Source organism: Meles meles, chromosome 1 (genome assembly GCF_922984935.1).
Source record: "Meles meles chromosome 1, mMelMel3.1 paternal haplotype, whole genome shotgun sequence".
NCBI classification, from domain to species: Eukaryota; Metazoa; Chordata; class Mammalia; order Carnivora; family Mustelidae; genus Meles; species Meles meles.
Genome location: NC_060066.1, coordinates 197,221,110 through 197,275,088, shown reverse-complemented (window position 1 = coordinate 197,275,088; position 53,979 = coordinate 197,221,110). Strand labels below are relative to the sequence as shown.

General features: G+C 51.4%; 2 protein-coding genes across 7 annotated transcripts; both read left to right on the top strand.

Annotated features, from left to right (window-relative positions):
• Positions 1 to 403: 403 nt before the first annotated feature.
• On the top strand, positions 404 to 10,608 carry PIGV (phosphatidylinositol glycan anchor biosynthesis class V). Of its 2 annotated transcripts, none has more exons than XM_046002989.1 (5): positions 404 to 538; positions 1,541 to 1,635; positions 3,676 to 3,810; positions 7,245 to 8,366; positions 9,723 to 10,608. In XM_046002989.1, exons 3-5 carry the CDS (start codon positions 3,733 to 3,735, stop codon positions 10,002 to 10,004), a joined length of 1,482 nt encoding a protein of 493 aa, XP_045858945.1. In that variant the 5' UTR covers positions 404 to 538; positions 1,541 to 1,635; positions 3,676 to 3,732; the 3' UTR covers positions 10,005 to 10,608. The 2 variants fall into 2 exon arrangements, with proteins under 2 accessions (XP_045858945.1, XP_045858938.1); XM_046002982.1 differs by having other exon boundaries at positions 532 to 1,089.
• A 12,893-nt stretch (positions 10,609 to 23,501) lies between these two features.
• ZDHHC18 (zinc finger DHHC-type palmitoyltransferase 18) lies at positions 23,502 to 50,311 on the top strand. 5 transcript variants are annotated; one of them, XM_046003026.1, is made up of 10 exons: positions 23,502 to 23,932; positions 28,313 to 28,473; positions 41,707 to 41,856; positions 43,278 to 43,415; positions 43,537 to 43,585; positions 44,041 to 44,143; positions 45,599 to 45,711; positions 46,564 to 46,663; positions 48,943 to 49,020; positions 49,644 to 50,311. In XM_046003026.1, the coding sequence occupies exons 1-9, from the start codon at positions 23,616 to 23,618 to the stop codon at positions 48,982 to 48,984; spliced, it is 1,173 nt and encodes a 390-aa protein (XP_045858982.1). In that variant the 5' UTR covers positions 23,502 to 23,615; the 3' UTR covers positions 48,985 to 49,020; positions 49,644 to 50,311. The 5 variants fall into 5 exon arrangements, with proteins under 5 accessions (XP_045858982.1, XP_045858974.1, XP_045858958.1 ...); XM_046003018.1 differs by having other exon boundaries at positions 49,591 to 50,311; XM_046003002.1 differs by lacking the exon at positions 48,943 to 49,020 and having other exon boundaries at positions 49,591 to 50,311.
• The last annotated feature ends 3,668 nt before the right edge of the window (positions 50,312 to 53,979 follow it).

Here is a 53,979-nt window from a genome sequence, read left to right as displayed (position 1 = left end):
AAGGCAGGGGAATCCCCCTACTTTCCTCACACCGGACGCAGGGTGCCACTGCTGGCCACAGAAACCCCAAGGCTCCTCTTTCTATTCAGAGACCATCTATTGTGTGCCAGGCCCTGTGCTGAGCGGTTGACGCCTGACAGCAGGGAAAGTGCGGCTCTGGCTTCCGTGAAGAGGCCCCAAGAGCCTCCTCCGCACAAACACGTCGGGAACTCAGTGGATGTTTGTGGGCTGCAACCAGGAGAGAACGCCGACTCTGCCACAGTAGCACGGACGGGCTAACTGAAGGCGGGGGAGGGGACCTGAGGCGCGTGAAGCGCCGGCGGGAACTCTTCAGGTGTCACCAAGGCGGGAAGGTGCCACCGCGGAGGGCACAGACTCTTGGGGCTAAGGCGTCCCCGCCCCGCGCGCCCGGAGTCAAGATGGCCGCCGCGTAGGGGGGCGGGGCTGCTCCGAGTCCGGGCAGGAGGGGGGCGGGGCCGCCTCGGCGGAGCTGGTGCGCAGGCGCGGGCCGCTCGGGGTCCCGGATGAAGGAGCTGAGGTTCGGGCCCCGCCTGGGACCCTGGGAGGTCGAGATGGGCCGGAGCCATGGACCCGGCGCCAGCTTGGGAGCCTTGGAGTTCTCGGGGGGAGGGAAGTTGTCAAACGGAGGCCGAGGGAAATGGGGCGGAGGCCGCCGACAAGCGGGGAGCCCCGCCCCTCCGCCATAGCGATCTCCCGGTGCCGCCACTTCCTTTACAGCCTCCCGCCCTTCCCTGCCTTCCGGCCGTAGGCCGGCTCTGGCCGGGCCCCGCCGGCCCCCTCGGGAGTAGCCCCAAACCGTGGCCACTTTGGGGAGAGGTGGTTCCCACTGCCCTCCTGGGACTGTGTCCGAAAGGAAAGGGTTAGGATGGGCTTCGGACCTGGCTGGGGCTTGCAGAAGGCGGCCCCTGGCTCGCGACAGCCAGCGATGCTTCTGGTCCTGAGGACCCTGGGTCACGGAGACTTCCCCACTGTACAGAAGACGCTGTCCTACTCCCAAGGGTCCAGGGCTCCAATTCAGGCTTCTCCGGAGTCTGAGCTCTAGGGCCCTCCCTTCCCTAAGCATACCCAGTAAGAGCATGCGCTGTCTTTGGATAAGTATTGGGCTCGAAGTTGGGAGTCCTGGGTTGTTACCATGGCTCTGAAAGAGCACATCCCCTTTGGCCTGGTTGAGGGCGGGTGGGAAGATAATGAGGTTACAGAAGGGAAAAAGGAGATATTCTCTTTAAATATAGCCTAGGGTGTGTCACATGACCCCAATGAGCCTCAGTTTCCACATCCATAAAACGGCGATGGTAATTATACTGGCCTCACAGGGTCTAAACCGTGGAGATTTTTATTAGTCACCACTCTGGGCATATTTATCTCTCAGGAAAATAGAGTAAAACTAGTTGCTCCTAAGCGTCCTGCCAATTCAAGAGTTTGTGATTTCGTAAAGGGGTCATTGGGAAGCGATGTCTTCAACTAGCCCAGAGGGACAACTCATTGGCTTTATTTTGTTTTTACTTGGTTTACCTATAAGCTAAGTGTAGGTTACAAGAATCCTGTGGTCGCTGGGGCTAGAGCTTGACTCTGGAGAGAGGAAAGGAAGAATGGAAGCCTGGTGAAGAGGCAGAGGTGGGTTAAGTGCTTTTCTGTCCCCAACTTTTCTTCTGCATGTGGGTGAGAAGTGAAGGAAGGAAAAAAGTGAATTCACCCTGGGATGGGGAATCAGCGGCTATGTGAGGTTGGCCGTACTGATTTCTACAATTCCTCTCGATTCCGCGAGTCAGATGCTGGAAATGCTGGATGGATTCACAAACTACCGCCGCTCTCCGGGGTTTTCAAAAGCTTGCCTTTGAACTGAATTTTGATGAGCAAACCGGTGTGGCGATGACGGCCCCTCCCTTCCTCCAGGCAGCCTGGTGATGGCGTGAGCAGCAGGCGCCCCCTTGTGCTGAGAAAAGTGTACTGTTGCTATTGGCTAGTCTTGCTCCCTTGATGGAGAAACTGTTTTCTTGTGGTTTCTGTGACTTAGGTCTTACTCTTTTTCTTTTCTTCTTCTTTTTTTTTTTAAGTTTTTATTTATTTGACAGACAGAGATCACAAGTAGGCAGAGAGGCAGGCAGAGAGAGGAGGAAGCAGGCTCCCCGCTGAGCAGAGAGCCCCATGCGGGGCTCCATCCCAGGACCCCAAGATCATGACCTGAGCCGAAGGCAGAGGCTTAACCCATTGAGCCACCCAGGCGCCCGTTAGGTCTTACTCTTAACGTGAGATGTGGCGGGAAGAATACTTAAAGCAGTGATTTTATATTCCGAGCCAGTGAACTGGTGATGCTGTATCTTGTTCTTGCCACTTCCACTCAGTGAGAAACGCAGGCTTGAAATGCCTGTTTGTAATGCCGGACCCAGCGGGTGTAGTTGGGAGCATGACAAAGCCCCTGCCCTCCGGAGCCATGTAAATAAGTCACAGCAGTAAAGACGACGAAGCAGAGTGCAATGAGAGCATATCATATAGTCTAGCGAGCATCAGAGAATTCCAGAAACGAATGATAGCTAAAGATTTGATAGATACTACTCAGATAAGAAAGAAAAGTCTTCCAACCCTCGCTGTTAATTTCCCAGTTGAAATGTTTCATCCTTTAGGGATAGTTCACCCCAAATCATCAGTGAGCTGCCTCTGGTGCTCTGGCCCCCACTTCTGATTTCCCAAACTAGTGTTGCAATGTTCTGTAGGAGCCATTGCTACTTCTTTTAGCCCAAGGAGTTGCCTTTAAAAAAGAAAGAAAGAAAGAAAGAAAAGCCTTGAAGTTCATTCTTTGCCTCAGAATGGCTTCGCAGTTGTTTGTACATTGCTGCCATTCCAACAAAGAGATGGGGAAATAACAGTTTTCTCCATCCCTAGTAGTCGACTCTGTCTTCCCCCCTCAGTTTGTTTTAGCAATGTGAGCTGGCTGAAGCCCTGCTGAGTGGTGGTTTTCTTTTCCTTCTCCACTTAATTTAACAGACCAGCTGAACACACATCAGAGAGCCAGGCTACAGTGTGTAGTCATTATGGTCTTCCAGTTGAGTCCTGTGCCCCACTTTTGGGACTCTGGTTTGGGATCTAGTTTATTATTCTGGGCAAGAGGGAAAGGGCACACACCAAATAATAGCAACCACAACATGGATTTAGTGGTACTTCTTCACACTTTCATCCCCTTCACCATCATGACAATTTTGTGAGAGAAAATAGTCTGGGGGGGGAAAAAAACCCAAAAAGCCAACAGTAGTCTGATCCCATTTTATACCTAAAAGACCTGAGGCTCAGAAGGTCTGAATAAGAACTTGCGAGTAACAAAGTCAGGATTTGAAACCAGGCCTTTAGTTCCTGCACAGGGGTACCCAACAGGCTTTTGAAGATTTTCTGTGAGCCTAGCTACAATTTCATGCCTATCCGTGTAGAATTTTCCTGACAATACAGTGCTTCCAGGTGACACCCAAGTGGTCCCATCTGCCTTCAAGATGCTTTTCCCTCATCTGGACAGGACAGTTGGGCAATTAAGTTTGCCATGTAATGCTGAAGGGGAAATCTCCTGTGAAGAATGCTTTCAAGAATTTACTTTTGTGGGAAAAAAAAATAACAATAATTTACTTTCGGCCCATGTGTGACATTTCCTCCTTGGGTTTTGGAGTTTAGAAGCCTGCGGGAGCTCAGTCTGAGCAGCAACACCCCTGAGTTCCCGGTGGTGAGAGGATGTGGCCCCTGGACCCGTCCAGGAAAGAGGTGCTGAGGTTTGCAGTCAGCTGCCGTGTCCTGACTCTGGTGCTGCAGGTCAGTCTCTGATCTTTTGTCCTGAACTTGCTGTTGCCACATGACTGAGCTAGGCACTAAGAATCATCCCCATATTCTTTCTGCCTCCCAGGTGTGTCCTTCCATGTGGTTGGAACCATAGATATCTACACCTGATAACCGAAAGGTGGGCAGGACTCTTAGAAATGGTCTCTGGTGTTTTTTTTTATAGATTTTATTTATTTATTTTTTAAAGTAAACTCCATGTCCAACGTGGAGCTCGAACTTATGACCCCAAGATCAAGAGTTGCATGCTCTGCCAAGTGAGCCAGCCAGGCGCCCCAGAAATGGTCTATTAATCCTTTGTTTTACACATGAAGGAACAGAGGCCCAGAAAGGTTCAATGGCTTCCACAAAGTTGCACAGCAAGTTAGAGAAGGGCCAGAATCAGAACCCAGCCTTCCTAACTCCTGAACTAGTGGTCTTTCCAGTGGGCCATGGGGTTCTGTAACCAGGGATGCCTTTAAGGCACGACAGCCCAAGGCATCGGCCTGGGTCCCCTTACCAGGAAACAGCACAGTGTCAGTCAGTTGAGTGGCACTGTCCTGGGACCATCTGTGTGTATTCAGTTAGTCAGCAATGTCCCCAGGTGTCTCCCCTTGCTGTCTCACCCACCACAACCCTCAGAATGCATTTGCACTTTTGCAACTTCCTTTCCCCTCCAAGGCTCCTCTTGATACATATTTTAACCAATTTTCGCATATATATGAATTCTGTCTGGTGCCCAGCACAGTGCTCAGTGCTTAGTATGTGCTCAGTATGTGTTGTTGAAAGTCTGTCAGCAATGCAGTGGTGTTATATTAGCATAATTATGTGTGCTTTTTCCACAGATGTCATTTTCTCAGGGTTCTCCTTCTCCTTTCTGGAAATCTCCTTTCTCCCTTCCTGCACTATGACGCCTAGCACCCTCTGTGGGGCCCAGGTTTAGTTAAAAGTAGCTTCAGCTTGGAGACTAGGGCTGTTATCTGTGACTGTCACTCCTGTCCCATTCGTTTTCACTGTTTAAAGTGGCCTGATAAAGAAACTGACCAAAAAGAGAAAGTCTTAAGAATGGGGTTATATCGCAGTTGTGGGGCTGGGAAAACAGACCCAGTGATGGCTTTGAACAGTATCAGATGAGTGATTACCAGGCCCCTGCGGGGGTGGGGGCTGGTGAACTGGCATCTGGGATAGGGAAGCAAGACTAATTCAGATAGTGATTTGGAAATGAGTATGTCTCCTATCCTCTCCTCTCAGTCTACCACAGATTGTATTAAGTTGTGTGCTCTGTTCCAAGAACTGTGCTAGGTGGTGGGAAGGAAAAGTCACAGTCTCTTTTCCTTTGAGTAGCTAACAATCTAATGACAATCTAATGACGCAGAAAGACATTTAACAATAACGCTATTTCATTATCCCTCTCTCTCCCCCATCACCCTTCCAGCTTTAACGCTCATGCCGTCAGATGTTCGCCCCAGTTACCCTTCACTCTTGCTGTCATCTCTGTTAGTGACAGCTCATTCCTCTTCATTCCTTGAAGGTTTAAGCTCCTGATTCACTGTTGTGCTTTCCAGCACTCCTGTTAATTTCTTGGCGGTTTCAATATTAATAAAGCTGATAGGACTAACCACTATCTCCTATCTTTCCAGCTCACTCCCTCTGAGTACCCCAGTTCTAACGGCTTTTCCATCCCCTTAGGACTTAGAATCCACTGATTCTACCACTGTTTCACTGTGCCTCATTTACCTTCTGGCTTCCGCACCCCTTCTTTCCCAGCTAGATTCCATGATCCACCAGGCACACGTGCACAACTCGCTCGCTCCCTTCTCCCCGGCTTAGTCACAAGACAGAGGCCCAGGCACAGTTCAGTTTCGTTCTCTCTCTACTTCTGCATCATGCCCAGAGAGAAACAAACAGCTGTATTGACTAGTTGCTTTCTCTTCAAGATCTTTGGCCAACATGAGTCTTTAGTGCTACCTGGAGATCTTAGTGTATTTCCCTGGCCCATTCACCCTGACATTCGCTCAAATTATTCTGCACATCAGAGTCACTTGGGGGAGCTTAAAAAAACAAAAAACAAAAAAACTCAATGCCCAGGCTGTATCCCATACCAGTTAAATCATTAATCCTGGGGGAGGGACCCAGCCATGCAGACATCAGTATTTTTGAAACTCCCTGGGTGATTCCAGTGCACAGCCTATTTTGAGAACTAGGGGTCACAGAGGACTTATTTTACATGTTTATCTTTTTTTTTTTAATTACATGTTTATCTTTTAATTCAAGTCCCTAACACCTTTTCCCCGGCTTGCTTCCCTGAGTGAAGAGTCAAAAATAGATGTAATCCAAATTGACCTTGTGTGTGCTCCCCCCACATTCATCCCATGCGTGGCACCCGGGTGCCTTCGCTGCTGAAGCAGGCCGAGCCCTGCTGTCCTGCCTGAGCCTTGCTCCTCCGCCTGTGTAGCAGTTCCTACCCGCCTTGTGCCTGCTCCAGTGATTCTCCCCTCGCCCCTGCTTACTAAGTGGTGTCCTTTCCACTGGATTGTCCCCATTCACAAATACTTCTCTCCCACATCGCCATTCACCTACTACCCCATTTACAGCCAAACTTGTCCAGATGGTTATCTGCTTTCCTTCTCCCCTTCTCTGCTGAGCCCAGTCTCGGCAGTCTTCTCTAGCCTCCACTCCACTGAAACAGCTCTTGTCAAACTTAACTAGTGACCTACACATTTCTAAATCCAGCAGTCACTTTTCAGTCCTTGTCTTCCTTTTTTTTTTTTTTTTAAAGATTTTATTTATTTGACAGAGCGAGCGATCACAAGTAGAGAGGCAGGCGGAGAGAGAGGGAGGAGCAAGCTCCCTGCTGAGCAGGATCTCAGCACCCTGAGATCATGACCTGAGCCAAAGGCAGAGGCTTAACCCACTGAGCCACCCAGGCGCCCCAGTCCCCATCTTCCTTGACCTATTAGCAGCATTTAACAGAATTGATCACAACCGTGCTTCACTTGGTTCTAAGACACCCTGCTCTCCTGGTTTTCTTCATACCTCGATGACTGTTCCTTCTTTATCTTCATTCTGGATTCTTACTCTCCTTCAGGCCTCTAAACATTGACACATTCAGGGCCCAATCCTCAGATCTCTTTTCTCTAGCCCTGCGTCCTTCCTCCCCAGGTGATCTCATTCAGTCCCATGCCTTTAAATACCTTCTGTGCACTTAGGACATCTGAACTTACGTCTCCAGCCCTGATCGCTCTCCTGACCCTCAGACTCCTGTGTCTGCCTCGTTGACCTCTGCCCTGGAATGTGTAACTCAAGCTTAGCTAGTCTAGAACTGAACTCCTGATTGTCCTCCAACAAGTCTGTTCTTCCTCATTTTATGATATGGTAATTCTTTCCTTCCACTTGCTCAACTGAAATCCCAGTTCTCCTTCATCCCGCAGGCTCTCTTCAATGCCATCATCCCCGATCACCATGCAGAAGCCTTCTCTCCTCCTCGCCTCACCCCCTCAGGCTCCGTGGACCAAATTGTCGAAGGTCTTCTGGGTGGCCTGTCTCACTGGGATGCTGAACACTTCCTATTCATTGCTGAGCGTGGCTATCTGTATGAGCACAACTTCGCCTTCTTCCCTGGCTTCCCCCTGGCTCTCTTGGTAGGAGCTGAACTACTGAGGCCCCTGTGGCCATTGCTGAACCTACGAAGTCGCCTGTTAATCTCAGTAGCACTGCTCAATTCCTTGTTCTCCGTGCTGGCTGCTCTCGCACTTCACGACCTGGGCTGTCTCGTTTTGCGCTGTCCCTGCCAGGCCTTTTATGGAGCCCTACTCTTCTGCCTCAGCCCCGCCAACGTCTTCCTGGCAGCTGGTTACTCAGAAGCTTTGTTTGCCCTCCTGACGTTCAGTGCCATGGGACAGCTGGAAAGGGGCCGAAGCTGGACTAGTGGCCTCCTCTTTGCCCTTGCCACTGGCGTACGCTCCAACGGGCTGGTCAACATTGGCTTCCTCGTATATTCTCAGTGCCAAGGCTTTCTGTCCTCTCCCATGGTGCTGAATCCTCTGAGACCACTCTTGAAACTGATGGGCTCTGTATTCCTGTCTGTGTTCACGCTTGGCCTTCCCTTTGCTCTCTTTCAGTATTATGGCTATACCCAATTCTGTCTGTCAGGCTCAGTCCGCCCCATCCCAGAGCCCTTGCGGCAGTTAGCCATGGACAAGGGTTACCGGACCGTGGAGGGAAATGAGCCGCCTTGGTGCTCCTGGGAACTGCCCCTAATATATAGCTATATCCAGGATATCTACTGGAATGTTGGCTTTTTGAGATACTATGAGCTCAAGCAGGTGCCCAATTTCCTCCTGGCCACACCCATGGCTATGCTGGTTGCCTGGGCAACATGGACATATGTGACCACACACCCTTGGCTCTGCGTTACGCTTGGGATGCAAAGGAGCAAGAACAGTAAGACCCCAGAGCAACCCGGCCGGGGATTCCTCAGCCCTCGGGTGTTTGTGTACCTGGTCCATGCCGCGGCGCTGGCGCTGTTTGGCGGTCTCTGCATGCACGTTCAGGTGAGCGGGGTTCCTGGCCGGGGCAAAGGTGTGACTACAGGCAAGACCCCCTGGCCAAGGTCAAGGAAGACTGTTCGCTTCTTCCCATTTGAGTGACCTGTGCCTAATTTATTCATTTTCCAGCTATTAGGGGGTTTTCTTTGTCCAGACGCTGGGTCAGACCACCGAGGAATGGAACATGAGTGAGGCAGGATTGCTTCCGTCATGGGTCTCATGGTAGATGGGGAGGCAGACACTTCACAGATAAAATTCTAGTTCAGTGGGATGGGAGAAGAGTTGCTGTTTTGAGGTAAAGGATTGTGGAAACACAGAGGAAAAAGTAGCTAATAGACTGAAAGAGTCGAGGAGGGTGTCCTATGAAGGCTGGGTCCTAAAGAGTAGGAAGGAATTGCATTTAAGAAGCAGAGGAAGAGTATTCTGGGCAAATGAGGGGTGCGTGCAAAGATGCAACAGTCGTGGAAGGACCTGAAGTGACAGATAAAGGAGTCAGCGCAGAGGAGAGCGCGGGACCTTCCCAGACTGCACGGGTTACACCCAGTGCCTCCTTGGGTGTTGACTTAAGGTACTCTCAGCCCTGGCGGGTGCTCAGTCTTTCGAGGAGATCCCTTGTGTCATGCTTGGGGTGGGAGGGGGCGATAGAGGGGTGGGAAGCCTTTGATACTTTTCATTTTTTTATTCCTGGCTCTGGCCCCGGTTCCCACATAACCCTGAGGAAGTCGTAGTCCTCCATGCCAGCCGCTCCCTAACAGCTTCTGCCTCTTGGAGGCGCACATTGGCTGTTCGTAAAGTTCTCTGGGCTGTGTGGATAAGAGGCACAGGGGAAACAGAACGTAGCATTCTGTGTTTGTAGCTGGATTAACTGGTAGAGCGAGTGCCGGCACAGCTTGGAGTTTCCAGCTTAGATGAGGGAGGCCATGTGGAGGCTTGGCTCTGAACTCCCCTAGGACGGAAAATGTTGAACCGCAGGATGCCCTGCCCCCCTTCCTTCTGTTCTGCCAACCCCAGGGCATGAGGGAACCTCTTCAGGTTCCCAAAGCCCCATGTCACAGCCTAGTGGTTAGAGTCCCGGCCCTAGGCTACAATTGGACCTCGTAGGTTTTAGTATTGATTGGCCCATGACTGTGGTAATTAGTCTGTGGCTTTGCTTATTTGTAGCATCGAGGTCACCTGGCTGGTGTCACACACAGCTCTTTATAAGGCAGATCCTAAGTTCTGCTGAATCTCTTTTCCAGAACAATACCTTTCTAGTCATGGGGCTGTAGTTGACCCAGCAGCAGGGAAGCCCCGAGCTGGTTCAGTGTGAAGCAGTGATAGTCCAATAAATGAGTGGGTTTTCCCCCCTCTTATGATTTCCAGGTTCTCACCAGGTTTCTGGGTTCCTCCACTCCTCTCGTGTACTGGTTTCCAGCTTATTTGCTTCATAATCAGGAGCCACTGCTGAGATCCCTAGAGACCGTGCCTTGGAAGCCCCGTGTAGGGGACTCCCTACAAGGACAAATGGTCCCCAGAAATTCCATCATGGGACTTTTATACAGCTGGAAAACCTGTTCTCTAGTCACACGATGCATTCTGGGCTACTTCCTGTCTTACTGGCTCCTGGGACTGCTCCTACATTGCAACTTCCTACCTTGGACATGACCTGGAGTCTCAAGGGCTTGGAAGTACAGATCCACACTGGGACTGTCTGTGTTGCCCCGGGACCCTTGCTCTGTCCTTTGGGAACCTCCAGTCTCTCTGAAGGCTGGTCAGGAACGGAAGAAGTGTGAGCCACTGGAGAGCCCCGTCTGGTCCGGCTATGGCAAATTTTAGAGTAGTACCTATTTTCTCTGTAAGTGAAGAAATCTCATTCTCCAAGTCTAAAGTACACTTGCATTTGTCTGTCAACCAAGCATAGCGGAGATAGTTGTAAACTTTAAAGTATTTAAATGTCAATGTCAATGTAAATGTTTAAATGTCAGTCTCATCAAAGCTCTAGCTAATAGGCTGGTAGTAGTCCACACGTGATGGTGGAGGCCTGAACAGTGTCCTGGCAGTAGTAAGTAAAGTAGGACCATCTTTTTAAAATGGGACCTTGTTTCTGAATATTTTCATGATTTGTTCATTTATTTATATGAAAAATCTTACAAAGATATGCAAATTAAACAACTTTTGGTTATGCATGCAGTGACTTATGTATTTATTTGTTTGTTTTTAAGTAGGGGTCACACTGGACAGGACTTGAACTCATGACTGTAAGATCAAGACCTGAGCTGAGAGTAAGAGTCGGACACTTAACTTGGCTAAGCCACCCAGGTGCCCCCGAATTACATGTTTTTGTTTTGTTTTGCTTTGTCTTGGTTTTTTTTAGATTTTATTTATTTTTCAGAGAGCAAGCAAGAGAGAAAGAGAGCAACAAGTAGGGGGAACGGCAGGCAGAAAAGGAGAAGCAGGAGCCCGATGCGGGACTTGATTCCGGGACCGTGGGATCATGGCCTGAGCTGGAGGCAGACGCTTAACTGACTGAGCCACCCAGGTGTCCCTGAATTACATTTTTTAAAAATAATAGGGAATACTTAGGGGTAATGTCAAAAAAGAACATGGTACACAGAACCAGGAGACCTGGATTCTAGTCCTCTCAGTAAAATCCCACTTATCAGCTGTGTGACCTCGGGAGGGTTTTTACAGCCTTACTGACCTCTTCTGAAACTGGGGGAAATGAGGCGAGGGGGGTGGGTCATAGAATCTAGTAGATCCCTTTCGGCTCTAAGATCTTGAGACCTGCCTTAAGCAATGGCATCCTCCCAGTCTGAACACTTATGGAGAGGCTCAAACATGTGATTTTACACAAGCCGTCCAGTTCTCTTGCTTTCAGTGCTCAGAACTCTCCCTCTTCAGGTGCAACTCCAAGGCGTAACTTCAGTGACCCTTCCTTTGAATGAGGGAAAGCAGTGACGCGTAGCCAATCAGGCTCCCTATCCTGTGGAAATAAATCTGTGCCGGGCAAGTAAGCAGTTAAAAGTGGTGACTGGTTTTCCTGCCGTGCCTGAGTGCCTGTGCTTGCTTAATGGGTAGACATGGGTCGGAGGAGCCAACGAGGCAGCGTGAATTGATGAATTGTGGCTAAGTCCAAGGTTGAATGAAATGGTATCTTCCTGGCCCCCATTTGGTTAGGAGCCCATCACTGTACTGGTAGGAAGAGCGGTGACTCCTGCTGAGCTATTGTGCTCGTTCTTTGAGCAAGGTTAGAGGCTCTGCAACATCACCACTCATTCCCTATTGGAAATTCCAACAAGCAGAAACGTCAAAATAGATGGGTAATCATAGCTTCTGGAGGGCACTGAGAATTGGAATTTTGACACACTCCCTCTGACCATGACAGAAAGCTGAACTTGCCAGCTTCAGGGAAGCTCCTGGCTGAGCCCCAGCACCCTCTGTCAGAGCTTCTAGTCAGCCTGGCCAATAAGCATTTCCCATCCACCGTCCCAGCTTTAGCACAGCTGAGAGCATTTGGTCCAGAGTCAAATGCTTCTGAAAATGTACACACAGTTCGGGGCAGCCCTCTGCCTTCTGCCAAGACACCCGAGTGCCCTTCTTGGCAGAAGAGGATAACCCCTGCCCTAGTGTCCCTCCAGCTGGCAGAAACTGTTTCCTCCCTCCTCACCAACAGCTGCAAATCCAGGGACTTCCACCGGGTGTGCAAGAAGACTTGAGGTCCTGTTTCAGCCCTGCATCGCAGAGGTAGGAGCTCTAGATCCTTTGCTGTCTTGGATTCTCCTCTTTACCTCTTTTTTGGGGGATAATCAGGATGGATCGCTCCTCAGAACAAATAATTTCAAGGACCAGAAACCCTATAAGTGGAAATCCTACCTTCTCAATTAATGCCAAGCAACCAAAGGAACCAAACTCTTGGTATTCTGCAAAGGCCATTGTGGTTACAGTTAATCATAGAGGAGATAACTGAGGACCTCGGCTTGGTGAACGCACCTGGTGTGTAACCTGGAGACAGACACAGTTTTCTCTCTGAACTTGGAGGGATCTAGTTGCTATTCTCCAAGGATCTAAGGAATGGGCTGATTTTTACGGCCAGCAGCTGTCCTTTTACCATCCTATTAACAGTCTTTAATAGTCTGGGAGAGGGACATGAAGGGCCCAAGGCAGGAAGCTTCCTGTTTACCCTGAGGCCTAACAATGCTGCAGCTGGGTTGGGCGTCTACAATTTCAGAGAAAAGTCATTTCCTTCGGAGACCCAGCTAAAACAGAAACCAGACGCTTCTATACACCCAAGAAGTGGATGCTTTTTTGTTCTTTAATGAAGGTGGGAGGAAAGGGAGTGTTTGACATGTCTTTACCAGTCCCCTTGGGGAAAAATTACTTTTTCTAAACAGACCTTCTCACCTTCATCTAAAAATGTAGTGTGTGCAGGCTCAGAGGGTTTGAAATTGATCAATTCTTTCAATAATTGTTTATGAATGGCTATTTTAGGGACTGAAGATGACTTGCCACACATCCCGTCCTCAAATAATTCTCTAATAGAGTTGGTAGCAGAGACACAGAAACTTTCATCAAGATAGAAACTGGTAGGGGCACCTGCGTGGCTCAGTCAGTTAAGCCTCTGCCTTTGGCTCAGGTCATGATCTTGGGGTCCTGGGATCGAGCCCCCCATCCAGCTTCCCCACAGGAAGTCTGTCCCTCTCCCTCTGTTCCGCCCCCAACTCGTGCTGTCTCTCTCTCTCTCCCAAATAAATAAAATCTTTTTTTTAAAAGATTTTATTTATCTATTTGTCAGAGAGAGAGAGATCACATACAAGCAGGCAGAGGCAGATAGAGAAGCAGGCTCCCCATGGAGCAAGGAGCCCGATGTGGGACTCGATCCCAAAACCCTGGGATCATGACCCTAGCCAAAGGCAGCAACTTAACCGACTGAGCCACCCAGGCGTCCCCCAAATAAATAAATAAAATCTTTAAAAAAAGAAAGAAAGAAAGAAACTGGTAAATTCTGGGGACCGAAGAGCCACTTAAACTTCTTGCTCTGTACCTCTCCCCTTGAACTTTCTATAAGGAGGAGGAATTAAAGTTTTGCTTGTATGCTTACGAAAAGATAAGTGAGACACAGAGTAAGCCCTCTATAAATTCACACAAGGTGGAGATCCCTTCAAGTTTGGTATACCCGAACAGACTTGGCGGGGAAATAGCCCTTGAGCTGGCCTCTGAAAGACAGGGAGGATTTGAAAGTTAAGGGTAGAGAGTGAGTTATAAGAAGCAGGCAGCCAAACAGGACAGGGAGAGCTCAGTTTGAGTAGAACTGAGGGATGGTCACTGAGAGCTACTATGTACTCATGTATAAACCCGAGCCAGATCCTGAATCTCTGAGCCTCCTTCACTCATCTGTGAAATGTGCATAACTCTGTCTACCTCTTAGCTATGAATAACATGTCTCAGGGTTGTCGTGGAAATTGAAGGAGAAGCACGGGGAACAGTATGACACAGGAGTAGCTGCACGCTTGGGCCGTGCTGAGTTTAATGCCGGCAGCACATTCATGTGCCAGGAAATGTGCAAGTGGAGACAACGAGCGAGGTCAGGGAGCCATCCACACAAGACACGATTGTCACAGAGGCCAGGATCGGATGGACTGTCAAAAGGAAGAGTGTAGAGAGAGAAGGAGAACCTGTGAGACCTTGGGCGAGTGACTCAACTTCTCTACACCTGTTGTCTCACCCTGAAAATGGGGGCGATTGTACCTACCACGCAGAGTAGTTAGGAGGATTAAATGAGATACTAGATAAAGCACTAACGCAGCACCTGGCCCGTAGTAAGAACTTGGTGCGTGGTGCCTGTCCTCTTCCTTCTCTTCCTCCTCCTCATCATCATTAGAGGACAAGAAAATAATAATATTAGGGAAGGGGGAGTTTCAAAAAGAAAGAAATGGTGACCAAAGCCATATGCTGTTAAGGAAAGGATGAGAAGAGCTATTGGATTTAAGGATTAAGGATATTATTCAAGATAGACTCACTGCTGGTCTAGTGCAGGTTTGGGGAGGGAGGCCTGTTCTACTCAGTCATTCCGGACGCAGGCTCCTTCCATTGTGTGACTCTCCCCTCCTCTAGATGCTCAGAGTCCTCTGCTTTTGGAGAGGTTTTAAGAGGCCAGGCCTGGGAGAGGGACACATCACTTCCATTTCTCACCACCAGCCGGACCTCAGTCGCCCAACACATCTAACTGCAAAGGGAGGCCGGGAAGGAGGGCTGCCCAATGAGACACGGAATGCCTGGTGAAATTTGAATTTGGGGTAAACAGATATTTTTTTCAGTAGAATTATGTCCCAAATGTTCCACAGGACATACTTATACTAAAAGAGTCTTTGTTGTTTATCTGAAATTCAAATTTCACTGGGCATCCTGTGTTTTTATTTGCTAAATCTGGCAACCCTACTGGAACATGAAGTCTGGATGTGGGTTTAAGAAGAAGAAAACACAGATTTTTGTGTGTCCCCGCCTGCTTCAGTCAGTCTTTCTGAGCCAGATACCTGTTTTTGCTCTTCTCACAGAACACTCACCCCTTCCCAAGGGAGATAACCCCACATCCAGTGATTATATTCAGCTCCGAGTCTCTCCGTCAGCTTCCGATATGGTTCCTTATGAATTAAAAAAACAAAATATACAATGATAGACCAAGACTAGCCTCAATACAAACATCAGTCCAGGAAAGGAAAGAACTGGTCCAAAGCAGTTCCAAATCCCCACTGGTCAGACTGACAAAGCCCTCTTCCCTGCAGCCGGGCGTTCCTTGATTAGACCCTGATTAGTTCTAGGAGGGACTCCTTTGTCCAGTGTTCTCCGTGCCTCCTGGCTGTGCCCTCTGGCCCCTTGACTATCCTTCATGGCCACATCCCAGGTGGGCTTTGCAGAGTATGATTTCCTCGGAGAATGTGCAGCTCTCACGGTTCACTTCCTGCTGGTGCAAGCATGGGGGCCTAAAAGTTTTGGTTTTTTTTTTTTCTAAAGCTTTTGTTTATTTATTTGACAGAGAGAGATCACAAGTAGGCAGGGGGTGGGGAAGCAGGCTCCCCGCTGAGCAGAGAACCCAATGCACGGCTTGATCCCAGGACCCCGAGACCATGACCTGAGTTGAAGGCAGAGCCTTAACCTGCTGAGCCACACAGGTGCCCCCTAAAAGTTATTTTAAATCTTAGCCAGCCAGAGGTATCCATGCTCGTGTGTGTGTGGGGGGGGACATTAAAATGTACATAACATAAAATTGACCATTTAATCAGTTACACCCTAATTGTAAAGATCAGTGGCATTAGTGTATTCATGTTGTCATGCAATAATCACCCCCATCCATCTCTGGAACGTCTTCATCTTCCCAAACTAAAACTTGATACCCAGCAGTAACTCCCCATTCCCCCTACGCCCCCAGACTCTAGCAATCATCATTCTTCTTCGTCTCTATGAATCTGACTACTCTATCATCATCTTTGTCCTTTTGCGACGAGCTTATTTCACTTCACGTAATGTCTTCAAGGTTCATCCATATTGTAGCATGTGTCAAAGTGTCCTTTCTTTTTATGGCTGAAACATTCCGTTGTATGAATACACATTTTGTTTATCCATTCATCTGTCAATGGATATTTTCGTTGCTTCTGCCTTTTGACTATTATGAATATTACTGCTATGAACATTGGTAGATAAGTATCTGTTCAAGTCCCTGCTCTCAATTCTTTTAGATATATACCCAGAATTGGAATTTCTGGATCATATATCTAATTTTTTGAGGAACTGTTGTGCTGTGTTCTACAGCAGCTGCCCAATTTTACATTCCCACTAGCAATGTCCAAGGGCTCAAATTTCTCCACATCCTCACCAGCACTTGTTTTATTTTTTTAAGTAGGCTTTACACCCAACATGGGACTTGAACTCACGACCCTGAGATTAAGAGTGGCATACTCTATGACCGAGCCAGCCAGGCACCCCTGTTTTGTCTTCAATAGTAGCCGTGCTAGTGGGGGTGAGGTGGTATCTCATTGTCATTTTGATTTGTATTCCCTAATTATCAGTGATGTTGAACATCTTTTCATGTGCTTACTGGCACATGAAATATTTATCTTTGAGGAAATGTTTATTCAGATCCTTTGCCCATTTTAAAATCGGGTTGCTTGGTTTTGTTGTTGTTGAGTTGCTGGAGTTCTTTATGTATTTTGGATATTAATCAGATGTATGATTTGCAAGTATTTTCTCCCATTCCATAGATTGCCTGGTTGCCTTATCACTGTGGTCATAGTGTCCTTTGACATACAAAAGGTTTTAATTTTGATGAAGTCCAGTTTATTTATTTTTCTCTTGTTGCCCATACTTCCAGTGTTATATGTAAGAAATCATCACCAAATCCAGGGTCATGAAGTTTTACTCTTTGTTTTCTTCTAAGAATTTTATGGTTCTAGCTCTTATGTTTAGTCTTTTATCCATGGGGGATTAATTTTTATATGTGGTATGAGATAAAAATCTAACTTCATTCTTTTGCATATGGCTCTCCAGTTTTCCCAGCACCATTTGTCGAAAAGACTTGTCTTCTCCTCATTGACTGGTCTTGGAGTCCTTGTCGGAATTACTTGACCCTCCACACAAGGGTTTTTTTCTGGGCTCTTTATTTTATTCCATCGGTCTATATGTCTGTCTTTGTGCCACTACCATACTGTTTTGTTTCCTATAGCTTTGTAACGCATTTTGAAATCAGGAAGTATGAGACCTCCAGTTTCATTCTTCTTGTTCAAAGTTGTTTTGGCTATTCATGTGTCCCTTGAGATTTCATATGAATTTTAGACAGATAAAGCTTTTTTAAAATTTGGGCTCATGGTTTCTCTGATAATACAGTTACCTCAAAACCTTCTTGATGTATAAGTCAGGGTTCTCCAGAGAAACATAACTAATAGGTTGTATATGTGTGTGTGTGTGCGTGCGCACGTGCACATGCATATATATGAATGCCGGGGAGATAACTGGCTCATGATTGTAGAGGCTGGCAAGTCCAAAATCTGCAGGGTAGGCCAGCAGCTAGAGGCCATGGAGGAGCTGATATTGCCATTCAAGTCTGCTGACAGTATTCCCTCTTTCTCAGAGGATGTTGATCTTTTTTTCTATTAAGGCCTTCAAATGATTGGATGAGGCCCACCCACTTTATGGAGAATAATCTGCTTTACTAAAGTCTACTGATTTAAATGTTAATCTCACTTTATGGGGCACCTGGCTTGTTCAGTCGGTGGAACCTGTGACTCTTGACCTTGGGATCATGAGCTTGAGCCCCCCATTGGGTTCCTGGAGATGACTTAAAAAATGTTTTTTAAAAATGTTAATTTCACTTTTAAAATACCTTCACAAAAACATCTAGAATAGTATTTGACCAAATATCTGTGTACTGTGGCTTAGCCAGACTGTCCAGAAAATTAACACAACAGGTTTCTGCTCTATTTCCTTCCAGTTAGATCCATGTGACACTAATCACTCTCAAGCTCTCTCCTAAATAGAATTATCAAGCTATATTTATTTGCTTTGACACCCCTTGCCTCTTTTTTAAGAGATTTTGTTTATTTATTTAATGAGAGAGAGAAAGAGCACAAGTGCCTGTGGGTGGGGGGGAAGGGCAGAGGGTGAGGGAGAGAATCTCAAGCAGAGTCTGGGCTGAGCACAGAGCCAGACAGAGGGCTGGATCTCACAACTCTCAGATCACAGCCTGAACTGAAATCAAGAGTTGGATGCTCAGCCAACTGAGCCGCCCAGGCGCCCCACCTCTTGCCTCACTCTTTTTTAAAGATTTAATTTACTTCTTTGAGAGAGAAAGAGCACAAGCTGGGGGTGGGGTGGGGGTAGTGGACACAGAGGGAGAGGGAGAAGCAGGCTCCTCGCTGAGCAGGGTGCCGGATGTGGGGCTCTGTGTGGGGCTCGATCCCAGAACCCCAGCATCATGACCCAAGTGGAAGGCAGACGCTTCACCAACTGAGCCACCCAGGCGCCGCCCCCCCCCCCCCAACTCCCTATTAATGTAACGATGGCTACACCAAGGTCATGTGAAATAAGAAGGAATGCCACACTCTTCAGTTGATATTTGCCCTAACGGTGTTCACATCTTTCAAGACCTTTTTTTCAGTCTTATACTACTTGTTGTCTAGAAGCAGTCAGCTTTTCTGACTCTGAAAGGCCCGTTATCTGTGGACTTCATTTCCCTTCCATCTCTGCTTGAAAACCACCTAATTCTCACCTAAGTTCACCTCTTTCTTCAAATGCTAAAAGCAAATTTCTAAAAGCGTCCGTGCTCATTAGTAGGTTATTGTCCCTCAGCTCTAAACCCACCCTTCTGCTTTCTCCTATGAGATAGGGGAGCTGGGAGCCTGCAAATCACATTTCTGCTTTGTCAGCCGGCTCTATGCGTGGTTCTGCCAACAGGCCACTAGAGGGAGATAGTGAGTCCAGAGGAGGAAGACTGGCTTCCCTTCTTCTATTTGTTTCCTTTTCCTGTGAGGTCATTCTAGCAAAGCTCCTTCACCTGGGCAGCCGCCGAGCCTTCCTGTAGCAGCAGTTGAATCCACTTTGCAGACTTTTTCAACAGCTGGTTTTGCAGACCCAGCTTCAGGGTGTCCCAGTCAAAGACATCAGCATCAGCCAAGTGGCACTCCTTCCCCAGCGGTGCTGGTCCTTCCTCCACTCTCAGAAACACCAGACACCAGCACCAGACTTAAGAGGTCTGAGTTTCCGCTCTGTGGAGCCCTCTTCTAAGTTCCTAAGTTTTCATAATTCCAGATGCTTCCCTTTGTTCTCCTAGCTCTATGAATTATAGGTGCCTCCTGCTGTTGCTGTCTCCATGGTATCTCAGAGTTATCTTTTTACCTTTTCAGTTAGTTAACAGCTTTATACCTAGTTAACGCTTCCAACTATTCTTTATATTAAATTCCCTCTGTCCAATAACTGGTATGGTTTCTGTCTCATTGGCTGGACCCTGACTGATACAGAAGTTGGTACTGGGAGGGGCCACAGGAAATAGACCTCAAAAGATGGGACTAGGGATCTGGTTTGGTTGTGTCATTGGGTTTCAATGCACTGAGCTCCTTGTCAGTGAGAAACGCAGAAGAACCAATCCACGGCATGCTGTGGCATCACGCTTAATCAAATTATCACCTGCGGTTATTTGGGATGACGTGCCAACTTGGGCAAGTGCCTTGGGGGCCCAAGTGTTGCACTCGACTGTTAGGGCAATGATGACGACTATGGGGACTTGGTATGGCAGGAATGCTTCTGAATGCATTGGAGTTCTTGCACGAAGAAGATGACAAGCTTGGGTCTTTAAAACTCTCAACCGAAGTCATGGTCAGAGAGTCATAGAGCTTCCAGGATAACCATAAGGGAATCTCTTATTCCTCCTAGCTCCAGATTTACTTGCTACAAATAAAACAAAGTATCACACATGTTGCAGAATTACAACAGTTGAATTCAGCCTTTTTTTTTTTAAAGATTTTATCCATTTATTTGCAGAAAGAGAGAGAGCACAAACAGGCAGAGCTGCAGACAGAGGGAAAAGGAGAAGTAGGTTCCCTGCTGAGGACAGAGCCCAACATTGGGCTCAATCCCAGAACCCTCCAATTATGACCTGAGCCAAAGACAGACGCTTAACCGACTGAGCCATCCAGGTGCCCCTTGATTATTAAGTCTTTCTAATGATTGAGGAGGAGCAGGACCCTGAAATTTGGAATGAACGCATCTGGTTTGACTCTGAGTCTCCTTTGTTCTGCAGCAGATGGGAAGGGGAGCAAAGATCAGCACCTGAGAATTTTATGAGCCACCTTGTCACTTTCACTCAAATTCCAGTAGCCAGAATTCAGTCACTTGGTCACACCCATCTGTAAGAGAGGCTGGGAACTGTGGGTGTTGGTGAGAATGAATAGTTTATGTCGCATTACATGGGCCACTAGTGACATTTAAGATAGAAGGTGGGTTGTTTTTTTTTTTTAAGATTTTTTTTTTAAGTAATCTCTACACCCAATGTGGGGCTTTAAGTTACAACGCTGAAACAAAGAGTTGCACGCTGTACGCACTGAGCCAGCCAGGGGCCCCAAGATAAGAGTTTTAGGGGAGTGATGTAGACAGAGGCTAAATTTAAAAAGTAATAAGTGGGGGCACCTGGGTGTCTCAGTGGGTTAAAGCCTCTGCCTTCTGCTCAGGTTATGATCCCAGAGTCCTAGGATCAAGCCCGCATCAGGCTCTCTGCTCAGCAGGGAGCCTGCTTCCTCCTCCTCTCTCTCTGCCTGCCTCTCTGCCTACTTGTGATCTCGGTCTGTCAAATAAATAAATAAAATCTTTAAAAAAAAAGTAGTAAGTGAATGGGTGACATGGAGGTGGAGCTACTCTTTTTTTTTTTTTTAAGACTTTATTTATTTATTTGATAGAGAAGGAGTTTACAAGCAGGCAGAGAAGCAGGCAGAGAGAGAGGGGGAAGCAGGTTCCCTTCTGAGCAGAGAGCCTGATGTGGGGCTCGATCCCAGACCCTGGGATCACGACCTGAGCCGAAGACAGAGGCTTAACCTACTGAGCCACCCAGGTGCCCGGAGGTACTCTTTAAACAAGAGAGAGGAAGATAACCCTGCCACTAGAGTGAGGAGGTAGCCACACATGGAATGCTGTTTCTGTTGTTGGTATTTTTGTTTAGTTTTGCTATTTATTTGTTTGTGTTTGTTTTTAAAGATTTATTTATTTGAGAGGGAGCATATGCACGCCCTTGCACAAGGGAGGGTAGGGGCAGAGGGAGAGGGAGAGAATCTTAGGCAGGCTCCATGCCTAGCGTTGAGCCTAATGTGGGGCTCGATCTCAGGATCCTGAGATCATTGACATGAGCCAAAATCAAGAGTCTGAGGCTTAACCAACTGAGCCACTCAGTGCCCCTACTTTGTAACTGATAGAGAGTGGAGCGTGTGTTTGCAATCTCTGTGAAAAGAGAGAGAGATAGGGCTGGCCATGGGCAGAAAGAGGACCACATCTTTAAGATGAGAGACAAGGATCGATGCAAATAGGGAGAAATTATGAGGTAGAAAGAAGGGAAGCTGAAATCAAGTAAGATAGTTCGAGTTTCTGTAAAGTGACAGGGCACAAGCAAAGGTTCAGGGTTGCAAAAGAACCCAGCTGGGTGGGACAACAGGAATCTACACTGAAACCAGTATGTCCAGTTTTTAATTTTGTTCTACAGCCAAGGAACAAGACAGGAGAAAGCCCACAACGTGGATCCCTCCAAGCGGGGGCTCATCAAACCCAGAATCTTTGGCACCACCGGCACGGCTGGGCAGCCTCTGGTGTGTGTAACCATTAGTGACCCTTGAGGTCAATGTTGTTACCTTTCCATCCTGCTGCATTATGGTTTTGTGGGTTTTTTTTTTTTTAGATTTTATTTATTTACTTGGCAGACAGAGTTCACAAGTAGGTAGAGAGGCAGGCAGAGAGAGGAGGAAGCAGGCTCCCCGCAGAGCAGAGAGCCCGATGTGGGGCTCGATACCAGGACCCTGAGATCACGACCTGAGCCGAAGGTAGAGGCTTCAATCCACTTAGCCACCCAGGTGCCCCTGGTTTTGTGTTTTTTTAAGATTGATTTATCCTAGAGAGAGCGAGATGGTGCAGAGGGAGGGGCAGAGGGAGAGAGAGAATCCCAAGCAGACTCCATGCTGAGCATGGAACCTGACCTGGGACTTGATCTTATGACCCTGAGATCATGACCTGAGCTGAAACCAAGAGTCGGATGCTCACCAACTGACTCACCCAGGAGCCCCTGCCTCGTGTATTTTGATTTTGTTTCTTACTCTCTCCTATACTAGTCTCTAGCTCTCTCTTTTCTTATACCTTTTCTTGGGTTTTCCAATAATCCCAATAGGTTCTGTGGTGGACAGAACCTAAGGCAACCCCCAGTGATGCCTGCTTCCTGGTCTTCACACAAGGGTATGTGATCCTCTTTTTGAGTTCAAGTGGGATCTGTAACTTCCTTCTAACCTATAGACTATGGCAAAAGTGATGGGAAAGTCATCACTCCCACTACATGCATAATAAGTTTCATTATGTGAAACTCAATCTTAGCAGACTGGGACTAGAGACTCTCCTGGGCCTGACAAAGTAAGCAGCTACGCTGGAGAGGCCCACATGGCAAGGAACTGCGGGAACCCCCAGGAACTGCAGATGGCCTCTGGCCCTGTTTTTGCTGCTTTGCTGACAGCCAGCAAAAACCCCATGCCCTGAGTCATACAGTCAAAAGCAAATAAGTTCTGCCCACAAACGCTGGATGGGCTTGCAGGTGGGTTCTTCCCCAGCTGAGTCTCCAGATGAGGATGCAGCCTCTCTGAGACCTTGATTACAGCCTGAGACTCCCAGCAAAGGATCAGCCTGACTGGGCCGGCGCTTCTGAGCTGGCACCTATGAGACACCGGTGTGTGCTGTTTTAAGCCACTAAATTTGTGACCAGTTGTTACACAGCAATTTCAACCCAAAATTCTTGAAAAATACTGGGGCCCTATGGCATCAACCCTATGTCAGCCCTGATACCTAGAAAACCCTTGGTCGGGATCCCAATCACAGAGCTGGCTGAGGGAGGTGAGAGGTTGTGCCACACACGCCTGCAAGGCACTTTGAACTTCAAGACAGTAGTTACCAGGCCCCTGGATTTGTTTCACAGCAGATTGTCCCCACCCCTACCCCAGCCTGTCCCCCGCACCCCCCACCCCGCCGCCTTTCCCCTGCCAATACCTCTCCAGTCAGTCCTCAGAGCTGAGTGAAGCTTGGCCCTGGAACTAGAGTCTCCGAAGTGGATTAAGAGGTCCACCCTTCGAATCCCGGCGTTCGTCAAGGTGCCTGGCACACACGGGACCCCCACCAAATGCTTTAACTGCAAAGCAACAGAAAGCTCCCGGGACGCGCATCTGCAGCCCCGTGGTCGTGCAGAGGGGACCGCCGCGGCTCTGGGTCCGCAGGGACAGGAGAGGGCCCCGCCGCGAAATGAGACCCCCGCCGGGCACGAGCGCCGTCCCGGACCCAGGCGGAGGGGGCGCTGCGGCGGGAGGCCGCGCCGGACGGGGGCGGGGCGGGACGGGGCGGGGCGGCGGCGGCGGGACCGCCCCCAGCGAGCGAGCGCCGCGCGCGCACCGCCGCCGCCGCCGCGCCGCCGCCGCCACCGCCACCGCCTCCGACGCTCGGCCCCGGTCCCGGTGCGGCCCGGCCGGCCTGCGGGGCTCCGAAGCGAGGCCCGCGGCCGGCCGCATGAAGGACTGCGAGTACCAGCAGATCAGCCCCGGGGCCGCCCCGCCGCCCGCCTCCCCTGGGGCGCGCCGCCCCGGCCCCGCCGCGCCCCCCGGCCCGGGCCCCGGGCCCCCGCCGCCCGCCGCCGCGCCGCGCTGGAGCAGCAGTGGCAGCGGCAGCGGGAGCATCGGCCGCCGCCCGCGGCGCAAGTGGGAGGTGTTCCCGGGCCGCAACCGCTTCTACTGCGGCGGCCGCCTCATGCTGGCCGGCCACGGCGGCGTCTTCGCGCTCACGCTGCTGCTCATCCTCACCACCACCGTCCTCTTCTTCGTCTTCGAGTGAGTCCGGCGGCGCTCCGGCCCCGCCCCTTCGGAAGCCCCGACCCCTCCGGTCCCCTCAGCCCCCTGCCGCGCACCCCCCCCTGCCGCGCACCCCTCCTGCCCAGCTCCTGCGAGGGCACGCCAGCCCCTCTGGGCCCCCGGCCCTCTCCCTCATCCCCGGGGCTCCACCCTTCCCTGCACCTGCCAGCCACCTTCCCCTCCCAGCTCCTCCGGGGCCTGCGCCCTCTGCTCAGGATCTACCCCCAGGCCTTCCCAGTCCCCTTGCATATCTGTCTCTCCTCTGCCCTCCTGGGCCCTCTCCACCTACCCCCACACCCCCACTCTCCATCCTCCCTCGCCCATCTGGATGCCCCAGCCTCTGCCCCCCCCACACACACATCCTTCCCTGCCTTTTCCTGGCACCCTGCCTTTGCCAGCCTCTGCCGGGAGCACCACCCTCCCATGTCCCTCCACAGATCCATCCTCTGCGCCCTCTCAGAGCCTGGCTCAGGCCTCCTGGACCTCCTCACCCTCACCTCTCCCTCACCTCTCCCTTGGACCATCTCTTGTGCACCCCTTCTTTCCGGCCACTCCAGGTGGCTTTGCTTTCTGGCGCTTCCAGACAACTTCTGAATTTCTCCTGTATCCTTTGGCTTTATATTCCCCATCACAAATCTAGCAGCCTTCTGGCGCTGCCTGTGGTCCCCTGTTATCTCTCTAAGCTCACTCCTTTCCCCTTCCTTTCCCCTCAGTCTTTTTCCCTTTAGGCCCTCAGGCAATCTTCCCAAACAGCTCTGGGCCTCTCAGGCCTCCATCCCCTCTCTAGCACCTTCCTTAGCATCCCCAGCCCTTCCCAGCCTTCCCTCGGACTCTGCCAAGCCCCTGCCCAACCCCCCACCCCCACCCCACGACCTCCTCGTTTTCTTTGCCTTCTCAAACATTCTGGAGCATACCCCCGGCCTGTCCCACAGCAGGAACAGCTGCAGGGCCTTGTTACTTCTCCAGAGTCCAGAGTGCTTTGGTGTGACAGGTCTTATTTGCCCCCGTGGGGGCTTTTGATCCCCATTGACCCAGGATTGGCCCACACAGTATCTGTGTTTTCTGGTTGGAGGAGGGGATGCTTGTCACTCCCCAGGGTCACATTTTTGTGTCAGAAGTTTTCCAGCTTGGGAAACTTGGTCTCTAGCTTGAGCCATCTGCTGTGTGAGTCTTTGCACACACACTCACACTTCCCTTCCTTGTTCTCTCCATCTTTTGTGGCCTTCCTTAACTGCAGTGTGGTGAATAGCTCCATCTCTGGAGCCAGTGGGCCTGGTTCCAGTCCCAGCCCCACCACACCCCATCCGCAGACTGCGTGACCTCGGGGCAATCCTTCCACCTCAGAGCCCCAGTGGCCTCTTCTATCAAATGGGGTTGACAATAGGTCATCATGAGTGTGGCACAAGGTTAAGTGTGTAAGCTTTTGACCAGGAACAAGCACTTCATGCTGTCTGCTGCTGTTAGCTGTTGTCTTCACCATAAAGCACTTCCTAAGGGCCTCTGGCCACACTACTACCACAAGACACCACTCCCAGAGACCCTTTCCAGCTGCCAGATCATGTATCCGCAACCTTGGGTTTCCCCTTGAAGCGAGGTGAGAACTTTGTACCAATTAGCTTCTCCCTTTCCCCCTTGCTTTCTGAGTCAGGGTGGATAACAAGTTCCAGGATAATATAGCAAGAGGAAGCCCTGGGGAGCCCCCAGCCTCCAGCATGTTCCCTGAGCTGAGTTTCGGATCCATCTCACGGGGCTGACCCGCAATGAGTGTTTTGAGAGTTCCTTTTCCAGTATTCCTGGGGGCTGCAGCCTGGGCAGGAGGAAGTTGACCCCTGTGACTCTGCAGCGTGGGGTTCAGTCAGTTCAGAAGCAGGATCTTCTCTGGGCTGCATGGATATCCTGGCTGGTGACAGATTTGTCCCCCAGAGAAGGGAGAAAGGAGGACTTCTGGGTTTGGGGAGGACTTGTGAATCATCTCGCCTTGTCTCTGCTCTTCCTCACTTGAGCTGGTGGAGTTGGCAGGAGGGTTTGGGTTTGGACTGAGAGCACCCCTGGGTCTGAACTGGGGTGAAACCTCAGTAGAGACCTGGCACGAGGGAACCTGGAGAGCAAGCCCACATTCTTGCATTGCTCTGGGGAAAGGGAGATGGCTCTCTAGGGCTTTTCTTGCTGAGAATGGTTTTGCTTCATTGTTTGGTTTGGTGGATTATTGCACAGGGCTGACAGCAGGGTGTCTGCCTTCTGCCGCACTTCCCACACCACATGGAGGCCAAAGCGCCCCTTTAATTCTAAGTCAGATCCCAGTCCCCTCCTGGAATCCTCTCTGGCTCCCAAATAAGAGCCAGAGCCCTGATAATGGGCTTCCTTTCTGTCCCTCTCCTCCCACTTCCCCCGCCTCCCCCTGCATGGTCCTCCAGGCACTTTGGCCTCCTTGCACATTCCTGCCTCAGGGACTTTGCACTGATTGGAATAGGCTTCCTTTAGATAGTGTCAATGGCTCATTCCCTCACTTCTCTTTCCGTCCCTGTAACATAACAAACTACTCCCCTCCCTCCTATCCCTCTTCCCTGACTGCTGATTCTCTGGAAGCACTTGCCACCATCTGAACATACTACGTGTATACTTTCTGCCAGTTTGTTGCCTGTCTCTTCACCACAGCAGGACTTCTTTCTCCTCACTGTTGTGTCTTCAGTGCCAGGAACAGGCCTGGTGTGTAGTAGGCACTCAGTAGAGGAAATACTTGTTGAATGAATGCAGAGTATCTGCTGAGGGCCTGGAGGCCCCAGTCCTGTTGTTGGCTGGCTAGATAACCTTGGATGTGGCTGTGGGCCCCAGAGTCCCCCTCTATAAAATCAGGGAGCTAGGACTTGGTGTTTCTGAGGGTTCTACAAGTCTCAGACTGTAAGTCTCCATCTCCTAAAGAGCCTGGCTTTCTATAAACTGGTTGATTGTGATGTGGGTGACACAGAGGGCCCAGCTTTGTTTGAGGCTCAGACCCAAGGACCACTCAGGTGTTTGGAGCAGAATGTGTGGTGCCATTGGAGTTATTTTTTTTTTTTAAGTCTTTCAGGTATTTTTTTTAAGATTTTATTTATTTATTTGACAGACAGAAATCACAGGTAGGCAGAAAGGCAGGTAGAGAGAGAGGGGGAAGCAGGCTTCCCGCTGAGCAGAGAGCCTGATGCAGGGCTCGATCCCAGAACTCTGGGATCATGACCTGAGTGGAAGGCAGAGGCTTTAACCCACTGAGCCACCCGGGCGCCCCTCATTGGAGTTCTTGATCTTGGCAGTCTCTGCTCTTCAAGGGAAGGGCCTTTCTGGAGGCCACAGTGGAGGCTCCGGAAAGCGCGTGTAGATGTCCACATGTCTGCTTTCTGCAGCTGTGCCAGCTCCTTGGCTGAATCCGGCCTCCCAGCAGCCGGTCATTTCCCGAGTAGCAGGCCCTCACCCCGTCAGGTGCCACTCTCGCTTTGGGAGGGAGGACAGCAGAGGACAGCGGTTAATCGTGTGGGCAGGCCTCAAAGTCAACTCGTGCACGGGCTGTTCTCCAAACCAGCTAGGCTCAGACACCTGAACGCGCCAACCGGGGATGCCAGCCCTTGGAGGACAGTGGCAGTGCCTGGACCATGCTCTTCATCCTAACCCCCTTCCCCTGACTGACCCTTCCCGTGCCTCAGATTTTAGCTTAGGCATGAGCTCCTTCAGCCAGGCTTTCCTGACTGTTCAGCTGTTTTCCTTTTCCCCATGTTAGCACACACGGTCCTGTGTGGCTCCTCTCTGTTCCCAGGTCTCTTTTTCCAGGAGCCCGGAGGCTCATGGCGGGTGGGGAACAATGCTCTTGCTCACTGCTGTTTGGGGAAGGTGTTGCCTGGCATATGGAGGACCTCGCTAAATATTTGTGGAGTGAGTGAGTGAGTGAGTGAGTGAACATTGTCATGGATGGTCAACTCAAGCGAGTTGGTAGTGGCTGCCTGAAGCTTTGTGTTTAGAAGGATTCCGAGACTGCAGCTAAGCTTAGCAGGGGTTAAGGGTGCTGGGATCTAGATCCCTTCCCTTAGTTCGTTAAAAAAAAAAAAAAAAAAAAAAAAATGTGCTGGGATCTATTGCTCATGTCCGCTATTGACTCAGAGGGAAAGTGCAAGGATCAATTAGTGATGTCTGCTCCAGGCACTGGCCTAGGAGCTGTCTTTCTTCCTGGATCGCTCTGCACACATGTGGAGCAGGAGATGTCATCCTCCGGGATGGCTCTCTGCAGAGAGGTGGTGTTTCTGGGATGCCGACACCTGCCAGGTGCTATAACCCTGTGCCCCAGGGAGCCCTCTGGGTATCTGCTCATCTCTCTCTCCTTCTCTCTCTCTCTAGCTGTCCCTTCTTGGCCCGCCAGCTGACCCTCGCCATCCCCATCATCGCCGCCATCCTCTTCTTCTTCGTCATGAGCTGTCTGCTGCAGACAAGTTTCACCGACCCCGGGATCCTGCCCCGGGCCACTGTCTGTGAGGCAGCCGCCCTGGAGAAACAGATCGGTGAGCCTCTGACTCTCCCAGCTCCTCGCTCCTTGATTTGAGAGGAGGCCTGAGTTTCTCTTCCTGCACCTTGCCAGAGACTGAGGGCGTGGTAGTCAGAAAGGCAGGCTGGAGCTGACCCCAGAGTGGAGACCCGTGGTAAACCAGTGAGCAATTAAGCAAGAGACGCTGGCAAGTGCAGGCTGCGGTGGCCGCCAGCTCAGTGCCAAGTGCTCACGGGGGCCGGGTGGGCTTTCCACCTGTCTACGTGCATGATCTTATTGGATCCCCCAGTAATCCCATGAGACAGGGACTGTTGTTAGTCTCCTTCTGCTATTACACTGAGTCTCACAGGAGTCAAGGAGGCGGCCCAAGTTCACCCAGTAGGTGGAGGAGCTGGGATGAGAGCTCATGCGGTCTGACCAGAATCTCTGCCCTTAAACATTTGTGTATTTAATCATTGTCTCAGCAGACATCGGTTGAACCCCATTTATGTGCCAGGCCTTCTTCAGATGCTGATGATACAGCAGTGAGCAAATAGAGGACAGTAATCCCCTACCCTCTTGGAGCTGACGTTCCAGCAGGAGAAGGACAGTTAACAGTTAAACATCTAGGATGTCAAAGAGAAAAGCATGGAGGAAGGATGAGAGCTGGGGGGAAGGTAAATGGTTTTAAATAGGGTGATCAGGGAAGGCTCTGTGAAGGAGGTGACTTCTGAACAAGGTTTGAAGAGATGAGGGACTGAGCCGCGTGGGTATCTGGAGGTATCTGGTGTAGGGAGTGGGCTCATTTAGAGTAGGCGATCTGGGAAAGCTTCTAGGAGGAGGTGGTACTTGAGAGGAGCCCTGAATGGTGTGATGGGAGCCAGTAATACGCAGTCTGGAAACAGTGAAAGTGAAGCCCAGAGCAGTGGACAAGTTGATGTGTTTTAAGGAACAACAGGAGGGCCGGTGTGCTAGAGAGAACCCATGCTCCCAGGCACCCAGATAGCCCTTGATTCCTCCCAGACCAGTGAGAGTCCCCCTGGGAGGCTGGGTGCCGGGGCCGGACCTTCGTCTTGGCTTGCTGCACCCCAGCTCCTTCCTGGGGAGAAGTGACGTGGCTGTTTACACACCTCAGGGGTTTCCGGTCCGCGGTCAGTTCCTTCCCCTAACAGGGTGGCTTCCAGACAGGCTTTTAAGCATCTAACTGGCCTTGAAGAGACCCAGTAGCCTATAGATGTCAAGAGTCCGTGGCATCCATCCCTGGAAGTTGTTCTGCTGGTTCCCTGGAGCAACTCGGGAGGGTGGGCAGGAAGGGGAAGGAGGTTCTTTTGCTCTTTGTTCTTCCTCTCATTCCTCTGTCTAGTCCTGTCCTTAGCCACACCCTGGGTCGCTGTCTTCCTCTGCCTGCACCAGCTTCCTCCCCCCTTGAACCCCAAGGCCCCTCACCACTTGGCCTCCGACACCTAACTCTGCTCCTTCCGAATCCTCCAGCCTGACCTGAGCAGTCCACCTGACAGCAGGGGAGGCCCAGGGGCAGTCCCATTTCTCCTCCCTCCAGGTCGGGGCTCATCCTGGGGCAGGATTATGCTCCGGCTCAGCCTGAGCTTGGAAATCTGGCCTCCTGGAATCCTCTGGCCTGCTGTGAGCGGTGTGGGTGATAATGACAGCTGTAATCCCCCGTGTGTGGGGAGCACTTGACCCCGTACCGAGTGCTTCCCATCCATTATCCCCACAAATCCTCCGAGCAGCCCCGCTGTGCTGATGCAGAAACTGAGGCAAGCTGGCATATGGCCAGGGAGTGGAGGCATGGAGACGGACCGTGTGCCTTGACTCCCAAACCCCTTGCTTTCTCTTCTGAGATGGCCTCAGGGACACATCTCCGGTCTTTGGGGACCACACTGTCTGCATTCGTATGTCTCAACCTAGGTGTTCTGTACTCTGAGACACTTTCATGACCTCAGATGGGCCACACCTCCCGTGACACGTTCCTAGAGCTCCTTGTCCTTCTTTTCTTGGCCCTGCCACCTTGCATGGTGATTGTTACAAAGTTGTTGGGTAGGCCCAGCAGCCTCTCCTGGGTCTTGTTCACCTAGTCGGCCGCTTGGAGGGTCCAGGGATGTTGGCTAAATGGATGAGCCTCTGTAGAGGCCCTCCTTGATGTCCTCAGGTGACGGATGGAGAGATAGTTGGAACTTCTCCCAGTTAGGCCTTATGGATTTAATCGTGTATGTGTTAATTCTATATGCTGACTCCTGAGCACAGGGGGAGGAGGTGGGAGGCCGAAAACAAATCTGGTGTGGACCCTGCCTTCTGGTGGTTTCTAGGCTAGCTCTGTCCAAGGTGATGTATGACCACCTACCAGTGTCCACAGGTGTGATCACACCTGCAGGTGTGACCAGCTGCCCCAGATGAGATTAGGCTTTGGAAGAGGATCGGAGAAACTAGGAGTATCTTCGGCCTGGAGGATACCAAGAGGCTTCACGGTGAGACGCCTTGAGTCAAAGCTTAAAATTTGGGTGGAATTCAGGCATGGGAGTATATGTGAAGGGAGCTCTCCAGGCAGACGGAACAGAGGAGGAGAAGGCAGAGCAGGCAGGAGCGGGGACAGGCATGGAACCCCGAGAAGGCCCTGTTGGCTGGAACAGGAGGAACACTTCAAAGAATTAGAGAAGTTCTGGTTGGGGAATGGAGTGGAAATAGTCACGTGGGGCCCTAAATGTCAGGGTTGGAGACTTTCCTTTGAGAACAGCTGCCAAGCCTGGAAAGTGACATCTTTGAGGCCTTTGAACTCTGAAGCTTGAACAGGAGCCAGATTTGAGGGTGGGGCCAGGTGGGGTCTAATCAGGATGAACCATATTTTCTCAAAGAGGGCTAAGGTCATTAAACCTTTTTGAGAAGGTTGGGGACCAGCTCTGAGGCGGATGGTGCTGTTCATGCAAATGTGAACTGATGATTACGGGGGCCCATGCAAATTGTGGGCTTCTCACTTTGGCCCCATAGGCCAGCAACTCCAGCCCAACAGGCTCTAGCCCAAGGCTGCCACCCTGCAAAGACTGTCTGAGGTGGGCTGACCAGCTCCTCCCCTCGTGTCCTGGGAAACCCCTCAGTCATAGGCAGACCAGGACGGTTGGTCACCCTGGTCTGAGATCTTGACTTGTCAGCTGGCGAGCCATGCAGCTGGGTCACCCTGCAGGGCCATTCAGAATCCAGGCGCTCTGGGAAGTTGGAAAAGAGGTAAGCCAACATTGCCCACAAGAGGTTCCCCGTGTGAAGGGAGACGACAGAAGCATCCAGATCGGAGTGACAGACACTGACCTAGACACAATTTACAGCTCACAGAGCACACATAAAGGCTGCCTCTCCCTCCGCCACCACCCAGCAGGTCACAGATGCAGCCCATCTGTGCCAAGGTGTCTCCCTCAGGGCCTTCTGAAGCCCACTGTCCGGGGGCAGATCTACCCTATTTGCTCGCTGGACTGGCTCTGCCCACCAGGCCCCAGCACCTGGCTTCTCCCTGCAATCACAGTTGTCTCTCCAAGACCCAGATTGGGCTCCAGCCCTCCCTGGCTTGGAATTTGGGTGACTCCCTTGTGGCCTCAGCAGCATTTACTGAAGTTCGGGCATTTGGGTCCAGCCTTTATGATTTTTGCCCTTTTGGCCTCTCATCTTGTACCTTCATTTCCACAGTATTTTCCTTTAAGCGACTTGTGTTTAAATGTATCTCAACAAGGAAAATTTATATCACCCTTGTAAGCGGAGAGCCTCTTACTCGAGTAGAACGTAAGCATAAAAACCAAACATAACAGTGTTACAGAATTCTTGGTGGTTACAGTTGCCTGCAGAAATAAAGCCTGATCACAGCTCTGAGGTAGTAGAAGTCAGTAGTTTCCCGCTTGATGGAGTCACAGGCTTGAAGGAAAATTGAAAAGGGAATAACTTTCTGTTCACGTGAATCAGTGTTACGTGTGCTGTGGTCAGGAAACGGATCATCTTCCACCTTCTGGAAGACGAGCCCCAGGCTCAAGGCCAACGCCAGTCTACCTGTCCCCACCCCCAGCACCCCCCAGCCAGGCTGGGCACAGTCCGTGCCTATGTGCCTCGCTTTGTTCACACAGGCCCTCTGCCCTCTCTCGCCGGTGAGCCTGCCAGGTCACTCCTCCTGATCCGGCTTAATTGGGCCTACCCTTTGGTTGCTTCCTTGAATGCTGCCTCCTGTCCCCACGGCACACATTCCTCTGGTGTCCCGTACAGACACCAGTAACACCATTAATCCACGAGCTTTTCATCTCTCATTCGCATCACTATCTCACAAGTCTGATAGGGTTATTACCCAGTGAGGAACTGAGGCTCAGAGAGGCTAGGCAGCTTCCTCAAAGTCACAAGGCAGCAAGTGACCAGGCCGGGTTTCACAATGAGATCAGACCGGCCCCAGAGTTACCGGACTTGACTCACTGGGCCTCTCAACGCCAACTCTGTAATTACTCACTTTACCCGCTCCCTCTGCCCTCGGGCCAAGCTCTTCTGTGTCCTCCAGCCTGTCCCCCAGCGGTAGGTAGGTGGTTCCATAAACATGTACATAAACAGAAACATAAATGTTCCATAAACCTCTGGAGTGAACAGAAACGGTCAGGCGGGGGTTACAGGGACCCACGGCCTGGGCACTGTGGCTGACGGAGAAGCTGGGGGGACCACAGGCCTGTATGTGTTTCTTCCACAGGTGGGGGCAAAGGAAGGCCAATTGTCAGGACCCAGCAAAGCAGGTGGCAGTCCCAACCTTCCTTCGCTAAAGCCTGCTCAGTAGCTTGTGCAGCTGCCGGGGTCCCCGCCAGCCCCGGGGCTTCCGTCACAGAGCCAGCCATCAGGCTCTGACTGCAGAACGCCGGCCTGCCCCCCTCCACTGGCTGCGGTTGGGGTGGGGAGACCCGTTGCATGCCCCTGGGTGAGGGGAAACGTGCGGAGGGAGTCATTGGCTTCTCACAGGTGTTCAGTGAGGGGGAGCCTTGCCCCTCCTGACCACATCCCCAGGGGCTTTCGATTCCCACCTGCAAGGCAGCAGGAAGGCTATGCTGGCATGAAAGGGCCTTTTTACTTCTTGGGACAAAGCCCAAGGCAGAAAGCCTTGGAGAAGATCTTAGATTCCTTTCTGGCAGAGATACCATCTCTCACCATTCTTCCTTCTTTCCTTCAACAAATATTCTCTAGACTGGGTGAACAAAGCAAAGGTGGTTTTTTGTCTAGTTTAAAGGAAGCACGAGGCCCAACCTGGGGCTTGAACTCATAACCCTGAGATCAAGAGCCAGATACTCTACTGACAGCCAGCCAAGCATACCTCCCCCACCCATTTTCTCCTAATTTTTATTTTTAATTTATGTTTAAATTTCACTTTTTTATAAATTTATTTTTCAAGGTTTTTGTTGTTCTCTGTTTTTTGTTTTTTGTTTTAGTAGGCTCCATGCCATGGAGCCCAAAGCAGGGCTTGAACTCATAACCTTGAGATCAAGACCTGAGCTGGTAGGGCACCCGGGTGGCTCAGCTGTTAAGCATCCGCCTTCGGCTCAGGTCATGATCCCAGGGTCCTGGGGTTGAGCCCCACATCAGGCTCCCTGCTTGACAGGATGCTTGCTTCTCCTTCTCCCAGTCCCCCTGTTTATGTTCCCTCTCTCACCAAGTCTCTGTCAAATAAGTAAATAAAAAAATAAAATCTTGGGGCACCTGGGTGGCTCAGTGGGTTAAAGCCTCTGCCTTTGGCTCAGGTCATGATCCCAGGGTCCTGGGATCGAGCCCCACACTGGGCTCTCTGCTCAGCGGGAAGCCTGCTTCCTCCTCTCTCTCAGCCTGCCTCTCTGCCTACTTGTGATCTCTGTCAAATAAATAAATAAAATCTTTAAAAATAGATAAATAAAATAAAATCTTTAAAAAAAACAAACCCAAGCTGAGATCAAGAGTCAGATGCTCAACTGATTGAGTCACCCAGATGCCCCAAAATTTGACTTGATTTGATTTGAAGTGATCTCTCTACACCCAATGTGGGGCTCACACTTAAAACCCTGAGATCAAGAGTTGCGTGTTGTATGGACTGAGCCAACCAGGAGCCCCTTAAAAAATTTCTTTAAAAGGACCATATTTGACTTATCTGCATGTATTTGCCTCTTCTCCCCTCACTGGCCACCCAGGCCTTGTACACTCTCGCGACATAGTAGTTGGTAGTGTGTGAGAGAATGTTTGGAGGACAAGGATTCTAATTCCAGCCCCACCTAATACATACTAAAGTGGAGTCCCTTTCCCATCTGTAAAATGTGGGTACAGAACCCCTTGCCCAGCCCAGAGCATCCGGGCATATGTACTTTGATAATTGTTTTTTTCTCTGGAAATTTAAGAGGCTGAGCCCTGTGATCCAGAAGGGCAAAGGGATGGGTCCTGGCTGCTGGCAGGAGTGCGTGGAGGCGGGGTCTGGGGTGGCGGCCTGGTGGTGATGGGACCCATGTCCTTGGTCCGCAGGGTCTGGCCTGAGAATAAACAGTGGGACAGTGGCTTGCCTTCTTCCTAGGTGGGGGCCCGTCTCCACAGTGGCATCCCTGCAAAGCCGCCTTTAGCCCAAATTGTTGAGTGCATCTGGGGACTCCTTTGCTCCAGGGGGACACTTTCCCCCACCCCCCACTATTAGCAGCCCAAGGAAGTTGGGTGTGCAAAGCTTCACTTCCTCTTTCTCGGAATTCTCAAGAGGAGGAAGCTTGGCCGGGGAGGCCACAACACGCTGGCCGGAGTCCCCTCCCTGCCTGAGGGCCTGTGGGAACCCAGTGAGGATTCCAGGAAATTTTCTCCTCTTTCTTCAAGTGGGTCTGTGGCTGCCCTTCACTCACAGATGAGCTGGGTTCTGAAGTTTGGTAAATAAGTTGTTTGGAATATAAGTTTTTTCATAGAAAGAATGATAATAATAATGGCTCGTGTTCATTTAGCTTTTACCCAGTGCTAGATGTTTTGCTAATAAACTCCCTTGCTGAGTTCTTGCTTCGACTTCCTTCACAACACTAGGAGGCAAGTTTGATGATGTCCCATTTTCTTTTTTAGCAGATGAGGGCACAGAGAAGTGAAGCCACTTGACCCACATCACGTCACTGACTGTGGTTGGGCCACATATCTGTCCGACTCCAGATCTTGTGTCCGAGCCTGGAAGCCAGCCGTGGGCAGGGATGGGAGCTGGACCTGGGGCCCATGGGGTAGGGTTACAGGTTGGGTCTGGAGTAGCATCAAGAGTTTTGGAAAGAGCTGGAGAATGCTGCATGCTGGAGTGTCCCTGCACGAACTGTGTGGCAGGACTGTGACTCTAGCACCGGGCTCAGGGCTGTCCTGCGCCATCTCACTGAGCACTCATCACGGTCCTGTGAGACAAGAGATGGCCTTCTCTCCATTTTATGGATGAGGAAACCGAGGCTCCAAGAGGTGAAGGGACTTCCTTTGGTAGCAAGTGGGTAGCAAAATCATGATTCAAACCTAGTTTTGCAGACTCCAGAGCCCATCTCTTGTGACCCCTCTGAGGACAGCTGTTAGTAAGTACTCACCAGGTACCGGTTCCTTTCCAGGTACTGTTTCTCATTTTTCCATAAGCCTTCTAGGCAGTTACTTGTCTGCTTTTTCAGATGCATCCACAGGCTCACAGAGGTCCAGAAACTTCCCTCATGGCACTAGCTCATGAATGGAAGGGTCAGGATTTGAACTCTATGCCTGCCCAAGTCCAAAGCGCGTATTCGCTCCTTCATGGTTCCCAGACCCGGGAGGGCCAGTGAATTCTCCATCCCTGCCCTCAGGGGGCGTGCTATCTGGGTGGCGAGACAGCACCACACAGCAGTCGGATCAGAGGGACCAGCAGGGAGCAGGCGCTGTGTGCCAGGCACAAGAGCCCCCACGGGAGTAATGCTCGGAGAAGCTGCTGGAAGACTGGACAGGAAGAGGGGTAGGAAGCCAAGGCTGCAGGGACTCAGGGAGAAGAGCAGTGGGAGAAAAGCCAGGAGCAGAGGTGGGGCTGAACTGGAGGGCCCCAGTGGAGGGCCGTAGTGTCACGACAGGAAGTTGTCCTTTCTGTGGGAGGCCAGTGAAGGCTTGTAACCCAAAAGAGGTAATTTAGAGAAATGTGGTGTGTGCAAGGCGGGTTGAAGGCAGAGGGGCTGGAAGCAGGGAGCCTTCTGGGGAAGCTGTTTGGTGATAGGGGCCTGGCCTCGGTTTGGGCACTGGGAGGAGAGTGAAAGACTATGAAGGAAGATCTTGACGAGACCTAGTGACTGGCCGTGAAGGGGTAAGGGAGAAGGAATGGTCTGCAAAGTGTCTCCGAACAGAGTTTCCCTGCCTCTGCCCCTCGCTGGCTCTGTGACCTTGGGCAGCTTCCCTAACCTCTCTGGTCCTGTTTTCTCATTTGTGAACTGAAGGGGTTAGAAGAGAGGCAGGCAGTGAAGGGACATTATCAAGTGTCCACTCTGTGCTAGGAGCTGTGTTATATGTTCTTTGAAGTTCTTTCCAGCTCTTGGCTTGTGCAGAAATAAGGAACCAGGCAGGATTATATAACACTTACTGTGACACTTTTAAAATGTACAAAAAAGGGGCACCTGGGTGGCTCAGTGGGTTAAAGCCTCTGCCTTCAGCTCAGGTCATGATCTCAGGGTCCTAGGATCGAGCCCCGCATCGGGCTGTCTACTCAGCGGGGAGCCAGCTTCCCTCTCTCTCTCTGCCTACTTGTGATCTCTGTCTGTCAAATAAATAAATAAAATCTTTAAAAAAAAATTACAAAAAGACCTCCAACCCAAGTTTTGGAAACTTGGGTTCACATCCTGGTTCTTCCAACTTCCTAGTTGGGAGTGGCCTCGAGTATGCACTCTGCCTCACTGAAAGGCCTCCTTAACTGTAACCTGGAGGGGGTAATGATAGCCTTAGCTCCTGGGACATTCTTCAGTGCTCAAGGAGACACTATGCACTGTGCTCAGCACGTAGTAGGCGCTCAGTGAAGCGCTGCCTCTTCCTTTCCCTTCGTAATTCTGTCCGCTTCGTGAGTCTTTGCTTTGTGCTACTTCCTGTATATTAACGAATTTCACCCTCACAACAACCCTACAATGGGGGTACTATGATTACCCCCTTTCAGTGATCAAAGAAACAGAGGCACAGAGAGAGTAAATGATTGGCCCGGTCGGACATCTAGCAAATGATACCATTAGAAGAAACGCAGCCAGTAAGAGGTGAGGCCAGGTGAGGCATGCTCCATTCTACCTGTTGCTTCCATTTTACAGGTGAGAAAACCGAGGCTCAGAGACATTCCCTTGACTTCAGCATGTCACATAACCAGGGAGAAGCAAAACCAGCTTTCAGAGTGTGTCCACCATCCTCACACCCCCTGCCCTTTACCCTGCCGCCAGTTTTAAAGAAGAAATGTTCGGGTGTTTAGCTCCATTTTAGACACGCAGTGGCTGGGGGGATGGCAAGCAGCCTGGCAAGAGTCTGTTTGGTAACTGGAATGTGAGACCCAAATCCGTTTGCTTCACTGATGCGTGCCAAGTGCCTGGAATAGTGCCTGGCACCTGGTAGACGCCCGTGCGTGTAAGTTAGCGTTGGAGGCACATGGCCAAACTGGAGGTACCATCTGGGGAGTGGATCCGGTGGAAGCAGCGGCCAGGAGCGTTGCTAAGGGCTCAGGATCATGGGCAGCCTCACAGACTCTCAAAATTCTGTCCAGGAAGGAGCCACTGCTTTGAGGACTTTGGTCCTTTGAGGCCTGGGGTATCAAGAGGCTCAGTGGGTAGAATTGTGGGCTTTTGCCGCCTATGGCGGACCAGGTTCGGATTCCTGCTTGCCAGCATCTGAGCTTTGTGACCTCAGACAAGTTACTTAAACCTTTCTTTTTGATAAGTTTTCCCTGAAGTGTAATGGGCTTACAAGACGTGTACAAATCCCAAGTGTTCTGTCTGTTGAATGTTCACAAATGGGACACACCCATGTAATCGGCACCCAGATCAAGAAACACTGTATGAGCGGCATCCCACAAGCCCCCTTGTTCCTCTTTCTGGTCAGTATCATCCCTCCAAGGGTGACCGTGATTCTGACTTCTACCACTGTAGATTACTTCTGGTTGTTTTTGAACATTTTGTGTTCTTACGTGTGTGGTTTTCACTTTACACAACATTTATGAGATACGTAAATATTCTATGTGTGGTTGACGATCGTTCATTCTTTGCTGTCTAGAACTCTGTTGTGTGAATATACTATATTTTGTTAATCTGTTCCACTATTGATGGGCCTCTGGGTAGGTCCAGATTTTGGCTATTATGGGAGTGTTGCTGTGAACATGCCTGTACATCTTTCGGGGCACATCAAATCATGCACGTTTCAGGGTGCCTGGCTGGCTCAGGGCACGCAGTTCTTGATCTCAAGGTTGTGAGTTTGAGCCACACATTGGGCATGGAGTGTACTTATAAATTTCTTTTAAAAAAAAATAATGCACATTTCTGTTGGGGAGATACCGCGGAGTGGACTTGCTGGGGGTGCCTATGTTGAATTTCAGTGGTTGGTGCTAAATAGGTTTCCGATGTGGCTATATGAGATTTCTAGTTGCTTTACATTTTTGCCAATACTTGATTTTTAAATGTTTTTCTTTCATTGTAGCCATTCTGGTACATGTGTATGAAAAACACGTTACAGTTTTTATTTGCATGTCCCTGATGACTAATGAGCATGAGCGCCTTTTCAGATGCTTCTTAGCCATTGGATAGCTTCTTTTATAAAATGCCTGTTTGAACCTTTTGTGCACATTTGAATTGAGTTTTCTGAACTCTTTCTTACTGACTTATAGGAATTCTTTTATATTCCGGTTACAAATCCTTTGTCCATGGTCAGATAAGCATATTGTTAATATGCTTCTCCTCTGAAGGTCACTGTTTCATTCTTTTAATCAAATCTTCTTTAGGATGAATTGAAGTTCTTTTTTTTTAAGATTTTATTTATTTGTCAGAGAGAGAGCGCGCATGCACACAAGCAGGCTCCCTACAAGGAGCCCGATGTGGGACTCGCTCCCAGGGCCCTGGGATCATGACCTGAACTGAAAGCAGACACTTAACAGACTGAGCCACCCAAGGCATCCTGTACAGAAGTTCTTTTTTTTTTTTTTAATGTAATCTATACACCCAACACAGGGTGAACTCAGAACCCCGAGATCAAGTATTGTACTCTCCACCAATTGAGCTAGCCAGGTGTCCCAAACACAAGATCTTAATTTCGACGTGGTGCAGTTATATCCAATCACTCTTTTATGATTTGCCCCTTAATTTCAGAAATCTTTGTCTACTCCCGAGTCATGAAGTTGTTCTCTTATTATTTTTAATCCAAAACTTTTGCATTTGGAATGACAATCTTAAATTGAATTTGCATTTGGTGGGAAATGGGGGTACAGAAACATTTTTCCCCATCTGTGTACACAGGGGACTTAGCCCTGTTTGTTGGGAGAAGACCATCTTCCTTCACGTCACTGTGACTGTGGTGTTGACATGAACCCCTTGATCGTTTACATATCAGGTCTGTTTCTGGATTCTCTTTTCTGTTTTGTTGATCAGCATTTCTTTTTTCTTTTTTTTTTTTTTAGATTTTATTTATTTATTTGACAGAGATCACAAGTAGGCAGAGAGGCAGGCAGAGAGAGAGAGAGGAGGAAGGAGGCTCCCTGCTGAGCAGAGAGCCCAATGTGGGGCTCGATCCCAGGACCCTAAGATCATGATCTGAGCCAAAGGCAGGGGCTTTAACCCACTGAGCCACCCAAGGACCCTGGTCAGCATTTCCACCCTTGCACCCAAACCAGGCCCTTCTTCAGTACTAACGCTTTATCATTCTTTTTTTTTTTTTTAAAGATTTTATTTATTTATTTAACAGACAGAGATCACAGGTAGGCAGAGAGGCAGGCAGAGAGAGAGGGGGAAGCAGGCTCCCTGCTGAGCAGAGAGTCCAATGACAGACTCGATCTCCACCCTGGGATCATGACTTGAGCTGAAGGCAGATGCTTTAACCCACTGAGCTACCCAGGCGCCCCGTATCATTAGTCTTGATATCTAGTCATGTAGGTCCTTTAGCTTTTCCCTTCAGGAATGCCTTGGCTATTCTTTGTTCTTTGCATTTCTGTATAAATTTTGGATTGAATTTGTCAATTTCATCCCCCCCGCCTCCAACTCCAAAAAACATACTGGGATTTTAGACTGGGATTTTGTAAATGTACAGGTTGATTTAGGGAGAATAAATCCTTTTCTAATGCTGAGTCTTTTAACCCATGAATACAGTATATTTCTGCATTTCATTACCTCTTAAAATTTTTATTATGAAAAATTTCAAACGTACAGAAAAGTGGGAAATACAATGAATTTCTGCATGTTCACCATCCAGATTCAATAGTTGTTCTTAGTGTCTCTAATTTGTATCACATATACTTAAGAATTCTTTTTTCTTTAATTTTTTTAAAGATTTTTTTTTTTTAAAGATTTTTAAGTAATCTCTATACCTGCCATGGGGCTAGAACTCACAATCCTGACATCAAGAGTCACATGCCGGGACGCCTGGGTGGCTCAGTTGGTTGGGCAGCTGCCTTCGGCTCAGGTCATGATCCCAGTGTCCTGGGATCGAGTCCCACATCGGGCTCCTTGCTCAGCGGGGAGCCTGCTTCTCCCTCTGACTCTGTCTGCCACTCTGTCTGCCTGTGCTCCCTCTCTCCCTCTCTCTCTCTGACAAATAAATAAATAAAATCTTTTAATAAAAAAAAAAAAGAGTCACATGCCCTTCTGACTGAGCCAGCCAGGTGCCCCTGTACTTATGATTCTTATTAAGCCATTTCATAGTAAATCATAGACATTATAGGCACTTTATCCATAAATACTTTTAAAATCTAAAGACAGCCTCCCACACGGCCACAATTCCTTTATGACAGCTAGGAAAATTAATAGTTCCCAAATTTCTAATATCCCTAAGTCTTCCCAGGGCTCCTTCTCAAAGTCGTGTAAAGCCAGCGCTGAGAGAGCCAGGGTGTAAAGCTTTAGCATGGGGCTTGGCACACAGCTGCTTTCGGCAGGTGGTTGTGGATCTTAGTATCTGTCCCTGCCTTGGGCCCGCATTTTATCCCAGTGGCTTGTTCCCAGGAAGTGGTTTCCCTAAGGCTTCTCTTGTCCCTGTGAGGCAACAGTGGCTTACCCAGCCCCCAAACTGGCGCTTCTGGCTCCAGGCTTGAACATCCCCCATCTTCCTCTCCTCCCATCCTCAGATAACACAGGCAGTTCCACGTACCGGCCACCGCCTCGGACCCGGGAGGTGATGATCAACGGGCAGATGGTCAAGTTGAAGTATTGCTTCACCTGCAAGATGTTTCGGCCACCCCGGACCTCACACTGCAGTGTCTGTGACAACTGTGTGGGTAAGTGGGAGGCAGCAGGGAGCCCTGGAGACAAGGAAGTTGCTCACGGGGGTGGGGCTGTGTCTGAATCAGCCAGAGGTGGGCAGGAAGTCGGGTGCACCCCAGATTTGCCCTGACTGAGGAGGGTCTGTAGGGAGAGGCGCAGAGTGCGACCAGTGGTATCTTGGCTTCAGTCCAGGATTGGCAGATTCCTGGAATCCCCCAGATTCTGCCAGAAAGAGAGTGGTTTGCTATGCCTTGGCCTAGGGCCAGCGATTGCACATGACTTTGATCTGATTCCCAGGGTCTGGGAGGGACAAGAATCTGGGAACAGAGTCTGAGCTGATAAGGTGGAGAGGCTGAGCCAGGATTGGAAGCTCCTGAACCCACCACTGCAGTTGTTGCTGGGGAACCAGAGGCTGTTTTGTCTCATCTCTGTGCCCGTCAGAGGCCCGGCAGCTGTGATGAGGACTGAGGGTGTGCCCCTGGGAGGCTGTCATAAGGGAAATGCTATGCAGGAGGACCCAGGCAAGCTGAGCCATGGTGACTGTGCACAGTCCCTAGGCAGTGAGCTCCTCACATTAGCTCAGCACTCCCTGAGTGACTGACGGAACAGCAGGGAACACCCATGACGGTAGGCGGGGAGGGGGTGACTCAGTGAGCGTTACTCATCCCCGAGAATCCGCCCCACCCGCCCCCTGTGAAGAGTGCTGGCCCTGGTGTGAGGCCTGCAGTGGGCTTGTCATTCATATTCTCACAGAGGACTTTCCTTACCAGTCTGGGCGTGATCCCCTGCCCCTGGGGACATAGTGCTGGTGTGAGCTCAGCCCTCTGCGTGGGCCTCTCATGCCAGCCTGCCACAAGTGACAGAGCAGCCCGGCCCCTCCCTGGGCCTCTAGTTCTAGAACAAGGAATGGGGATCATTGGTCTATGTGGCCAGGGTCATAGGCCAGGCAACAAGTACTTTTTTGCGGATCTTTGTACCAGGCACTGCTGGACCCTGGGGTTCAGCTCAGTGTGAGGCCAGACAGGCCCCCTCATGGAGTTTACGGTCGAGCAGGGGTCCTTGGGCAGGCCACTAATTATAAATAAGTATGAAAACACACAGGCGAAGAGCTGCAAAAAATAAGTCACGGGGCGGATAACAGAGCCCACCCCCGTCTGGGATCAGAGGAGGCTTTCTAAGGAAGTGGCTTTGCAGCTGGGACGTGATATCCATGATATGAGACAAGCAGCTTAACCAGGTGAAGAGACCGAGAATGTGAGGCACTAGGAACCTGTGCAGAAAGGTCCAGACGTTGGGGGCGTCCGAGGACCTGTGAGTGGGCCGGTGCAGAGAGAGTCGGGGGGGAGGAAAACCCCTGCTGTGGCGTGCGGCCTCTAAACACCTGTGCCGGATGCGGGCCAGGGACACTAACCCATCTCCCCTGGCCCTTTTCCAGAACGGTTTGACCATCACTGTCCCTGGGTGGGCAACTGTGTGGGGAGACGGAACTACCGCTTCTTCTATGCGTTTATTCTCTCCCTCTCATTCCTGACGGCCTTCATCTTCGCCTGTGTGGTCACCCACCTGACGCTGCGTGAGTCGGGGCTGGGGGCAGGAGGGGGCGGGAGTGGCGGGCCAGCAAGCTCGGCCAAGTCAAGGGGCTGCGGTCACCATCTCTCTGAGCTGTACCCTGTCCTGTTTTTTTTCTTCCCCAGGCTCTCAGGGAAGCAACTTCCTCTCCACTCTGAAGGAGACACCAGCAAGATATCCTTTGTCAGCTGGTGGGAACAAGGCCCCTCACTGGGGTGGGTCCCCACACCTCCTGGAAACAGAGGGGAATGGTGTAGAGCCAGTGCTTGTCCTCAAGAATAATCCGCTGACCCAGCTGCTTCTGCTCCCGCCCAGGCTAGAACTGATCCTCAGTGGCCTGATCAGGGGGCTGGGGTGGCCGAGAACTCTCAGGAGCCACAGTCCCTGTCTTCCCTTAAGACACCAAGCTCCCTGGACTGTGTCCTGTGTGGGGTTCTTGGTGCCTGGAATCCTCATTTCCCTCTGCTGTCCATCACCCGTCCTGCCCTTAAAGGGGCTCCCAAGCCCTCCGTGAGGACCAGGAGGTGATCCTGCTGAGAAGCGGTGAGCGGGCAGGGCGTGGCCAGCTCCCAGGCTCAAGGGAGGCTCCCAGCCCTGTCCCTGTGTGGGTCCTTGACCACCCTGCTCACTGTGCTGGAGTTGGTGATCTGCTTCTTCTCCATCTGGTCCATCCTGGGCCTCTCAGGGTTTCATACTTACCTCGTCGCCTCCAACCTGACAACTAACGAAGACGTGAGTAGGGCTGGAGCCACCCCCATGCCTGGGCGGGGTCCTGGGAAGGAGGCTGGGTGAGGGGGCCTGTGGCGGCCACAGTGCACCTGACTCTCGGGCTGCTGGGGTCACACGGGCGGAGACGGAAGGCCGCCAGACATTGCCTTCCAGCACCCACGGCTTGGCCCTGGGAGACCCAGTGCAGGCTTCTAAGGCCCCCACGTGCCTCGGGCCCTCGGCACGGGCTTTCTCGCTAACCCGGAGGCAGTGCTGCCCTGTAAGCCATTACACTGGCCAGCGTGTGACCGTTTCCAGAGTTCTTTTGGGTTCCTTTTGCCAACTCTGAGGCAGAAGGAAAAGGGATGCTTTTGTCCCGTTTGATGGCTGAGTGACTTGCTCCAAGGTCACACAGCTGGAAAGGGACACAGCCAGGGTCATGGCCGGAAGCCAAGGCTGAGCTTTGCTGTGCCCCCACCACACTGCCCTTAGAGCCAGAAGAGCTGTGACGGTTGTCAAGGTATCTGTGGGGCTCCCTTATTGAGGGGGACAGTGAAGACAGGACCGTGAGGCTGTCTTGCAGGTCTCCACCAGCAAGCATTGTTTGAGCACCCCCTGTATGCCTAGCCCTGGGCTGGCCCTGATGTCCCCTTCCTGGTCTCGCAAACAGTAAGAAAACAAACGAGAGCGTCTGTGCCCAGGCCGCCTCACATACTGCTCAGAGGCCCGTGACCAACAGAAAGTACATTTTTTTTCACCTCAGCCTCTCATTCCGGGAAACAAAACTGAGCACTCCTGATGGGGGATCGTGTGCTGGGTGACTGGTACCGAGCAGAAATGACCTCAGCCAGCATCTCCCAAGGCAGTCTCTAGATCTTCGGCATGTTCCTAGGGGTTAAGTAGAAAGATGTGTGATGGACAAATAAGTTTGGAAAACTCTGGGTTAAAGCCAAGCAGGTATCCTTCCTTGCTAAACTCCCCGGGGCCTTTGATATCTGGCTTTGCAAATCTAGAGACGGGCAGGATTTCATCGAATGCTCCACTTCTGATGGTGTTGAGTTCCCTACTTTTCAAATGAGGACTGAGATCCAGAGAAGTGGCCTGCCCAGGGTCATCAGTGTGTTGGCGGCAGGGCCAGGGTTCGCGGGCGGGTCAGTCTGAGCCCTGGCTCCTTGCACGACCCTCAGTCGTGGGTGGCTGGCCAGAGAAGAGAGGCTGCACCCAGAAGGTTGCCTTTGGAGACTTCTCTGGCTGGGCTGTGTTTTCTGTTCTGATTAGGGCTTCTTCCTCTCTGCCAGGGCCCCCCCACATGCAGCAGTCCCCCACACTCACTGAATAGCCCGGGTTAAAGGCACATTCCCTCTAGAAATCTATCCAGATCTGGCTTCAGAATTCACCAGTTTTTCCCAGCCTCTAGGAAATGGAAAGCAAATGGAAGCAAAAGAAGGTACCTGACTCAGACCTCCTTCCTGCTGGCAGATCAAAGGCTCGTGGTCCAGCAAGAGGGGTGGTGAGGCCTCCATCAATCCCTACAGCCATAAGAGTGTTATCACCAACTGCTGTGCTGTGCTCTGCGGCCCCCTACCTCCCAGGTAAGCCAGGGTGCCAGAGAGAGGTTGCAGGGCCTGGCCTGGCCAGTGCGGGGCAGCCCTGTGAGTCCACAGCTCTCAAAGAGGTTCTGGAAGCAGCAGACCTCTCCTCACACCACAGAAACCCTCTGTCCACCATCCCCTGCAGAGTGCACTCAAGGCGTTTGTCACATAAAAGAATTCTATGTGATTGTTAATCACGTGCTCATTGTAGAAAAAAAAATTAAGTGTAAAATATTAAGAAGAAGAATATTAGATATCCCGGTTATCTTATTCCCCAGGGTTCACCACAACAAATGTTTTGGCCACCCTTGAGCAACCTCTCCCTTCTGGTGCTGATGGCCTTCATGGTCCCTCCTGGCAGGAAGAGCCCTGGTGGCTCAGGCCCACCGGGCAGTGCCCCTCCATCTTCACACCAGGGGGCGCCAGAGTGCCAGTACAGGAGTTGAGTTGCAGTGGCCCCTGCGGATGGAGACTTCACACACTGTCCACCCGACCCCCCGCTTCTCCTGTCATGCTTGTGATGGCAGGGCGGGTAACAGTGGGCGTCGCACTCTTTCATCCTGGTTTTCCCCTTCCTGGCAACCTGGCTCTGTGGCAGCCAGATGGCAAAATGGGCCGCTTGGAATGAACAGTGAATAAATCCGGTGGCCAAAACCAGGTATCCAGAGTGCAGAGAGGGCCTTTCTGGAAGGAAAGGGTCTTGAACCCCCAACTGGAGATCAGCTCCCCTTTCTCAGGCTTTCTAGGACTGGATCTTTCCTTGGCTGGGAAATGGACTCTGCCACTCGGCCCCCGATTGGATCACTGGTGTTGGGCAGGGGCCCTTACGTGTCCCCTCTTGTGTTTTGGAAGCCTGATTGACCGAAGGGGATTTGTGGAGCCCGACACCGTGTTGCCCTCGCCCATCAGGAGCGATGAGCCAGCCTGTGGAGCCAAGCCCGACGCCAGCATGGTAGGAGGCCACCCTTGACCTGGACTCATACTCGCCACCTGCTGGCCTGTCCACCCCTCCACACTCACCTGCCGCCCTCCACACCTGCTGGGACCCTCCCCATTCCACCCAAGGGAAGCAGAGCTGCCAAAGACTCTCGTATTTATTTCCCACCCTGCGTGGCTTTCCCCACACTTCCATGGCTGTACCCTCTGCTCCCCAAACCCAAGTTCCCACAGCCTTGGGCCCGAGATGCCCCCCAGCTGGTTAGTGGCAGGAGTGACAGGAGAGAGAGGCCAGGGCCCGCGTGAGGGGACCATGCCAAGTCTCTGGCTGTGCCAGGGCAAGCCTCTCGTGAGGGAGCCGACTGAGTGCGATACCTCCCAGGTGGGGGCGCTGCTGGGCTCTGCTCAGCCCCGGGCCTGGGGGTGAAGCAGGGGACCCAGGGCATTCGGCTCTGGACAGCAGGCTATAGAAGATGCCTCCTCTGTGGGCTGCTCTGGTGTGTGGGCTCCTTCATTCCTTCTGTGATGATCGTTGTTCTTTCTTCTGTTTTCGTTCTTGTTTTCTGTATGGAGTTGGCCAATAGGATAGAGCTGGGGTTCCAGATAGAAAGGGCAGAGGTGGGGGCAGGTGGGCTACAGCCTGTGTCAGAGGAAGCGACACCAGCCAGCCAGGTACCCAAAACCTCAGCTCCTTCATGGTCCTGGGCCGCACGCTAGGAAGTGGGGGCCTTGACCTCTCACTACCCATGACGGGTTTCTCTAAGAGATCCCAGTCTGGCCCCCCATCTCTCTCCCAAGTCAGTTCTTGGGCTGGGTGGTTGTACTCATGCTGGCAATACTTGAAATGGGTTTATTAATGCTGGGTATTTTGCACAATTTTATAGACCTCTTTTCTACGTAGCATTTTTTTTAAATGGAAGAAGAAAAAAAAAGTTAGCCACGTTGCTGTCTGTGTAGTGCCAGGTTAAGGATTATCAGAAGGCAAGTTGGTTTTAATAAATTTATAAGAGAACTTCTGGCTGTGAACGTGTGAGTGTGTGTGTGTGTTCGCTTGTGCTCTTGTACGAATGTGGCTGGCTCCCACTTCCCTACATCCACTAGGCTGCCTCTCTCCCCGCCATCCCCCTCCGGAGTCAGCCAGCAGCAGCAGGAGCAGCCTGAGCCGTGGCCACAGGGATCCCATGCCTTGATCACAGGAGTCCCCCGGGGTTCCCGCCGCAATTCAAGCCCCTTCCTCCTGTCTTTGCTTCCTCTTCGGACATTAGGAAGCCTGGGACCTGCCCAGACAGGCTGAGGCTGGGCGTGGTGGATGGGGTAATGGCTACGGGGAGCGGCTGCCGTTCTATAAGCCACACTCCCTCCTCTGGACTCTGAGTATGGGACCTAGTGCCAGTGGCCAGAGGACAGGGAGTCTCTGCCAACTGGAGGACCCCATCCAGAGAAAAGGGAGGAAAGAGCAGGGTGGTCCAAGAGGCGAGTGAAATTTGGCCTAAATCTGGGTCAGAAACTCAAAGGATGTCTCTTCTCTGCTGGAAATTATAGCTTCTTGTCGAAATAGATAGGAAATTGTCCTACCCCCCTCCTTGGCCCTTCAGGTGGCCTGAAGCCCTTGGAAACCGATGAGGAAGTCCTCGCCTCTTGCCCTTCCTTGCTGCAAAGGCTAGTGGGGCACAGGCAGCTGAGAAATGGCAACCCCAGAGCCCCCCACCCCCACCCCAAGCAGCTCTACCCTAGTGTCAGGCCCTGGGCCAGGCTACAGTGGGGAGGGAGCTGGCTAGAGGAGGGGACTCCCACGTGCCTTTTATTTAAGCCAGTATTCTTTGTTCCTGCTTGTAATAAAATTTTTGGTTTTAAGAGTTGATTTGCTTTGGTTTGGTTTTTGTTTGCTCTTTCTTTGCCGAGGCTCCAACTGGCAGCCAAACTCGGTCTTTGCTGGGGAGGCAGAAGGCAGGAAGCCCAGAGATACAGCTAACGTGCTCCTCTCCTGGCTGAGTCTGCCTGCTGGAGGCCGAGCGAGGGGGCGAGGTCCCCGTAGGCATGGAAGAAGAGGCCATCCTGGCCCCTCCTTGTCCCCTCCATTTTTCCCCTGCCTCAGGGACTTGGAGACTCCCAAGTTCTTTTTCCTTGCTGTGTTTTCACTCTGATCCCCAGGGACTGCCCAGCTAAGAAAACGTTTCTGAGACTGTAGTTTCCAGTTTGTGAGTCAGAGCCTCCCCGGCCCCCAGCCCCACCTGGGCAGCAGGGCCCAGCCAGACAACTCATAACTCCGGCCCGCCTCTCTGGTATCTCCCCCAGGAGGACACCTGTCAGGATTTTGCCATCTCCTGCACAGCCTGAGGGGAGCTAACAGGCCTCTTTGCAGAGGGTTAGCTGGTAAGAGCGTACCTCCCCCGTCAGCCAGCACTGCCCGCTCCCCTCACACACCATCTCCTCCTCATCGCATGCCTCGCCAACCCCGTGGAGCCCATTCATCTGTCTGGTGTGTGGTGTGGTGCGTGTGCTGGCGGTGGTAGGGCCGCCAGGGCTTCCCCCAAAACAGAAGGATCGGGCCTGAGGGCGGGGCTGAGAGCCCGGCCCTGCTCTGGACTGAGGAAGTAGCTTCACGCAGAGCCGCTCTCCCACCCGAGCAGGAGGTGAAGGGTGAGGTTGGGGAGAGGGTGGCCTTCCTGCTCTGAGGTGCTGGGGCCTGTCCTGGTGGTTCCTGGTGTGCAGGAGCCCTCAGTCACTAACACTTGTGTCCTGCCTTTCTGTCCCTGCTGAGCTCTCTCCTGCTTCGTTGCCTGCCGCCCAAGCCTCGGCCCTTCTGTGGGGAAGAGGCGGGTGCTGGGGTAGCACCTGTCCCCGCCAGCACCGCTGCAGCTCCCCCCCCCCACCCTGCACTGTCCTTGCGAGCCCGCTAACCCTCTCTCTTCTCCTTCTTTGCTGTCCTGCTGGGATCTCCAGTGTGTGCGGGGGCTTAAGGACCTCCTGAGGACCGCTGCTCTCTGCCTCTCCAGGAGCGGCCTGAGGGGAGCCAGGCACCCGGCCCCTCCACCTGCCTAACCTGTGGCCCATCTGCCACCGTCTGTGCCTACAGGGTCTGCCCCCAAGCCTGCCCCACACGTGTGCTCTCCAGAGCCCTCTCCCCCCCAACAGAGGGCAGGGGCCGGCCTCTTGGCCCCCACCCCCACTCCATGCCAGCCAGAGTGTAGAAAGCCATATCGCAGCTGTCAGCACAACGATACAATACTATGCTGAAACTTGCCCCCCTTCCACTTCGCGTCCCCTTCCCCAGATCTGTAAGGTGTCGAGACTCTTCAGGAATCCGGCCTTACAGCCTGCCCGCTTCCAGAATCAGGCATAGCCGTAGCGGGGCCGAGCAGGTTTTTTCAGGAGCCTCTGGGGTGTTGGTTGAGGACGCTGCTGAACAAGTTTGGTGACTGTTCGAAGCACAACCGGTTTGACACTGTTCCCACGGCCCCTCCATCCCCACTACCCTGAGTAGGTAAGATGCAAGGAGGACGCTTGTACCCTTTGCCCCAGGCGCTGAGGGCCTGAGCTGGCCAGCTCTGACAGCCCGCCGTTCTTCAGAGGACCTCAAGGGAGCTGGGCTGGGCCCCGGAAATCTGCCCAGTCCACGGCTGGGGGCCGCTTGTCTGCTGTCTGTACCTTTTTTAACCGAAATAAAGATTTCCCTCTTCTTGCCATATCCTTGGGTGTCTGGTGCCACCTTCACTCCGGGGTCTGGGGGTGAGGCCTGTGATGAGTGCGCGGAAGGTCTGGCTTACCCTCACTGCCAACTTTGTTCTAGTCGGTTAGTGCCGTTCCGAGATTTAAAGATTGATTTATTTAGCAGGGGGTGGGGGGGAGGGGCAGAGGGAAAGAATCTTCACGGGTCCCTGCTGAGCGTGGAGCCAGACACAGGGAGGTGATGACCTAAGAGGAAACCAAGGATCAGTCACTCAACCTACTGAGCCACCTATGCGCGCCCCCCCCCCCCGCCCCGCTTCTGGAGATTTAGAAGAAGAGGCACAGTGAAGCCAGAAGTGACACCAGAAGAGAAGCCAGTGTCCTCTTCAGTCTGCTCTTCTCTAGAACTGGTCTCAGTGCCAGAGGCCTTCAAGCCTTAGGTGACCTCAACTCTGAACAGTGCCAACCCAAGCTAGGACTGTCACCCCTTGAACTGAACCCAGCCCAGGTTAACAATCTCATGGAACCTTCCCTTCCCCCAGCTGCTGCCCCACATTGAGATACGCACACCGTACGCTAAGAGCTAGAAAATAATTACGGCAGCCCTTTAGCAAGTGCTAGCCGAGTGCTAGGCCCGTTTTTTTCACCTAAACCTCTGAGGAAGGTGATGTCAGCATTTTTTTACAGATGAGGGAACTGAGGCACAGGAGTTGTGCAGGGTCTCCCAGCTGATAAAGCAGCAAATCGAGGATTTGAACCCAATCTCTGCCCTAACCTCTGACCCCTGTACACTACCCAAGGAATGAGTAGGGCTCCTTCAGGATTAGGGCCTCTCAGAGGGAGAAACCCAATTCGAAGCTGTTATTCACAGCCATCAGAGGACTTAGAGGTGATCTGTGCTGGCCTCCTTGTACTGATGGGGAAACTGAGGCTCAAAGGCAAGATGGGACCTTCCCTTCTCCCGAAAGTCCTTAAAACAGAGTTGGGATGCAGTCCCACAGCCCGACATTCCCTTCTCTTTCCACCAACTCCACACTGTGTCCTAGACTGGACTGGTCTAGATGTGGGATACTCTAAACAGTGCCTTGAGGAGAAAAAGACTCGGGATAGCTGAGTCATTTAAAAGTAATCTAATATTCCCTCCCAAAGGCAACTAGTAGAGTGAACCCTTGACTGGATAACTGACGTCTTGTTTACAACTAACCAGGGGGAGAGGTGTCATACCTCCCTCCAGTCACTTGTTTAATTTGATCATTCCAAGACTGGAAAAAATTTCATCTGGATTCTAATCACTCCCTCCCGCTGTACTCGGAGTCCTGTCTGTTCTCGGTGGAGCTCGATAGCAACTGGCTGCTGCCTTCTCTGTCACAAGCCTGTGGTTATCGCTTGCCTCTTGGACATGCTGTGAGGACGGATGCTGTATGGAGGAGAGCGGGCAGGATGAGGAAAGCCCCCTTGAGCCACAGCCCCGGCTCCTGTCCTGCTGACTCAGTCGGCTGACGGTGGAGCTCCGTACCCTGCCAGGGCCTGCCGTCTCCTGCCTGCCTGGGCTCCTGGACTTGGGAAACAGAGGCCTGGAGGCAAAGGGAGGTGTCTGAGACAGGAACTGAGTCAGGATCGACAGGCTAGAGCGGGCAGGAGGTAGCCTGGCTCCCAGATTCACCCCTAAGCTTCAGCAGGCGAAGGGAGGAGGAGTGAAGAGGCTTCCTTTTGTTCTTCTCTCTTCTGGCTGTGCTGAGGGCCTGGAGCTCATGGTCTCCACCACCACATCTCCTGGCTTGAGTGACAGGAAGGGAATGCTGCCTTCCTAGAAACAGAGCACCTCCAAAATTCCTAGGCCTGCCAGGCCTTGCCTTCCAGGTTTCTGGTGCTGTGGGATCTCTAGCTTTCCCCCAGGACTTGGGAAAGCCTGAGCTGGATGACTAGTACAAAGGAAGGCCCTTGAGGGCCTCAGGCCTGTGTAGTTCAGAGGAATGTCTGCTGGAGAGGGAGGAGGCAGTGCTGAGTGAGCACATCTGACCATTCTTCTGTCTTCCTTCTCCTAAAGACACTCAACTGGGGAGGGTCCAGTCCTCAGCTGAGGTGTGGTTTGGGACCCTGTGTCATTTCACAGAACCCAGCTCCATGTTAGTGCTTTGAGGGTATGTGATTATAATAATAAGATTGGTTGGATTTTTTTTTCATATGATAATAACAGTTACCATTCACTCTACTAAGTGCTTTTCCATCAACTCATTTAACCTTCACAACAAACCCCCTTTTACACTTAGGAAGACAGAGGCTTACAGAGGTTAGGTCACTTGGCCAACGCCATACAGCTTCTAAAGATTAAACCCAGGCAATCTGATTCCAAAGATATTAGGGTATTCTAGCTCTTCTAGAAAAAATCATACATATCTACCGTTGAAGAAAATAGGAAAATCAAAAGGAGAAAAAATCACTTGGAATCCCATTACCTAAAGATCTGGTCTATTAAATTAGTATCTCAATGCATTTCCTTTCCATCATTTTCTGTGTGGGTGATGCCATCTGAGCAAAGCCTTAGAGATGTGAAGTCTAAAATCCCTTCTGTTTCCTTGGAAAACCTGTAGTATCTGGCCAGGCATGCTGCTACTTTTCCTTCAAAGAGGCAGATCTCCTCTTTGGGCCTCAGAGTTCTGGCCTAAGCCTCCCTCCAGGAGGGGGAAGGTGGGCATTGAGGCTGCAACCAAGAGGAACCAGGGAGGGACAGACCTGTGAAATGGCCCTGGCACCCAGATTAAGCTGGCTGGATCCCAGTGAGCCAAAGCCCCATCTGAGCTTTGGCTAGGGGTGGGGCAGATAAGGAGGAACCTACCCTCCTGGGCAGGGTGCCGACACCTGCAGGTGAAACTCCTGGCTGAATGAGAACTGCATCCCAGCAAACAGGGACAGAAGGTTGGTAAGAGACAAGTATCCCATCTCTGAGGCCTCTGCCAGGGGTCAGAGGGAGGGCCACAGTCAAAGGGAAGGGACAGGGAAATTTCTAAGAGGCAGGCTGGGGGAGGCAGCACTCACCTGGGACTGCTACCCCATAAAACAAAATGGTACGGGTCGTCACCACCTTCTTTTATCTCGGTCCTGTCTCTCTCCCCAGGTGCTGGCGTCCCCCGCTGGGGATCCAAAGTGGGCTGAGCACCCACGTGGCCTGCTTCCCAGTCTTTGACAGAGGGCAGGCTGAGTCAGGCAGGAAAGCTGGGCCCCCACCCTGTGTGAGCCCCACTGATATATGATGGCAGGCGGCTTGGAGGGGGTAGGTGACCTGGCGTGGAGAGCCAGAGGGTAGGTCCTCAAACAAGTGGCAACAGGCCACCAACTTGAAAGGGAAAATTGTGCTGTGATGGGGAAGGTGTCCAACAAACCTACCGGGTGACTAATTACAAAGGCTGGGCTGGAGCGTCAGGGCCCGCTCGTTAAACACTTCATTAAGTGGCACCCTGAGCGATGCCACCTGTGCATCCTGGGAACTCAGAGGGAACCCTGAGGGGGGAGTGATGACCAGGGGCTAGAATCATTTCAGGCAGACTCCGGAAGAAGCCTGGATCTCACTTCTAAATACAGCCTGGACCTCACGAGGCAGAGGCCTTGACAGGAGAAGCCAAAGGAAGGAAGTAGGATGCAGGGGGCCTAGTAGCTGCGTGACCC

Bases quoted from the DNA above. Each gene is read 5' to 3' on its own strand.
- PIGV (XM_046002989.1), top strand. From the start codon at position 3,733: ATGTGGCCCCTGGACCCGTCCAGGAAAGAGGTGCTGAGGTTTGCAGTC. The intron at 3,811-7,244 runs GTCAGTCTCTGA...TTCATCCCGCAG, and splicing joins TCCTGACTCTGGTGCTGCAG to GCTCTCTTCAATGCCATCAT. The intron at 8,367-9,722 runs GTGAGCGGGGTT...TATGATTTCCAG, and splicing joins GTCTCTGCATGCACGTTCAG to GTTCTCACCAGGTTTCTGGG.
- ZDHHC18 (XM_046003002.1), top strand. From the start codon at position 23,616: ATGAAGGACTGCGAGTACCAGCAGATCAGCCCCGGGGCCGCCCCGCCG. The intron at 43,586-44,040 runs ATATCCTTTGTC...CACCCTGCTCAC, and splicing joins CTGAAGGAGACACCAGCAAG to TGTGCTGGAGTTGGTGATCT. The intron at 44,144-45,598 runs GTGAGTAGGGCT...TCCTGCTGGCAG, and splicing joins ACCTGACAACTAACGAAGAC to ATCAAAGGCTCGTGGTCCAG.